Source organism: Apostichopus japonicus, chromosome 23 (genome assembly GCF_037975245.1).
Source record: "Apostichopus japonicus isolate 1M-3 chromosome 23, ASM3797524v1, whole genome shotgun sequence".
In the NCBI taxonomy this organism is placed as follows: Eukaryota; Metazoa; Echinodermata; class Holothuroidea; order Aspidochirotida; family Stichopodidae; genus Apostichopus; species Apostichopus japonicus.
The window spans coordinates 5,531,333-5,598,661 of NC_092583.1; the positions used below are offsets into that span (position 1 = coordinate 5,531,333).

The window sequence follows — 67,329 nt, forward strand, 5'->3', positions numbered from 1 at the left end:
TAGCAGACTGTGATAATGACAAACCTGGTGAGTGACTACTAGACTGAAATCCAGTTCCTGCAACCACAGCAATAAAGTCTTTGTTTTAATCAATGCACTTGTGTGTTTGAAACTTTCAAATGGACACTCAATGGCAGTTGGTTAAGATATAAGGTTTTACCTTCATCATGGAGAGTTGAAGGGAATCTGCCTCATCATCTGAATAATGGACTCAAGGATAGCAACAAATCATGATTGGATAATGAGTTTGAGCAAGTAAATATCTGGCAATTTGAAAGTTTGTATTATTTTTTTACATATTATTTAAGCTGTTTAGCTCACACACAAGCAAATGATCAAGTGACAACAACCGATGCAGTATATTTAAAGGTATTGAAGACTTGCCCTAAACCGCATGCCGCGCTCTGAAAAAGTTTACTTTCCGTTGCTTGCAAGTGAAGTTTTTTTTGTGTCGCTACAAAATGCAGACAGTAATGAAACCTGATACCTTGTTATCTTTTATCTAGACCTGAGATGTCCACGCTGCTATGTGCACTGTGTTGTGGGTATTGACTGTGATGTTTGTATTGACTGTACACTAATGTCTATTTACAGATGGTAGCAAGCTGTATGTGTATTTTCTGGGATCAATGGTGGTGTCTAACACTTCTGTTACACCGCATTCGAAACTAGGTCAGATAACCGGCATGAGACGTTTCTTTGTGCGGGGGTCTCCACACCCTTTAAAGAGAAGTATTTATATCCCATTAATAGAGAAAGAATTATGTTTCAATTGGTAGCATGCAACTTAAAATTTTGCAAACATTAGATACAATCAAACAATAACAAGGTTCATTTACAAGGTAATCTACTGCCCTTTATTTCACATTAGTCTGTCACATCAGAAGGTCACAGCTTTCAATAATTATACAAACAAATTCCCTTGATGGGTGCTTCGTTAGATTCCTGCAATTTTCAAGTTTATCAATGTAATAAGTTCTGAATGTGGCAATGTGGAGAAGCTTTGGGATAATCTGTGGATAAGACTGCCAGACTATCAACAAGATTCCACATCCATGCAACTCCAACTGCTTCCTTCACCTCCTTGAAGATGTACCACATGTCCAAAAAAAAGTCAGCATTGGTTAATGTAATTAAAATCTGGCTTCCTCCTGAGCTGGCAAATACACATGAATTGTCAAGTACAGAGGTCAGTGTGAAACCACTGAAAGATCTTCTCAGCTTTCAAGAAAACAAAGACTTGAAGCCAAATTGACAGAGGCCACACTGATACCATTCCACTCTCTTAAGATGAAGGTATCACACACACTTCATTTTGCTTCTGCGATGCAGTGCCTGGTAGACTGTGAGGGTCACCCAATGGATGTTTTAACAACTGCCTGGTTTATAGAGCTCTGCAACAGATAATTCATCCTAATGTCTAGTCGTCATCCTGTCATGGCCTTGAGCAAGTTGAACCCACTTCAACACAAAGCAGCTATTGAATTCTTGTCTAGGTACTGTCAAATCCACATCACCATCATTGCTGGTTCCAGCTACGCTAACCATGATAAAAGAGTACAATGAGGGTTTTTTAATTCACCCAACAGAGCTTGCATTCCAGTACCTTTGGGCAGCTGAAAAGATATTCAGAAATTGTTATATATGAGTGTGTTTGTATGCATGCATATGTGTGATTTTCTTGCTTTACAGAACAGCTCCATTTTGATAAGCTATGTAACGTGGAAACCTGCCAATCATATGTTTGAAATAGGACAGGCTGAAACGATTCTTAAATGAAAAGCTTAACGACTTCTTGCATTTTTATACATCACTGTTCAGGTAAGGCCAGTAAGGGCAGTATGAAGAATAAGTAACAATTAATAATTATCATTATGGCCATTTGCTGTCTGCATAATAACAAACTGAATGATGTCATCAGCCCTGTGCTCAGTTGACAACACTGACAAGTAGGCATACTATGTCAGTGTGATCCATGAAACCTTATTAAGGACATGACCGTATAGTATATATGTTAATGGAAAATACATAAGCTACAACATACACCAGTATTCAGTTGTTGCAGGGTTTTTTTTTCTCGACAGACCCATTCAATCTGTTGCACCTACTATAGCCTAGTACTACATTCCTGAGAAATTAACACCACAATATCAGTCTTAGGTTTGCCCACAGACTCCCAACTATTGCTAACTCCTACACTCAAGTATATAGTTTAGTTTAGTAGAAAAAAAGACCAGGAGAGACATTCAAGTCCCCATTAAGGACCCTAAGGCTATATGAGAGGAATAAAACCGAGGACATCAAATGTCATACCCAATTACAATGCTTAATGTACTCATCCAAAGTATTCTTAAACCCATTCACACTACTTGCAATTCAACCTTCTCAGGCAAACCATTCCATCCATTCACAACCCTTGTATAAGTTGTATTAGACTTTAGAGAAAAAGTTATGCCGAATATTAATCCTACTATGTAACTTCTGGAGTTTAATACAATGACCTCTGGTACAACTACTTTTTGGCAAACATGAAAAGATCAGTGAAGAATAAATTGTCATTTTATGTGTAGGCCTACTTATTTAATTGAAAGATCTATTAATGTAGGCCTGATGCTATAGTTGTGCGTCTGTAATCTAGCCTAGCCAGGACTGTGATGTATGCTTTTCGTTTGTATGACTAAAGTAGGACTAATAGTATGAGGCATAAAATAAAACAAGTGTAATGACAGGTTTTCAGCTAGTTTTCTATGCATTTCAGGTGTGAAGATAAACGTAAATGTCATTAACTAACGCATACTCTAATTCATTACCTGATATCCATTTTGTTCCTCGTATGCCTGTCAAAATCTGACATTCTGAGTCGCTTCGTTTGTTCGCAACGAGCACAGTGTGCAAAGCTGCTATATATTGTGTGTGGTGTTTTTCGTGTTTCGCGCAACTGGTAACGACAACTGGACCTATTTTGATGCCCATGGTTTGCGTGTGACGTCACAAATCGCCAGTTGGCCAAACTCTCTCTATATACGGCTCTGTATAACATTATAGAATAGCGCCCTCCTAGTAGGTTGCAGTTGAGGGTGTGTATTCAGATTACTGGTAATTTGTACAGTTTTTTGGGGGTTGACAAAGGGTGCTTGCTGGTGACCAGGGGCGTGTCGACGCCGTGGCAGTCAAACTACAAAAATGGTCAGGTGAAGGTTTAGTTTTATTTGATCATCATTTTAGTATCTTTCACATTGCATGAAACTATGGTCATTGTGTATCCCGACTGCATGCACTGCAATCACTGCACTGTCCAATACAGGCTATGCTGGATATTGGGGATTGAACCTACCAGTCTAGCTATACGTCTTTTTATGTAATGTTCTGCACTGGATTAAGCCATCAAAAGCAACATTTCACCCACCATGAAGCCAAATGTGCTCCCACCATTCTTGGTGATGACTTTCCCCATGATACCAAGAAGGGAGGAAGGAGCTCGTCAAAACCACTGCAGACTTCAGTGCCATGTCATATCCAGCATGAACTATATTTCACTTTCCTAATCCCTACATGATCCACCCCATTTTAGAAACAGATTGGATGGGGCACCACTGAACTTTGTCAAGCATTTGGGACAAGGGAACATGGGGTGATTTAAGCACTCAGGTATCCTTCAAATGTATCATTAGACTAAGGTGTATGGGGCTTGAATTTGACATAACTAAATGAGCATATGATGAAACAATACTGGTATATGATTATATATTCCTACAAGGATATAATTGGTATTACCAGAGACTGACAGAAAGTTCCATTAAGAAATTACCTTGCTTTAAAGCTGGCGGGTAAGCGCAATACGATGTCAACCTTCAAAATGATCAAGGATTAAAACATTGTTACATACAAGGGCGTAGGAACCCGGGGGGCTGGGGGGGGCGCCAGCCCCCCCAGTGAAAAATGTGGAGGGGCGGAAGTATCATTCCGCCCCCCCACTTCGCAAGTCAGAAAACCCCTTTTTCATTTCCAAATGAGAAAAAAAATCTCATTTGGAGCACCAAATTGCATCTAAGGCCAGGTGAAAATACAAAATTAAGTTTACAAAATGGAGTGGGTGTTGAAGTGTGCTATATTGCACCAAATTGCATCTGAAGCCACCTGGAAATGCAAAAAAAATCCAAAGGGGAGGGGGACACCCCCTCCCCTTAGACCCCTCCCCCAGGCCGGCCATCAGTCTTCAGCCCCCCCCCCCCACTCAAAAGTACCTTCCTACGCCACTGGTTACATATCAATTATAAGTGGTGCAGTTGAGAAATAAAGACAGCTAGGGTGAGAAAGTACATTATGCATGGGATTATATGGAATGCACCATAATATCTCACTCATTAAACTATTCATTTTTTTATATTTATTAAACGGATTTTATTTTACTTTCTCAAGGCCCAAAAATAATTATTACATTCTGTGGATATTGCCTGTATTTTCTTATTTTGCAAAACTTAATTGAGCTGAATGATATTGTGGTTGTGCTCATATTATTCACATTGACAGTCTAAGTTTGAACGTAATTACTATTTTAAGGTATCCTTTGCTCAATATCTTTACTCTCTGACACAAGACCACGAAGAATGTAAATGTGGTATCCTTACTTCACTTATGGCCAGTCATATCAGAAGTATGAAAGTAACAGGCATTTTAGAATGAGTGATTCTGAAATTGATATGTTTTTACTAATACACATTCAGCTTCCCAAAATTCCCTTCAACTGCAAAAAGAAACACTAAGGTATTTAGTTTGGAATTTCATCCTGGAAGATTTACTTTAAAAATTGAATATTCAATACAAAATATATTCAGCATATATAAATTTACCATATATATAAATTAAATATTTTAAATTCCAGATATGCAATGCACAGTCAGTATGGTAGCATGAATATCGAACCATGTAGATTTGTTCTAATCTAATTCATTTTCTATATCATTTTTTTTATTGTAACTTTGTAAACTACTCTATACTCTGTAAAATATTGAAAGTGATGACATCAAAGCGATTGTCACCCAAAGATGTAAAGTCTAAACGAACCCCTTTCCCGACCCCCCCCCCCCCGCACACACACAAATCATGTGTTGATAACTTTGATGATGTTACTGCTTTAATTATCATACTTTAATTACTAATTTACTAGATATGATTATGACTCTTAAACCCAAACTAGGTGACTATATACCTGAAGTAAAACCACAACGGAAGCTTAAAAGTGCCATTAACATAAGAAAAACTTTGCCCAATAAGTTAACCTTTTCAGTAAATTGTTTAGATCACATCATAATATCTTATCAAACATCAGAAAAATGTTGGATTGCTCAGTTGCTTTAACTGCAAAATTTTCTATTCTTCTGCAAAATGTAAATTATTCACTTCATGCCAACTGAGCAACTGAACAATTTTTTGAAAAATATTTAATTGAAAACTTATCTACGGCAGTCAAAAGGTGATATGGGAGATGTAGAGTTATACCAGGTTAGTATATAATACAACATCTTGACAAAATATTGTTGAGATACCGAGTTACGCTAACTTGACATCTCCGTAAAATCCGTTGAAACGTTGAGTTGACATGTTACACCTAACTCGTCATCTCGACAAAATCTTGATTTTTGGCGAGATACCAAGTTACGCTAGCTTGACATCTCATTAACATTTTAAAATTTGAGACAAAACATGACCAAATGATAAGGTCACCTATGCTAAAATGTTTCCTACATTGTAACATGTAATAATGTAAAATATATGTAAGAAAGACCAAAAAAAGTTTCTGATAAATTTGCCTCTCCCTCCCTCCCAATCCAGATGCCATTGTATTGTGTAATAATAGTTGTTCGATACTAAGCATATACTGTCAGTTTGTTGTAAGCTCTAGATGGAAAAGTTGAGCTCCATACAGTATTAATCAAAGCATTGTAAATACAGTATTAATCAAAGCATTGTAAACCTTTTGTCCACGCATCAAGTCATGTACAACATAAACCCTATACCCTTTCTTCAAGTTTATGGTTGCAACTACATTACAATTAAGTGTTGTTAACTTTAATACCATAAGCCCTTCTAATTATCTGTAACAGAGAATCTTTTAGCATTCAGATTCCAGGCCATGTAACTTTAGTCAATGTTGTGAACACTCTAATGTGTTACATAAGGTGCAAGCTAGTTTCATTCACATATAGTACGCATTACTTTGGAATCGAACAAAGCAAAATTTTGAGTGGAATGAACTACTACAAACTATAGACCTTAGTTTAAAATTGCATTGCTTAATTGTGACCTTAATTTAGATGGTGTTGACAATTTACATTTTACTTTGAAGAGTTGGCTGAATCAGTGGAAGCGTATAGGCCCAATGAATTGGTCTGTAACTTCGGTACAAAGCAGCATTTTCAGGGGTCATTATAGGAGTCATAATAGTTTAATTGCTCACTCACCACAAAGCAAAATAGCTTTTAAAGATATTTTGCTCTCTTTGTTCATGTCTTATGGTAGTAGTTCTTATAAGCAATGAGTTATTTTTAAGAGAAGGCTCTAACTTATTGGGGAAACTCAAGTGGAAAGCCATTTTCTCAGCAACTCATTTGTATGTCATTACTAATTAAAGATAATGCTAGAAAGTTCACTACAATCTATAAATAATTTATTTCCAAGTAGTCCTGGATACATTAGTGACAAAGGGTTTGTTGTTTTAAATTCTGGCTTGTACCTCTTTCTCCCAGCCTCTTTCCAACTGGCTCTTGAACAATTAATATTAAAGTTAGCCCCACATGTGCCTGTACGCAATAACATACTTTTAAATGTAAAAGTTCTCAAACTTTATACCCAATGGAGATGTTCATTGGTACTATACTATACTATCCTTGTTTAATATCAATCAAATATTTACAAACAAGGACTCCAAAGTTAAATCAGTAAACCAGAGTAAAATTAGTACTCCCACACTGTACTGTGTACCAAGAAGTATGTAAGATGTTTGTTTGTTTGTTTATTTATTTGTTTTATCACAAGAAAATTACAATGTGAAAGGAAGTCTTCTATAAAGCCTGGATTGGCTTAACAGAGTAGAAGACTCCCTGGCAAAGAAGTAAAATATAATACAAGTTGAATGAGCAGAATGATAAAGATACTTTAAGGAGTAATAACTATAGGATAACAATGTCCTCGTTCCTAAAGAATTTAGCTATACATGTAATTACTAAATATATATAGATATAGCATAAAGATCGTATTAGTATGTTGTGATGATTCATTTTCTTAAATACTTCTTAAATACTCTAAGACTTTTTGGTCTTTATATTATCTGAAAGGGAATTCCATGTTTTAATTATACGGTTACGAAAGCTATAGGTTCCTATATAGTAGTGGTACGGTGAAAATTACGATGTGCATTATAAGTATGTCTCGTTTGATAGTGATATAATGGTTGTATATTAATAAAACTGTGGAAATTTTCCGGCAGTAACCCATTCCATGATTTGAAAGCAAAAGCTGCAAGCTTCATTTTGATGATATCATCGAGTTTAAGCAAGTTTAGTCTCTTGAATAGCGGACTAGTGTGTTCCCGTGGTGCGGAATGGGTAATGTGACGAATAGCTCCTTTTTGGAGTTTGCAACGGTGATCAAGATTCTTCTGTAAGATTCCCTGTAACTGAGATGTAGCCATAAATGACCGCACCGTGCAATCCCAAATTGTTATCGACTGCGATTCCCTGTAACTTAGATGTATCCTCCGAAGATCTCACCCGTGGATTCCTACTTTGTAACAGACCCAAATTCCCTATAACTGAAATTTAGCCCCCAAAGATCGCCACAGTCCTAGATTGGTGTATTGATCGCCCACCAGTACGGTACCTGTATGAGTACCTATACTAGTATACACCTGGCGTGCCTTTTGACATGTGAGATCGCCCATAGTAATGAGTAAGAAAGGATCGTGTATCATATTATTTTATAAATTGCTTGGACGTGCGATATCAATTTCTCACCCTGGCAATCCCACTTTGAAACATACCCATAAAACCTAGATGTAAGCTACCAAAGATATCACCCCGGGCAATCACACGCCACCCTACATGGTACAAAAACTGCAGATGAGAATGTTAGATGTTTCTAGAAGATACAAAACATTGGAACCAATGTCGTGCAAGATGAAAGAGATTGATCGAATTCAACAGCTCTTTTTAGGGCCACCAAATATGACAGAAAGAGCAGGCTATTCTCCGGTAAACATTCAATCTGTGTCTTTGTGTCTATTTTTTATTGATTTGTTTTTACCCGTTTTCGTAACGTGCATATTCACTAAGGATGATATCTGTCTCCACTTTGACGGTCTGGTTTATTCAACTAGGCTCATATATTTAGGAGAGAGATAATAAACTTGCATGCGTTGACATTTTTGTATTTGGCTTTTATTTATTTATTTGTTTTTGCCGCATTTTAATAACACGCATACACGTTAAGTCACCACTAGATTAGATAGAAGCTCCATTTCGTCAAGACGGACTGGTAATGTCATAAGGAGGGTAAAGTGCATAGATCACGCCCTTAACTGTGTGAAACCGAGCACAACATGAGTGACTCAAAGTGAAAAAGAGCACACCGTGAGCAAAAGAGAGTCGTTTAGATGGGCAATTGAGCACGTGCTCATATTAGAATTAGCAAAAAAAAAACGCATGATGTGGTTGATGTGATGAGCACGCGAGCACAAAATGAGTGATTCAAAGGGCAAAAGAGCAAAGAGCACACCATGAGCAGAAGAAAGTCATTTAGATGAGTAATTGAGCATGTGCTTTATTAGAGTTAGCAAAAAAACAAACACGCATGATGTGGTTCATGGGATGAGCACGCGAGCACAAAATGAGAGACTCAAAGAGCAAAAGAGCACACGATGAGCAGAAGAAAGTCGTTTAGATGAGCAATCGAGCATGTGCTCATATTGATATATTCAAAAGTATATCATTCAAATTTTTGTTAAATAGCTCTCATTGCATCGAATACGCGTCGTGTCGGTGTGAAATACAACCATCGTGAAAGTGATTCGACCGATGACCGCAGTGAATAGGACGATGACCTGGTGGATACTGAGGGAAGTAATGAACATAATAGTTCGGATGAGCCGAGTGAAACATCTGACGGTACTGGCAGTAGTGAGGAGGATGATGGTGACGATCACGATGAGGAGGATGGTGAACGTACGTACGATGCGGTAGAAACTTGGATGACCATGATCCAACTCAATAAGGCCATAACGAAGGTTTTACGCCATGGTCTGAAAAACAAATACGAAAGTGATGACGGGGAGGAGGGCGATGACAACGAGGTGTAAGTTGTCAAACAGACGGGGTGATTATGCAATAGTGTGCGTGTGTAAACACGATATCTCCATGAGGGAAGCTTGGACCAATCTAATATTTAGTGATTATGAGAACCACATTAAGTACAAGAACCCTATTGTTTTGTGGGGAGGTCAAATGTCATTTAGGGTAACCATGCAGGGGCCAAATAGTGAAAACTTTGTAAACACGATATCTCAAGGAGGTAAACTTGGACCAATCTCATATTTCGTGAGTAGGAGGACCACATTTAGGAGTAAAAGCCTATAGTTTTTTGTGGATATAAAAGGCCATTTAGGGTCACTAGAGGTTAAATTGTGAAAACCTTGTAAACACGATAAATAAAGAAGGGAAGGTTGGACGAATCTCATATTTCGTATGTATAGTTGGTACACGTTCAGTACAAGATTTATTGAGGTCAAAGGTCATTTGAAGTCACCAGATGCCAAATTGTGGAAACCTTGTTTTATAAGCTACCGTATCTCCCACCGACCAGCCTATCAGATAACATGTGCGTTACGCCTCATACGAATAGGAGCTTATGGGCATCCGTATAATCTAAAACTCAAAACTGATAATTCGAACATATTTGCATTGGCTTCAACGTGTCGCTCGGAAGCCTTACTTTGCGTGCACAAAGGTGGACTTTGTAATACAGCGGTTCTATTGGGCATTTTCCGTCGTATTTATTTCAGGTTGGATGTAGTTTCGTTGTGACCAGGCAACGTTTATGTAACTTAACAGTTCGTCTAGTTAGATTTTATACTATGACCAATCTCGATGCGAAAGAATCGGCTGTTGATCTCAATTTGTGTAGTCTCTTCCACCAGTTTCAGCATATCTAGGCCTTAAAAGTAACGTTCGACTTTCGTCACGTTTATGATTATGGGACACCTTGAACAAACCTGGTAAGGCCTGTGAGCAATTTTATGTTGTGTAGGCCAGCAACGGTTGGGTAGAATAGGATTCGTCAACACATAGTTCATTTAGGGTCACTAGGGGTCAAAATGTGAAAACCTTGTAAACACGATATCTGAAGAAGGGAAGCTCGGACGAATCTCATATTTATTAGGTAGTTGTGACACGCTTAGTACAAGAAGCATTGTTTCTTCTTGAGGTCAAAGGTCATTTAGATTCACAAGACGACAAATTGTGGAAACCGTGTGTTATAACCCGAGCTACCGTATCAACTACCGAACAGACTATCAGATAACATGTGCGTTACGCGTCATACGAATATACGGAAGCGTAGAAGGGACATGGTGATGAAAGAGAAACAAACTCGTCAAAATGACAAAATTCAGAAAAATGACGTTTTGCCGAGTTTAACAACTCTTCAAAACGACAAAATTATTAAATTTGCCGAGATACAACAAGTCGTCAAAATGGCAAAATTTTGCCGAGATTCAAATCGTCAAAACGACAACTTTCAGATTTTTGTCATTTTGATGAGTTATTGTATCTCGGCAAAACGTCAATTTTCAATATTTTGTCATTTTGACGACTTGTTGTATCTCGGCAAAACGTCAATTTTCAGAATTTTGTCATTTTGACGACTTGTTGTATGTCGGCAAAACGTCAATTTTCAGAATTTTGTCATTTTGACGACTTGTGGTATCTCGGCAAAACGTTAAAATTCAGATTTTTGTCATTTTGACGACTTGTTGTATCTCGGCAAAACATTAAAATTCAGATTTTTGTCATTTTGAAGACTTGTATCTCGGCAAAACGTCAATTTTTGAAATTTTGTCATCATGACGACTTGTTGTATCTCGACAAATTTAACAATTTTGTCGTTTTGACGAGTTGTTAAACTCGGCAAAACGTTATTTTTCTGAATTTTGTCATTTTGACGAGTTTGTTTCTTTTTCATCACCATGTCCCTTCTACGCTTCCGTACGAATAGGAGGCTATTGGCAGTTAGAAATAAGCTTATGGGCATTCGCAGAATCTAAAACTCAATCGGATAACTCGAACATATCTGCATAGGTCTCTGTTTGTCACTCGGAGGCCTTACTTTGCGTGCAAAAAGGGTGTACTTTCTGTACGTACGGCGGTACTATTGGACGTTTTCCGTCGTATTTCAGGTTGGATGTAGTTTCGTTGGGGAAATGACCAGGCGCCGTTTTTGAAACTGAACAGTTCGTCTAGTTAGATTTTTGACTACATGACCAATCTCAATGCGAATTAATTGTGTAAAACGATCTTAGTTTGACAGTGAGTTCACAAGCTTCTTCTGGATTGGCTGTTGATCTCAAGTTGTGTAGTCTCTTCCACCAGTTTCAGCATTGCTGGCCTTAAAAGTAACGTTCGACTTTCGTCACGTTAATGATTATGGGACAACACGAACCAACCTGGCTAGGCCTATGGAAAAAATATATGCTAGCAACGGTGGGATACACTTGGGTTCGTTAACACAACAACGTGAAGAACACCAATACACTTTAGATGGCAAAACATCTACTAAATTATTTTTTATTAAAGGCATTTTCCCACTGGCTATCCGTCATTATTCGCAAAGTATACAACAATGTAAGGAGTTTTGAGACTAGTTTTCTGTTGTTGCTGCTAGGATATTTTAGAAAATAGATGCTCTTACAACCTCAGATTTTCATAGCGTAAAAGATCGCTTTGATTTAGGCAATTTAATGGAGCTATAGCGATATTTTTTTCGCGCACCAGTCTGCAGCTAAAATACAAGATAAATAATTGGGCATATATACGAAGTCGCGCTAAGCGAGTAGCGGTTCAAAGTAGCAGTGAGGTACTGTATAGGCTTAAGATTCGCGCACACCTAACTACTGTCTATACTATATGCCTAGTACTATAGGAGCCCTAATGTAACAGAAGCCAAACTATATCTTCGTAGGTATTTTTACAGATGTTTTATTTCTAATTGCCATATTACAGTATGCGTATCTGCTTATTTATGATTCTGCGACATGTTTTACTTTGTTTTACACTGACTTTTGGTGGAGAAAAGGTTAAATTTCATACTGCACAGAAACATAATTTTCCAATGTGGAATTACATAGTACCATGAATCTGCATAAGTGCCTAACCATTGTTCATAGAAAGTATTGATGTTGCAGATCTGTACTATGGAGACTTGAACAACAATCATAGGCCTAGTGGCAAGTGAAATTTGGCGAGTAGATTTTCAGTCACAGTCGCCAAATAGCGAGTATCTTTGAATATTTGTCGAGGATTGAAATCCTTGAAAATGTTTTATCATGGTAGAAATATTAATACTTTTCATACATGATGGTATATGGATTTGCCATATTGAGTACATTAATCCTGTTGCTTGTGAGGTCAAATCTCATTTGAGGTAACCATGCAGATGTCAAATTCGGAAAACCCTTTTACATGATATCTACCGATAGGCATCGTGGATACTTCTCATACTTGGTGTGTGGATGCATCATATTTTTAAAAGACCCCTGTTGTTTTTGTTGGAGGTGTGTATTGCCACGCACAGTAGACTGACCTGTGTTTATCGTGCCATCGTGTAATTGTATCAAAACCGTGGTTCGGACCATTTCTATTGTAACAGCTAGTTCTGGTTACAAAAAAAGCAGAAGACTAGTTCGATGAAGTCATCGAAACCTAAATGCATTTTGTATTCTGGTTTGATTTAGCGTCTTAGTCAATAGGGCTTGAAATAGGTGTATGCTACCATAACATTGGGCATGCATCCGCATATACATCATATTAAATTCGACGAACGTATACATAAATACGTCGATGATGTCGCGGAAGTACTCCCTGTTGAATTGAAGTCAAAGGAATATTGAAAGGAAAAGTGGCTACAGTAAATAAAGCCACAGTAGTATAATACATTTCGTTTCTTAAATTGCCAACTGTGTACGTCCATATATTGAAAATGACGTCCGCAAGACAAACTCCCCTGACATGCCCTGGACACACCCGCCCTGTGGTGCACTTAGACTTCAGTGAAAAAACAGAGTTTGGATACTTTCTCATCAGTGCGTGCAAAGGTAAGCAGCCTAATGTGTGTATCCTATAGCCTAGTACCTTCAGTACAGGCTAAACTACAGCATAACGCAGCCTACTGTAGTGTTAGTTACCATGTCTGTCATTGCCATTTTATTTGCTGAGCAGCTGGACAAACGTGGAATCCAGTGCTGAAACCATGTTTAGTCGAAATAACTATCTAGGTCTAGGCTAAGTAAAATAACTGTTAAGATGTTAATTACCTGCATGTTTGTATTCAAAGAGTAGAGTTACAATTCACGATGGTTGCAAGAAAGGTAGCACTTGGTTCTAATGACGCGTCAGAGACAGTAAGTTTCTATAGGAATTATTCCCCATGACTAACTCGCTGTTTCTCTGACAACCATAAAATCTCCCCCTTTCTGTTACTGTTAGATTTCAAACTCTGAAAGTCAATTCCCTTGAATTTCGGCAACTGCACTATTGGGTATCATGAATTGTTGTTTCAAAGATATTGAATCTCTCGCACAAAATGAGGTAAATCCAGTATATCCAAATGGTGAACATTCTCAGCCTTTGCTTTGCTGGTCTAGAACTTTTCTAGTTGGATACCATCACACACATTTGCTGGTTTAAGAGAAAGGAAACGTTGTGCCTCTTTGAATAAGAATATACATAGAATGGGGTTAAAATGTTAAGAGGTACCACTTCAGTAGAAAGGTAAATTTGCCCGAAAAATTTAAACAAATTGTTGTATTTAAGAAGATAGGAAGAGTTTTAACTTAGCTTGGAAGGTTCTGTGTTGAACAGTTGATGATAATAGTACAATACATACTAGACCAAGTACTACAGTACTGTCCTGTAGAATACAGTACCAATCACAGACTAATTCTGGATCATATATTGGATAAGGTGGCTCATTCTAATTCTGTAAATGCATTCTTTTTGGTGTAAAGTTGTGAGATATTTTAGGGTATTTGCTTGGAAATGTTATGCAAAACCTAAAAATTAAATGTTTCTATACTTAAATGATTTTTTTTATACATGATATAATGCATTAACGCCTTAGTCTTTGCATTTCATGAAAACAGATGGAAAACCAATGCTCAGACAGGGTGAAACAGGAGATTGGATTGGAACATTTGAGGGACATAAAGGTGCTGTATGGGGAGCTTGTCTCAATAATGAAGCAACTCGAGCGGCCACTGGTGCTGCAGACTTTTCAGCGTAAGAATGTTGATTTTGAAAATTTTTAATATTGTAATCCAATTACATGAATTACAGGCATGCACAGTGTGTTTGGCTTAAATTAAATGCACACATTTGTGCATTATAATGGATTACATGATTTTGTTGCCCCTTAAAGGCATTGAAGACTCGCGCACAAAGAAACGTCTGATGCCGGCCGGTAATCTGACCTAGCTTCGAATGAGGTGTAGCCATGTTTTTTAACAGTTTACAAAATACTGTACCATAATTTTGTGTTTGAAGTCAACATGTAAATCCGGAATTAGTAAGCCATGTCAACTATTATGAAGTTTGCAGTTACATGCTCAATTGAATCTGTTGAATAAAGAAGTCATTTGCTTTCATCCAGTGTCTTCATGTACAAAGAGATTGTAAACTCTACATCTCCAAAAGTGGAGCTTGAATGAACTGTAGGATCACCTTAATGATTACAAGAACACGAACATTGCATTTGGACTACTGTATGCAATATGGCTTGGGATAAATGTGTGTGTATGTATGTGTATGTAGCACCTATGCTCTTAAACATGAAATCTTTAACAGATTGAGTAGACACTTAATATAACGCTTTAATAATTGGGCAGGATTTGAAGTGAAAAATGTATAAAACAATTCCTCCTTACCGTATCTTGTGATGACTTCATCCACTAATGAGAATGATGATGACGACCATGAAGATAATTATTTTTACGATGTTAAACGACCACAAATGTGGGAGAAACCCACAAGGGCTTATGACTTACAACTTTCACATTGGGTGGCCTCCAGTTCAACATTTTAACTCAAATTTGGAATCTTTCAAATTTATACAGTCATATCAGATGGGAAAACCATATATTGCTCTTGGATAATAACCCACCTTACTATGTATGACCCGGCCGGGTATCAAACCCTCGAACCTCCTGGTTGCTAAGCCTCATTGCTTCAAATGCCACTGCCTTTATCCACACAGCCACCGCACCGGTGTTTTGGATTGATGTTGGTAGACATTATCACCATCAGTGCCATTTTGGTTGGCTGGATAAATCATTAGGGGTGGCATCAAATAAGAATTCAGCTAAAATATTTCATAAGAGCTAAATCTCAAAACTGCTAAAGCAGTTTGAGGTAACATTTGGCACAATTGCACCCCATGGTCCTACGATGAAACCTATTGCCATATTGATTTTGGTGAATAAATATCATTAATGTTGGGGTTAAAATTAGCTCTCCTAAACACAAAATCTATTTCCTTTATTATTTCCTTAATTTTCTTAACACGTGGGTGAGGTGTAACACAGGAACACTTGAATTTAGCCCACTGAATCTTGTGAATCATAGTGTTCTCATGTGGAAGATGTCAATGAATGACTAAGCCTTTTGTCTTCGAACAGATCATACTCATTCAAATGATGTCAGAAATGCAATGATAGATCTTGTACAAAACCACAGGTCAGGCATAGCTGAAGGCCAGTGGTCACTTTACAGTGTATTTAGGGCATGCTTCATTCTGGACAGTAATTGGAGCATTTACTTCAGGCAGATACCTGTAGTGTTAAATAAGAGTATAGTGTGCAAGTCATACCTGTATTGAATTGTTTATTACAAAAGATTATTGTTTATGACATATATGTTATATTGTAATGCAGTCCATCCTTTCTTAGCTTACTACAATTACTGTGTTTGTTGAGTATAATGTTAAAACTTAATTTTGTTTTAATACAGGAAACTCTGGGACACAGTGTCTGGGGAACAACTTCATGAATTTACTCACAAACACATTGTCAAAGCAGTAGAATTCTCACCAGTAAGTCGAAGATTTTTGAATCTATGAACTATGCAAACATGTTGTTTCAACAATTTATAAAGTAAATATTAAAATTCTGTAGCATAGTTACAAAGTTGCAAGTTTGTAGATGGTGGGTAGTAAGGCAATTAAAGCAAAACAGATATAAAAAGATGAGATGAGTAAGTAGTTAATCAGTCTCATTGAAACAGTCACTTTCATGTTCCAGACTAATATGATCTTCTTTGCTACACTCAACAAGGTTTTCCTGGTTGAGACATTTAGTTCTCTATCTCACTCTCCAAGAACAATGTAGAGGGCCAGAGCCTCTAGGAAAGTACTTTGGCTATTGCAGGATACAGCAATTGAAAACAACTTGGTAACAAACTTGAAATAAGAATAGTCTTGCATTGTTAATATGAAAGAGTATGAACAAAGATAGTCTATACTACTCATTTTGGTCAATAATAATCGTAACGTTCGCATTCATGATGGCGTGTATTTGTGTGTGTGTGTGTGTGCGTGGTTTTGTGACGCCCAGCTTGTATACAAGATATCTCAAGAAGGTAAGCTTGGGCCGATCTCATATTTAATAAGTATTTGAAACACATTGAGTACAAGAAGTCTATAGTTTTTGGTGAAGGTCAAAGGTCATTTGGAGTCACCAGGCGTAAAATTGTGTAAACCTTCTAAACACGATATCTCAAGAAGGGAAGCTTGGGCAAATGTCATATTTAGTGTACAGAAGTACCACATTCAGTACAAGAAGCCTGTTGTTTTTGGTGGAGTCAAAGGTCATTTGGGGACATCAGAGGTCAAACTGTTGAAACCTTGTAAACAGGATTTTCTCAACATTGGAAGCTTGGGCAGATCCAATACCTGGTATGAAGGTGTATAACATTAAGTTAAAGAAGCCTATTGAGTTTGGTGGAGGTCAAAGGTCATTTGAAGTCAACAAATGCCAATCATTTACTACCGTCCCCTCTTACCTGTTTCTCTACACTAATGTTTCTTTATTCTTCCTAAACATAATATCGGAAGGGAAGCTTGGAAATATCGCATATTTGGTGTGTAATTGTACCACAATGAGGACAAGAAGCCTAATGTTGTGGGCAGAGGTCAATGGTCCTTTGAGTTCACTAGGGGGAAAATTGTGAAAATCATGTTTGACACAATATTTCAACAAGGACAGATGTATCACATTTAGTACAAGAAGCCTGTTGTTGAGGTCAATGGTTATTTCAGGACAGCCTGTGTCATTGTGAATTTCTTGTTTGTCACATCACACTGTTTTTCACTGAGATCAAGTCTGTTGTACATCCTCACTATACATTACATCAGATTCATGAAGAGAAATACTCAAGTTATATCATTGAAACCACAATGCATTTTTGCATTCTGTTTATAGGATAGCAACCATTTGCTCACTGGAAGTAATGAAAAGATTCTTAGGATCTTTGACTTACAGCGGCCGGATGCTGAGCCTACATGTATAACAGGCCATGAAGGAAGCATTCGCTATGTTTCATGGTTGAGAGACAGAAAACAGTTTATCACTGCTGCTGAAGACAAGACAGTTAGGTGAGACATCAATAACTTTCAAGATGACTTCCAAATCAGGGAGTAATTACCTGATTTGTGTCCATGATATCTCTCAGCTGATTTGCTTCTTATATAGAAATCAATTTGACATTTCTACTGCATTGTATAGGATGAAAATTCCTTTGAAGTTGGTTGTATATTACGTTTGGACACACAATGGCTTAAAGCAGCCTCTATTTTTGGTCAATGTTTCAACAATATTTGCTACTATTTGAAACTGAAATTCTGTAACAATAGTTCACCAGTTTGACTAGGCAAGTTTCATTTCAGAAAATGAAATTAAAATACAAATGTTCAGTACTTCCATGTTGCTTTTTTGTTTTTTCTATGAGAAAGTGTCAGTACAAGAATTTAGAACCAAATAGAATTTATTGGTTCTTTGGTATTCATTTGATGACAACTCTAGTAGGGTATTTTGTTTGATTAGTTGCAATATTATTTTGAGAAATCCATGGTAGGTTTGATCACTGGCGGATCCAGGGCCTCTGTTTGGGAGGGGCCAATGTGGCATTAGAGTAATATGGGGGAGGGGTCTAAGGGGAGGGGGTGTCCCCCTCCCCTTTGGAAAATTTTCTATTGCTGAATGCCCTCAGATGCAATTTGGTGCGACAAAAGTGTACAATGGTGATGTTAATTTACTTCTAAAAAAATGTTTCCCAGGTGTAATTTTCTAAAATATTTATAAAACAAAGTTGGGATCATCTTTCTCAAGAAATTTTATTTCTCATAGGTTATAAATTTCCGTTTGATAAATCTTGTCGAATAAACGGAAGCACTGTGTTAAGCAGTACATGTTGAATATTTGCCTTTTTTTGTGAAATAAATCTCAGTATTTACCAAGGCATAAACATTTCTCTGCAATAGATCTTCAAACCCTCTAATAATCCCAGGTGCATATCTCAAAGAAAACTTTATCTGAAGCGTAAATAACGTTTTTTCTGTGTTTATTAAGTTTTGATGGCAGATTTAAACTTGATTATTACACAAATTGTTGTGGCCAAGTGATGATACCTTTATATCCTTCAAGTTCTCTCTGTGCTGGGTAGCTCTGCTCAGCCACAACACACATTCTTGTTGTATTTGACACTCACTACAAAGTTGGAACCAAGCAACCAATACAGTGTAACCAATATAAATGTTCTACGGTAAATAGCGCAACCAGAAATAGGACAAAGTGAAAGGAGTCACAGAAGTAAACAGCCAAAAGAGGTACTGTAACAGTATGTATGTAAATACTGCATTGGCTTGATAGTTGATTACTTATGTCTCGATAATATAATATTACTATACATTGAGTGATTGAAGTATTACCATAGTTGAGTTTAGAGTTGTAATGAATACCTGCAGGTGAGAATAAAGATGTATCTAGCTTCACAACGTTGATTCAAAGGATGTTTTTCCATACTTCATCTTATCTTTCTTGTTACTTATCTTGAACTTTGATTTTTCATATCTAGTAATAAGTAAAATACCACAGTGGCTATTTTATGCTAATCTCACTTTACTTTACACAGGATCTGGGATGCTGCAAATGCTACTGAGATTAAAAGGCTTCAATTTGATTCTATTGCCCTAGGGATGGACATATCACATGATGGTACCACTATGGTTATTGCATCTGGCAACACTGTCAGCTTTTGGGATTCCCAGAGGTACACTAAACTATGTGGGCTTCAATCTTTAGCATGTTCTTAAAACTGTGTCATACTGCAGTGTTTAGACCAGATTTATTTCTTTCGGCTAAGAACAGTAGTATAGCAATTATACATTAGGATGCTGAAATAACCAAGCTACATATTCACCATAAATCAGTTTCAGCATTACTAAATGACAGGTACTTGCTGTCTTTTTATTTAAAAGTTAGTGAAACCTTGGCTAGTGAACTTATGCCTTGACAAACCAGTTTAGTCACTTTGGTTTGGAAATTAAAAAATTCAACTTTGTCTATAAATGTTGTGCATACAAATGAAGAGGTGTTAGTTATATTTAGGAAATGTTTACATTCCATTATTAAGTAGACCATGTATACCTTAGTAAATACCTTAATGCAGCAGCATTGTATGTTCCTATACAGCGTGCATCGCAAACATGCAACTTAGAGGTGGATGGGGCATGTAGGGATGGATAAGATGATCAGGTGTACAAATCTTAAAAACCATAGGGCTAACCAAAATGAGATATGGTTAAATCAGTTTCCAAGCAAAGGAACTTTAGAAGCAAGCTTTAACTGATACTTGGCTCATTTAATGTGTGCACGTGTGTGTGTGTGTGTGCATGTGTGTGGGGGGGGGGGGGGATACTCTGATGGATGTTAATCAATTTATGCATCTAAACATAATTTATTATTATTAGTTAACATTTTTAGTAAAAATTGTTTCTGCTTATGGCATTCTCTTCTTTTTTGCTTTCTAATCCAGTATTTAATTTTTGGTCTTCAAATGTATGTCACTTTGCATGTTTCTTGCAGTTTTGAAAAACAAAAATCCTTTGAAGTTCCAACACCTGTTTACTCAGCTTGTCTTCATAACAGCAAGGACTTCTTTGTTGCGGGTGGAGAAGACTTTAAGCTTTACAAATTCAGTTATGCAGATGGAAGTGAATTAGGTAAGACTGAGGAGAAATAGGTTAAATATATATATAGATATATGTGTAATAACAACACGTGATATGTAGAACATGTACCAACATAATAGGTACATGTTTGTTTCATACACCATCATTTTAATGTCATCTACAAAAATGGTTTACCTTTCTCAGTTTAAAGGCGTAGCAAAGTCTAAGATTAAAATGTAAAATATGAAATCCAGGAAAATGAAATACATAGGTCTAATGTCTCATCCTGATAAGCTTGTTGCGTTGCTGAGGCATAAACTTTTGAAATTTGTCCATCTTATTCGATGAGTTCATTGTTAAATGAAGTTCTGTCGATTACAGTTTAAAATCTCAGACTTGTTTATACTATATTCTTATTGTTCATTAGTTTATTCTGTTTGCGTACTGCATCATTTTCTGCAAGCAAAATGTGGGTATAATTTCCTTTTTGACATTCAGATTAAAATCAACTTCAGATAAAAATGGCTGTTTTTGTATTCATGTGTTCCTTTTGAGTTAGTAATGAAACATGTGGAATAGCTGCTGCCAGTGTAAAACACTGAAATATGACATGTAGTAAGGCATGCTTAATATCCTGTTTCAAAGACTAAGATGGATGTCATTCCTAGCTCATTTGAAGAAGATGATCATTAACATTTGATTGAACATCTGGAGTAAAAGATCTAATTGTTTGAAATTTTACTGACCTAGAACAACAAAAACAAAACATTAAACTGTTGAAATTATACATCACATTTAAGCATTAAAACCTCAATGCATTCTGTATTTTGTGGAGAAGTTGAAACCCTTTTCTCTTTAGTTGCCTTTAGGTAATGATGATGCAATTATTTAAGAAAAACTTTCTTATCAGTCTCTCATTTAGTACTTTTACCTGTTATTTTTTTCTTTCTGAGTAAATTGCCGAAAGAAACCATACTGGAAAATTTCAAACAAATAAGAGTGAAGATGTTATAGACTTGATTTCCATGTTTTGTTTCTTAAGCTTAACATGCAGCATTGCCCTCAGATTGTTAGGACTGGTTTGACCAGAACTGCAAAATTTTCCCTCTTTAAGTTGAAGTGTTTATTAATAATGCCAGTTCATTGAAAACATATCTACTTTTTAGACCATTACGCATCACTATTTTACACTCATCTGCAACTACAGTATTGATTCCTACCAATCTCTTGAGACTCCCTCAATTTGAAACACTATTCTCAGAGTTGATCACTTTTAATCATTTGACAGAATCATACAAAGGCCATTTTGGGCCAGTGCATTGTGTGCGCTTCTCACCAGATGGTGAGATATATGCTAGTGGATCTGAAGATGGTACTTTACGTCTGTGGCAGACAACAGTTGGCAAGACTTATGGTCTGTGGAAATGGGAGGACCCAACAGAAGATGGCACAAAGGAAGATGGAAAGTTAAGCTCCATGGCAGAAAGTAGCTCTCCACAGGTTGTTAATGCTCAGGCATAAATGACATCAGTTGGAAGAGGTCACAATCAAGACATTATTCTTCTGATGCCAGACGGATCAAGATACAATACTTCCTTTTGTATACTTGGAGTGTGGCACCATGGCTATGTCTTTACTGCAAGTTGCCACAGGAGGGACAAACAGGCGGAATGGCACTTACTGTTGTGATGATGTTGTTGGTCAAGAAGGGCTAGTTAAGAATTGGGCAGAATCTTGTGAAGGTTGCACTTGGAGGCATTAAGTGCCAAGATGTAAGATTTTAATCCATGAAACATGACATTTGACCAATACCCTTTCTCTGGCCTAAACATGACTGCTTTTGGTTAAGTATGACCTGCATCTTCTTGTGTAACATCATCATCAGCTAGTAAACAATCAAATGATTGTCACCAAATTTACCAGTAATGCAGTGAAAATGTGTTGACCCTCTGTGCCATTAGAAAGTGAACTTTTATTCTTGATGTCCATGAATATGTAAATGTAAGAAATTAATTTTTCGCTGATTAGTAAAGCATTGAAAGTTTATTGGTACAATGTTATACAGCACTAAAAGAATCTTGGCTGTATGGAACAAAATACAGAAAGTTTGGATTTGATAATAAGCTACTTGTGTATGTAAGAAGTCCAATTGTGGTGTTAGACAGTTTCATTTTATTTGGTCACCATAGTTGAACAATCTTATGAGAAATTAGGAACTTTTGCTATGTCCATGTTTTTTAGCATAAAGAAAATCTATGCATGCCTTGGTTTGTTGCTTTGGGATCCCTTGAAAATATATTATTAATTTAATTTGTCTTTTCTAGAGCATGACACCCCTCATTAAATGTAGAATAGTATTATGGGTGTGATTGTAACATTAATCAGTGAAACCATGCTTCTCCTTAAAATTCCTTCATAAGTTTTTACTATTACCACTTTGGTACTATTACCACATGGTACTTTTACACAATGCTGTCTCACATTGTGTTTAGTGAAGCAAGTTTTCATGCTCAGTTGGAGAGGAAATAATCTTATGTCTTAAACTTTGTTAATTTTGTAATCATTCATGCCATTGTAGTGATACATTATAATTCAAATCCAAGTTGTATTATTCCCTTGAATCGTGCATGAATGTTGCTCACTGTATTACATCATATTAGATCAAATAATGCTCCACCAAAAGGAAGGTAGTCAGCTGCACAAAAGTGTGCAAACTTGCTTGTTGTTATGATGATGTTACAGTGATTATAAAGTATATGTACAGATGTACCTTACAAGTAGCTGTCAATAATGATGGATCACAAACAGAACATTTCTGAGTGGCTGTTTTAAGTGACACCAAATACTTTCAATTGTTAAACTGAGGTATACATACACAACTGGTGACATTTCTGTGTGAACTCAATGCTTTATATGTCAAGGACTTGTGAATACCATGAGGGTGTCCTCAATGCAGTGTGAGGTATAGTACGATTTGGAATGGAGCTCAATATGGAGATATATGTCTACATTCTAGTGACTAATTCAAAATATTAATTACATATTTGTTGATTTTGTAGGTAAAAACAAGAACTTTTTGTATCATTTTCTGTTAAACCATAAACATCTACTCATGTCGTAGCCATTGCCAGGAATGTGACCAGTTGAATGGTATGTCCCTGAGCCTTCTGTTTATTACATTAAGACTTATGTGACCCTAAGAATACTAATGATTCTTGCTGGTGAAACCTAAAAGTTATAGGATAATTATATTAATGGTTTCGATGATAATCATAACCTTTGCATTCATGATGGCGTACGTGTGTGTGTGTGTAGTTTTTGGTGGAGGTCAAAGGTCATTTTAGCTCACCGGGGGGTCAAATTTTGAAAACCTTGTAAACACAATATCTAAAGAAGAGAAGGTCGGACCAACTTCATAGTTGTACAGAAGCCTATCGTACTTGGTGGAGGGCAAAAATTATTTGGGGTCACCAAGGGTCAAATCGTGAAAACGTTGTAATCATGATATCTCAATACTGGAAGCTTGGGCCGACCTCTAATTAAGTGTATAGTAGTACCACATTGAGTTAAAGAATCCTATTGTTTTTGGTGGCGGCCAAAGGTCATTTGGGGTCACCAGAGGTCAAATCGTGACACCCTTGTAAACATGACCACCCTCACTATACTTTACATCAGATTCATGAAGAAAACTGATCATGTGACATCATCGAAATCACAATGCATCTTTGCATTCAGGTTCAACATCCTAACCATGCATCCAACACATTGCTAGGTTAGAAATCACCTTTTAATCTGCCGAGTTGATATGGCGTAAACACTTCCGGTTACCTTTTGTTGTTGAAAGTTGTGCTTGTATGACAGGAAGAAGACAGTGGTATAGAAAACATCGATAACATTAAGTTACAATTTTACCAAAATTCCAATTATTTAGCAGTGCAACTATCCATTGTTGATATGGGTGTGGAATTATTACAATGGATGTGACTACACCTGTAACAGTTGAAGTTTGCTTGAAAGTGGATCAACGCACGTGTCTTTCGCAACTGAAATACACGATAGCTTCATCGTAAAATATTGAAGCCCCACTCCTCCCCCATGGGTGCATAAATTATCGAAAACCAAAGCTTAATTTTGTAGTAATTCTTTTAAGCTAACTAGACAAGGAAATAGAAAGCACACTACTGGATACTCCAAAATCAATGGGGGAAGGAAAACAATCAAATCGAAGACCAGATCTTCGTTAGTTTTGACTAATATCTGTCGGGTGAACTAATTTGGACGTGAACTATTAGCATTTGGTTGACTGCAGAAATATATCACATAGAATGCAATACTGGTTTCTGTTAATCCATACTGTTGCAGTTACGAGTTCACGAACAAAGGCTCTAAGAAAAGTGGTGCTCCCCGAAGTTACTATGAAACCATCAGTAAAGCACAGCATTTCAAAGGTGGTGAAGGGGGGGGGGCAGCTGATTTAGGTAGGCGACGAATCCTATGAATGGGCTTCCAGTGCCCGAAAGAGTGAACTATAGTACTTTCTAGACTGAATGTATACGTCACGCGACATAGTACATTACCTCCGACTGACTAGCAACTCCATATACGCACACCATTGGTACACACGTATTGATAATTTGGTAGGGGTCAAAGGTCATTTATTTAGTTATGTTATATTTAACATTAAAGGGCATACTCGATTTGAAAAAAAACTTCATTTGTTCTCGTATACATATTCATGTATCCATTTCAAAAGAAATGCAATTTTCTTTGAACTGATGCACACAAAAGTTGCATAAATGGTGGAGCATTGATTTTTTACTATTAATATTACTATTATTATTATTATTGTTATTAACCTACTTCTTATAATGATTATAGAATAATTCCACTGTGCTCTATTTTCGGACGTATGTCTCCTTTCTTCTCTCAGAGCTTTTCTTCAGCTGGAGAAAGTAATTTCTATAGATTAAAAAAAAAAAAACTTTTTCCGCCGCGCAGAAGGTGCAAAACAATAAATAAGTCCTATGTCTCATTTCGTCTCTCCGAGCTCTGCTACGGAACATACGGGCAAAGAATTCTTATTCCGGTGGAGTTTCTGGGAGTCTCGATGCATAAGGAAGAGAATATGGACGAGGTTTGACTGGTATGTAAATCAGTATTTCTTTATTCAATACACATGAGACGCAATGAACCTAGCACGAAACAGATACCTAAATACATTAAAGGGTAACAGCTACTTAAGGTGGCTATTACATAAATTACATCACTTGTCTGTGAACATGAATTAAAGGGTAACAGCTACTTAAGGCGGCTATTAAATAAATTACATCACTTATCTGTGAACATGAATTAAATAAAGGGTAACAGCTACTTAAGGCGGCTATTATATAAATTACATCACTTATCTGTGAACATGAATTAAAGGGTAACAGCTACTTAAGGCGGCTTTTATATAAATTACATCAATTATCTGTGAACATGAACGTCGTCGCGTCTTCAAGTTAGGAATGCGTCATTGCGTGGAATTAAATAATATGAATGTTCATCCAGTTACAAATTGATGTATCCATCCAAGTATTCAGGGTTATTCACGATGATAATGGGTGAGAAATTTAATACGGTTAAGGACGGGTAAAAATTAAGCATGGATAAGTTAATGCAGAGTGGTAAGCGATGATCTGTTCCCAACGATGACGTAAAAACCTGTAAGATGTTACGACGATCACGTGGTTTCAGTAGTAACGGCAAACAGTACTGGATGACGTCACTTCATGGTGGGACGATTTCCCAGATAGGTGCGTTAACCTCATCACACTATACTGTTGTTGTGTTTCGATGTTACACCTGATTAAAGAGACATTAAAGGTTAATTAACAATAATCAGAAACACGATTAAGGTCTGATTCGACTCCGAATTATTTGATATTTCTCTACGTCTGCTTACAATTACTCACTAACAACTCCCAGACCGTGACTGGCGCAAGGTCCCAAGCCTTCCAGATGCAGAAACTTCGATTTAGTTATCTTGACCACATCATATGACATGCATAATAATGAATACTTATGAATCAATAACCAATCACAATACTAAAGATGACCTTTGATTTTACCGAGAAAGGCATTATAGTCCTCTACACAAGACTATGCAACACTAAATTGTAGCAAATTCAACCAAAGTGAACCGTCCTTCAGATGATGTGCATTGTAGCGTCTGTAGTTTCTTTCATGGATTAGTCACAACCTTTAACAAAATACTGTGATTATTGTTTTCATCAAATATCTCAAGTTCCAAAGAAAGCCCTAGTGGATATCATTGTAGGCACATGAATAAAAACAAAATTAAATGCTATAGTATTTACTCTTGTCTGCCTTTAACTAACATTAATGTGACCAATGCACCTCTTTAGTGTCTTTAAGCAACATCATATAGTATGTTGTAAGACAGCAAATGGTCAGGAATCGTAAGACTCACTTACGTTGATAACATCGAGCATTACTTTAATCACATTGGGTATTCAACTTCCTTTAATTACGTGAATTTAAGTACCGCCTATTACGCTATTGTGTTTGTATGAACGTAAGAAATTATAGTTATGTTCGCTACAAAACCTTTCCAACTCACAGTGCCGAGAAATAAACTGAGCGAACCCTTGGTTGGTCCTAGCTGAAAGACTGTTTGGTTGTTTTCTGATATACAAAACGGCTACAAAGCAATCCCTTTTGATTTCCTTACAAATCAGATGCATATAGAATCAAACCGCATAGTTAGATGTATCGGAACTGACATAGGTAAAGTTCACCACGTTACTGGCGGAGACCCCTGGCTGAGGAAAGGATCTGTGTAGTTGATGTTATTGACAGAACTTCTCACGAAAGCTGTTGAAGGAATAAGTATGGATATGTTTTATGTGTTAACGGATGATGAGATTTTTATTTAGCAAAAACCAACAAAATATTCAACTTTAGTTTTCAAGATTCCGTAGAAAGGTCATGTTTAGATTTCAGATGTAAGAAGTCAATATTTTGACGTTGCACTCACCTAAGACCTACCTATATGTTAATCCATACTTTTTTGTTTTCATGTTAAAGGCCATGTGTACATCGAGACGTAGTGAAAACCGCCATCATCACTCTCTGATAGTCAGCAGATTATCGTTCCACGATATCTGCTGAACAATGTTAAATCTGGTTTAATTCATTTACCGGTGGTTACAACTATACCGTCTTCGACAAGATTATCACACAGTACACACTTAATATTACTGACAATTCTTAGGATATATTGCTGCCGCTCACCAAGGCAAACGGTTATAAACCGTATCATGAAATAAGGTACAGACTTACCCTGGTTTTGACGCTGAGAACACGACAGGAAGTTGTCAAAACTCCCACTTACCTCTGCGAGTAAATACAATATGAAAGTCATTCACCTTAAAAATGTTTCAAATATCGAATTGTCGTATTTATCTAGTCATGGTGACATGCAACACATCATGATACAGGACAACACATGAGGACATACGATACATCACGGTACAGGAGAACGTACTTTGTATCACAACACATGAGGACATTCGATACATCACGGTTAAGGAGAATGTACTTTGTATCACAACACATGAGGACATACGATACATCACGGTACAGGAGAATGTACTTTATATCATGAACACATGGGGACATACGATACATCACGGTACGGGAGAACGTACTTTGTATCATGAACACATGAGGACATTCGATACATCACGGTTAAGGAGAATGTATTTGTGTCACAACACATGACGAAATACGATACATCACGGTACGGGAGAACGTTCATTGCATCACAGCACATGAGGACATATGATACATCACGATACAGGAGAATGTACATACATGTGTATGACATATCATACATCACGATACAGGAGAATGTACTTTGTATCACAACACATGAGGACATACGATACATCACGGTACAGGAGAATGTACTTTGTATCACAACACATGAGGACATACGATACATCACGGTACAGGAGAATGTACTTTGTATCACAACACATGAGGACATTCGATACATCACGGTTAAGGAGAATGTACTTTGTATCATAACACATGACGAAAAACGATACATCACGGTACGGGAGAACGTTCATTGCATCACAGCACATGAGGACATATCATACATCACGATACAGGAGAATGTACTTTGTATCATAAACACATGCGATATATAACGATGGGACTCGTCACGATACATAAAGTCGTACAAGACATCACCATACATGAATACGAAACTAAAGATGCCGTGGTTGGTGTAAAAGTTAGTATTAGTTCAGCAATCATATTAGGCAGAATACCTGAGCAGTTCATTTGTTTACAGGTAACCATAGATCCACCACCTGAGGGCATCTCAAGAGTAAACACCGGTTCCTCCCCTCTGCCTCGACTGAATTTAACGCACATATAATTGAGATAGCCACATCCGAGCTGGCGAGTGTCTACCTTTTCCGTTATAATGTCAGAGAGTTGAATAGGTCCACCTTTGGGAAGGGTTGTCCCAAGCGACTATAGAATAGACAATACATTGGTGAGTGAATCATATGCTGATTTTGATAACTTTTATCATATAAAATTATGGGACGATGAACAGTGTACTGCACTGGGAACTCCAAGCAAAGTTTGGAAGAGTAACTCGGTTTTTGCTTTGAACGGCATTCGGATCTCAGGATAAAGTAAGAAGATTTGCTGTTTAATTTTATACCTTATTTACCTTTTTCAAGAATGAATCCGTTTTTATTTTGCCCTCAGGATCAGAGCTGGCAAACACCTCCAGTTTCCAAAGATCTTCCCCAGACACTGCGCGACTGTAAGGTTCGGTAGACGCAACCGCGTCGATACTAAGGGGACCGAATGATACGTCATCCGGAACACTGTACTCGAAGTCTAATCCAGTAAACACGACACCTATAAGAAAGGTAAAAACAAAATAATAGCCTAGACATGAACATCTTTGCTTTGTGATTCCATTTAGCATGACTGTTTTGCGAGGCGGTTACAAACTGCTGTCAAACTATAGCTTAATTTAGAGACAGTGACCTTGGACGATCGTCACTCTATCTACATCGATACACAAGAGAGAGAAAGGTACGTGTACGCAATACATTAATAGAGTATGTTACCTGCAAGTTACTGTTATATGACGGAACATTTCGGTTCATTGTTGCTACATTAGTAATACACATACAGTTAAGTTTATTGAATAAATTGGGTTAGAATATGTCTCGTATGTCTGCAATGTACAGATTATGCTTTCAAAGTCATTTAGACTATTCTAAGTTTATGCTCTAAAATATCCCAAAGTAGTTACTTCGGAGACACAACATATATTGAATAACGCAGCTAAACTCGTTGTAAACTCGTAAAATAACCCATTTGACGTTTGCCTTATAAACATCACAAGCTCAAATCTAAACACTAGTTTTGTGTCAAATCGTTTCACAGGCTCATTATTATCTGTCCGAACGTATTTGCCCTTTGTACAAAAAGCTTGGGTTTTCTACCCTGTAATGAATCCCCCAATCCATATATACATCTCTATAGAACGAATTATTGTATCTCGGCGATCGCAGATTTGATTATTTAGGAACTACCCATTGAAATGAATTTCCTTCCTCAATACGTTCCATTGGCAGCCTGGGTTTGTTAAAATCAAAGATCAAAAGACACTTATTTCGTATTGCGTTCATTTCTTTGTACTTTGTTTCATTGATTGTGAAGCGCATTGTAGAATGCTCGGCAGATTTGGCGCTTTATCAGTGTACTATTATTATATAAAGTAGGAATATATCTTTATCATAATGCAGACTTATGTAATTGCTTACATCACCTGTGTGTTGTATGTTTTCTATTGTTACAAGAGGCTCTTGTTTTGCACAGTTTAATATATTGCAAGTTATGAATGTGTACATAGTAGCCTATTGAAACAGATAAAGATGGCGACAAACATATAGAACAGTCATGCAATTTGAATCAAATTTTCTCATTAACAATCAAAGACCACTAAACGCATACAACTTATAGAATGCATCATCACCTCATAGGAACCGGGAGGTACAATAACATACTTTTAAGAATGCTACAACCTTTTTGTAATTGCAGAAGGCCGCTGCAATTCAAATATAACGGTGCCAACACAAGGCTGGACTAACACTTGGACTATGATACTTTTTAAAAAAAGTCACCTGGGCACGAAAACCAAACTACCGAACGACTGATCCGCACTCATCCCCAGTCCCTTTGCATCGGGACTGTGACTGTGTGATCATCGTCGAATGTGCATCACCATTCCCCTCGAAAGGGAACAGATACTATACACATGATCTTAGCCAAAAGGCCGAGAAGCGAATATTGGAATATGAATCTGTGTGTATTTATCATCCACAAGCAAAACGTGGTGTACCAAGCAAGCCCGATTCATAAACTAAATCTCACCTTTACAGCGTGATGAAATATCTATACATTTCAAAACATCTCCTCCAAATTGGTAGTTAATGCTCGATTCCGGATTCTTGGTTAATTCATAGCATACAAAAGGTATTTGATCACAAGTGACATCCAAATCAACGTCAAATATTGTTTCATTGAACATTAAATCGTCGCCATGATTAAGGGTGAGACTTGCTTGAGAATCATCCAATACTTGTCTCGTTTCATAGATTCTTTCTCCCAGACCGTCGTCTTGATCGGAGAAGAAGGTGTTTAATTGCCAGAGTTCATCACCTCCTACCGACGTCGACCTGTCTTTATCAGTCGGGGCAAATATCGTGGTGCTCACCCTTTCTTTCTTCGAGTTTTCAACAAATATGTCAGGTTCGTTTATTGATGGTTCAAGATCAGTGAAGAAAACTCCTAGGACATAAACAAAGAAAGTCAATTAGAGAGTAAAACACTGGAAGCTAAAAGAAGAAATACTGCGTGGACATCCGACTGTAGTAGTTATTGTGGTGATCCATTATAGTATAGCGACAAAAATCTGATTCTTCTGCCGAAAAAGATGAAGTTCCGTCATCGGAAATTGCACCATTACATAATGAAAGATATAATTGCAAACAACCCAGCAGGTCAAAATAGTCACTTTTACAACTTGTTGACCTGGTACTAAATTATTGTTTAATATTCAAGTATTAGCTGCGAGAATGTCTTTACTCCTCACTACGTGAATGGCCTTCCAAATCAATTTGAGCAAAGTAGCATTACTGGATATCGTTTCTTTGAGCTGGCTGCTAAAAGCTAACCCTAAACAGCCATTCCTGCATTGTCGGCTTACGTAAAAACAAACATACTATTGAAACGTACTTGCATTACAATCTTTTGGCTTGCAGTTTACAACTGACTGTTCTGGTAGTGCATCGCTAGTTGATGGCATGATCAGAGTAAAGTTAACAGAGGGCTTTTCCGCCTTCTTCAATGCAATGCAAATATGGGAAAACTCATTGCAACCAATCGAACCGATGTCGAATAAAGCATCTGTATCATTGAATGTAATGGAGTATTCCTTAGTAACTGGAATCGAGGCTTGGTCTTCAGATAGTATTTGAGGTACTTCTCCATACCTGACACCATCCCCTGAAATATAATAAATATTATAGATGCGTGAATCTTGTGAGATATGATAGTGAATTAGGAAACTAGGAATTAGGAAACAGTTGATTAATATACGTGTACGTTTCGTTTTGACTTGTATGATAACTTGAATTTACAACCTCAACTGTGTCAATGACATTTACCTGTGGGAGTCGTGCTACCAAATAAGGACACCTGCCAAAGATTTTCACCATCTAATGTCTTCGACTGATCACCAAAGTCTGCGACTATGTCTAGAACAACAGGAGATAACTGACCGGGAATCACAGGTTCGTGTGTCAGCTCCCAAGATAAATCATCAAAGAAGATTGCTGTAAAGGAGGTAGAGATGGTGCAATTTATGTCATTAATAGGTTAAAGGAAAGTTCATAAATAGAAATAAGCATTCATTTCATAAACTTATGCATATTGAAGTGCTTCTATATTGACATCAAACTCACCATCACAATTATATTCCACACACTGTTTCACGGTGTCGGCGCCATCGGTTGTTTCAAACGAAAAGTCTGGATCTGAGACTTCGGACTTACGCAGTTCTAAGCAAAAGTGTTTGTAATCGCCGCAGCCCAGTAAGTCAATTGGATAAGGAGGGGTCACAACGTTTCGAAATATTAACGGTCCGCCGTCTTCTACGGGAGTTTTAGCTTGAGATGTTGATAAAACTTGCCGGAATCGAGGCCCAACTTGATTGTCTCCATTACTATCACTACTGGCAAACGCTGATAACTTCCACAACCGATTCCCCGCTACATCCCTTGACGCAGGAACCAAGTCAACTGTGACGTCACCAATAATTGGACTCAACTCTCCAGGTACATGTTCCCTATCCTCACCATCCGGGGACCAGGTAAGGAACCTAGCGACAACCCCTAAAAGGAAACACAGCTTTAGATGACTTGATCACTTGAATAAATTACATTAAACTATAAAACATGGGCGGAAACCAAATCTTGGTTATCAAGAGACTCGCAGAAACATTTACCAGTAAAACCATCATGCCGTTAAAAAGTCCAACTACGAGTTTATTCACAGACGATACAGATGTAACAGTTACCATGATCATTTCTTTCGATGCTTCATTCTTAGCAAACAATTTCTTGCTAATGCGCGCCTAAGCTACAAACCTGATGTGACAATGTCGATCAAACAGTAGGTATAATTTCCCTTTAACCTGCGAAATATTCAAGTAACTAACAAATTATGCAAACTGCGCCTCGTAGGAAAGAAGGTTGAATGAGGCATTTTATGCTTACAAGAATAGAGCAAGCGCGAGAACGGGACACTATAGCGCATAAAACATAGACACTTTAATATTACGCTTTCCCTAAAGAACAAGCCGTCATAGGGACATAATAATTGAGTTCATTATCATTATCATATAAAATGTTACTTAGCTGTTAAGGGAGCGATATGTATTGGTCACAAATTTGATCGAATCGTATATGTATGCTCTAGGTAATGGAAACAACGTTGAACTCTCTCAGTTTTCTGCGATGAAGTTTCTATGGGGCATTTAATTTGTATTATCTGAGCCTTTCCTCAGTTTAGAAGGCATATAATACCTTTCGGAAAATACAATATAAAAGTGATTGCTCATAAGTTTGTGTAACATGATTGTCTTAAAACATGTATAAATAATTGAATCTTCCTGAGATTGGTTTTGTTCCTACAGCACATTTGGGTTTGTAATACCTTCATCTGCTGTTCCAGTGTGAATTAAGGAGAGATAATTTGTTTAAAGAAACTTTATAGTTTTACTGCCACATATTGTAAATTACAATTCCAATAAAACTGAAAACACAAACCTTTGCATAAATCATCGGTACTCTTACAATCTACTAGAGGTTCCTTTTGTGGTTCTGGCTTAAATTTAAAATTGACGCTGGACTCTGGGTTCTTGCGTAGCTCAAAACAAACATAAGGTATAGTTGCACATTGAACATGAGATAAATCGATCGGAAATTCAACCTCTGCAAATAATAAATTTTCATTTTTCCGTAATGTCTGGCTGATTTCTTCTTGGTCCAAAATCTGAGTTTGCTCTCTGATTCTTATGCCTTTTCCAGATCGTTTGTCGGAGAAATACGTTGCAACACTCCAAAGATTTTCTCCTGACACAAATGAAGATTTTGCTTTGTCGGTAACACCATCAAGTGAAACTGTTATACGCTGATTTGGTTGGGCTTCAACGATCATCGTAGAGTTAGGAAACGATGCAGAAAGCTCATCAAATACAACCTCTGCAAAGAGACAACAGCAGGATAAAAAATACGTCAGATCTCCATAACACTTCATTAAATAACGAATTTATGTACATGTTTTCTGCAGGATGGTTGGCGTCTTTTTGTATGAAACTCACCGGGTAGCCTAATAAGTTTGGCTTATCATATAATAATCATATTATATCAGAAACAGCTCTTTCCGAAGGTTGTATTTGCCCAAACGTGGTGAAGGATATATGATTGAGGATCTATATTAGCATCTACTAAAAATGTAAACAAGAAGGCAATCCATGAAGTTGTAGATCCCAAAATATGTTTATAAATATAACTACTATAATGACATCATTATGACTCACCAAGTTTAAAGAACAACAGCCTTGAATTTTCCAGGTCCCATGACCTTTCACATTTGATAAAGATTAATATCAGACATTCATTTAAAGAATGCAGTCACCCTTCCTCATTGAAACGACATTTGCAGGTATTTTTTCGTGTGGCATTTACATAATAGCTAAAAAGAACATTCTTTTACTAAATTAAAATTTATAGCATTCCTTGCTCAGCAATTAACTTTGGTCACCGGAATTTCCTTGATTTTAAACTTGAAATGGCCAACCACCCATGTTAGGTCATTTTGGTATGTGCACAAGTGAGCACTAGCGTTTGCCTTAATTGAGGCACTGTGGACATAAATTGTGTAATATTCTACTTGTTTTTGAAGGTTTCGGCCATATTGCTATTTTGGTATAAGTGTGATGGCCATAATGCTCATATTCGGTTATTTGACAATTGACATTTAACCCTACGACGTTCCGACAAGTACCATGGAGTGGGCTTTGTTTTGTAAGTAGGTGGAATAATAATAGGCACAGAGGCAAGAAGTTCTGTTATAGTAAAGTGTCTTCAAGTGTCAATTATATTTAAAAATAATATCTTTTTAAATATATCAATTATATCTAATGGTTGACTCAATAAGAATATAGCTGCCAACGCAACCAGCTGTTTTAATCAATTTATGAACACGCTTAAGCGCACGCACTACACCATGAGTTTAAAAACCTACTTGCGGAACACTCCTGTGGTTTGCAGCTTACGAGAGATTTCGCGTCAAAGCCACCATTCCGCTCTATTAACATTACGTAGTCAGGTTCGGGATCGGCGTTCTTTGTAAGTTCTATACATACATAGTCAAGTCCTTCCACACAACCAATAGTTCCAATCTCGAACTGAGTTGTAAACGTGCCAAATTCTACAGGCATTTGATTAATAACTGGCTTTGACATCCCCTCATCACTCAGTACTTGGTAAACCTCGTCGAATTTTTGGCCTGTTCCGTTCTGTGACATAGACCCAAAGAGACCAAGCCGCCACAATCGAGCACCGCTTATATCTCGAGTATCCTCTCTCAAGTTAACTGTGACATTCAGAGTGACATCTGTCTTACGCTCTGGTTGCGGGTTTTCAGCAGAAATCGCCCAGTTTAAATTATCTGGGGTTACAGCTGAAGAAAGACAAGAACGGATGTGAAATTGTCATGAATATGGGTGAATGAAACATAAATGTGCTCCTAACATAGAAAGTTTTCTCTTATAGCTTGAACACTTGATCATCGAAACTCAAATTAGGAATTTGTACTTGATTATGTGATGTCCTTGCCCATGATATTCTGGTTTTTATTTACATCAGTCTTTTTGGGCACGTGTAAGCAACCGATTCACCCAAAACAACATAACAGATTTACACATTTAAAAATGGATACACCTGGGCTTCTATATGATAAATTGACATTGATGATTAGCACAGCCGTTGGTTATACTACTGAAGACGCTGAACGCACATACCTTGACACGACATTTCTTGACAATTGAGAACGGTTTTCCCTCCAGCTTCTTCGTTAAATGTGAACTCAGTATCTGTATTCTCAGCTTTCTTAAACTCGTAACACAAAAACCTGTATTTGCCACACCCCATTCGATCAACTTGAAATGGAGGAGTTTCCATATTGTAAAACCGTAGAATTCCATCTTCAGGAACTGGAAGACCAGACTGTTCATCGGTGAGAATCTGTTCAAAATAGGGCGGAAGAATGTCCTCTGGAGCAGCTTCTGCGGTACTACTTGCAAAAACAGACATTTGCCAGAGTGAATCACCTGTGACATCCCTGCTAACAGATTCCACATCGACCGAGGCATTACTAACAATACTTTGGACAGGTTCTATTGGACCATCGATAAAACTGGGGAATTCTCCTTCCCATTCAAGATTTTTAGCAATGATACCTTCAGAAAAAGTAGTGAAAAGAAGGAAGATATTTAGTTGGTTCATTTGTTTCCATCAAAAACGCATTTAAAGAGCCTAAACAGGAGCAATGGTTGTTTAACGTATGTATTGAAACAAAACTCTAAAACCACTACAAATTCGTTTTGCCTTTAAACCTTAGCTTCAACTGATCCTCGTGCACATACTGTATACATGCAGTACAGGGTTTTGAGCCAGGAATGGTGGTATAGATGAATTAGATGTTTATAGCTAGGTATATGCTTTTGAAAGCAGTTTTTAGTTTATGCCATACCGATATTTTTTCTAGAACACAACGTTGTTGACGAATATTGAGGCAGACTTGGTGTGGACAACTGAACATGTATAGATCTTGAAAGATATATATATCTATATCTTTCGAGATCCAGCTTTATATATATATATACATATATATATATATATATATATATAAATATAAATATATTTATATATTTATTTATGCATATATATATTTTTTCTTTAAACAACCCCTAATTGCCACCTTTCATATAACAAGTGCCCAGTTTGGGAAGAAATATTCATTTTCGTTTAACTAATCTATAAAAAGTCCTTTTGTTGAAGCTAAATAAAAATGTAATTAAAAAAAAAGTCCAGTTGTTACCAACTAAGAAGAAATTCTTATGATAAAAGTGCCCTTATGTTGAAGAAACTTAACTGCTGGGAATTTTTGATGCGGAATGTCCAATTTGCCGGAAGTTTTTTTTTAGTAATTGTGTGGTGTATCCCCTCAAAAAGGGGGATATTCTATAATAGTGAAGAACTTCCCCTTCAGAGTTTTTCTATCCGTAAGGATGTTTTAAACTAAACAAAAAATATCCCCGGATTAAATACCCCTGGGAGATTTTACACTGTTACACAGGAAACCATGGGAAGATTACTTTCAGGAATTCCTTGTTGTTTGTTTCCCGAAAGGGAACGATGGAGTCACTGTTACTGACCTTGTAAAATTGTGGGGGGGGGGGGGGCGCGGATATCAAAGTCGGCGATGACTATAACGCGGATCGCCAAGTCAGTAATTACTATTACGGTTAGATTTTTCCAACATTGCAGTATACAGAAACGTTGTAATCAAAGCCGAAGCCAAATTTTATTAATCAGGTCACACTTCCCAAGTCTATGTATGCTAAATTCTTAAAAACCACCCATATAACGGGGAAACGTTTGATAATGTACTTTTAATTCTGTAATTGAACTTGTGGAGTTGGTTTAGCATTATGGGTACTTTCTGTCGCAATATTATACGCGACAAACACTTCAAAACGACACTTCTTTGTTACTAAACGTAGCACACTGAATGCACGAGCATACCTCTACATACGGATGACATATCAAGACATCCGACGAAAGGGTCCTGTTTTGGCTTGGTACCAAATTCGTAATCAATACTTGAAGATGGATTTTTATTCAGTTCGGTACACATATATGGAATGTCACTGCAGACCAGTCTGCTCAAGTCAACTTCGAATACTACGTCTTCAAAGAACAAATCCTCGCCTACAGTAAGTGTCTGCATCTGCTTAACCGGATCAAGTACATACAATTGCTCATCAATTCTCTGCCCAAATCCAGATTGTTTCTTGCTGAAGAACACGTTCATTTGCCACAGCCTTGTCCCTTCAACAGTTGTCGAGAGAAGTTTGTCCGTGACAGCATCGATGTTTAGTTTAACAGTTTGTCCTGGAGTATTCTCTATCAAAGCTCTTGGTGACACGATTTCAGGAACTAACTCAGTAAAAACGGCTCCTAGAGAAAAACAATGGAGAGTTTAATCGCAAAACTACTTCCAAACAAGCAATTTTTATACTAACAAAACAACTCTGTGTTTTCCCGGGGGAGGGGATGGGGTTCATGCTCTTCGCTATCCCTCATTTTTCCCTAATGATACTCTAACCCACGTTTATGTAGGAATCATTAAAAATCCTTTCGAGTGATTTGTGTTGAATACTACTTACTCCATCATTAACTACTGATGAACAGTCTTGGATTAAAGGAGGCCTAAACGCTGTATGCAAACGAAATTAACCAACATAGTTAAATAAATTAAGCAGTACATATTTCTAAAGCACTGCCTTTTTAGGGACTGAAAATATACACTTCTGTTAACGCGCCCTCTTGAACCCCCCCCCCTTCCCACCAAGAAATAAGATTGTCACCAGATTCTACCTCCCCCTCCCCCCAGTCTCAACTTTTATCGATTTATTAGGCTACCTCCGACTTTATCGTAATCCTGCGAGACTTACTTGCACCACATTGTCGAGCTACACATTTAACAGATGATTCTTTTTCAACTATCTGACCATATTCTCCCAAGAATTCCAGGGTAAAGTCTGGCTGAGAGTTCAATCCTTTCCGTAATTCCAAGCAAACATATGTCGCGTCTGGAGTACATCCAATCATGCTTAAATCAAATTCCGTACGTATATCACGGAGTTGAAGCTGCTCGGCATTTTGTATCGACTTGCTTGCCTGCTCTCGATTTAAAATTTGAGTAACTTCTCCAAATTTGTCACCAGTTCCCTCTTCATTATCGCTTCCATAGAGCGTTGACTGCCATAAACTTGTTCCTTCTAGATCTCTCGTATCTTCTCTGAAGTCAACATCGAGATCAAGACTAACCTCTCGTCCCTCTCTTGGCTCGATGGACCAATCAAAATCGTCGATCACGACACCTTACAATGAAAATGAAAGAATATAATGTTTACAGTTTTACTGACATTTATTTAATGTGTTGCCAGTTAATTTGTGGCAGACTACATGCATCCTTTGAGTTGAGTTTCAGAGATGTTTGCGATACTAAAATAGCATTGCAATAAATGTCTTTTCACATGACCAGCCAATTTCTTTAACTAGTTGTGAAAGTCGTAGTTTGCAATTTGCTTAATGCTTTTGCTTTAATACTACTATGAAAAGGTTCGAGGGGCCTCTTGCCAGTGAACTCATAGGGAGACTAATCTCTAAACCGGTCGTGTTTTACATTAATGTACCTATTGCCCAATAACCAGACAAACTTACAGCAATTTTTTTGAAGAAAGTTGAAAATATTCGGGTAAGCAGCACGCCATTTGTGCCTATACCTCCGACAATTCTACACTGCGTGACAATACAGTAGTGGGATTTTTCAAGTTTCTGTAAATTATTTGTAGAAGATGTTTGTAAAATTATCTTAGGACTTGCATCTTAACACTGTTCTCGATCCCATACGTACTCAGTTGATTAACAATAATTATTAATAGTAGTTTTACCAGAGGTCATTGTCTTAAACTCCAAAAGTCACAAAGTAGGATTAATATTCGGCATAACTTTTTTCTAATAGGGTTGTGAATGAGTGGAACGGTTTGCCTGAAAAAAATTGTACTTACAAGTAGTGTCAATGGGTTTAAGAATGCTTTGGACAAGCACTTTAAGCATTGTAATCGGGTCTGAGTGTTTGTGTTTTCAGTTTTTTAGGTTCCTTGATGGGGACTTGAGTGTCCCTCCTGATCCTTTTTTTTCTACTAAACTATTGTGAATCTGAGTTGGAGAACTTTTGCTGTAAAATTGTGAACACTTCGCTCGAATTAAAAAAAAAATTCTTACCCCAACTTACTTATGTGATATCTTGCATCAACAAACTAAAACGATACCCTCTAGTTAACAATATGTTAACCAGTGAATGAGAACTGACACCCAGTATACATTAGGTCTCTTGAGTCACTTGATCAGTTTAAGCATCGTCTTAAAACTTATCTTTTTGCATATTGTTATTAGATGTTTCCTCCTTTTGTCTTCAGCTATAAAGCGCATTGATTAACTTTTTTTTGGACTCTGTGCTATATAAAACTAAGTGCTATTATTATAAAAGTGTCCGAGTGACAATGTTGACAATCGTCTCGAATTCGCTGTGGCTTATTAACCTACAGTGTGACAAATTTAGCAATGCGCATCCTTGTAAAGTTGGATAGGGTCAAACTAAAAACGCTGCACTTACATGTAAGCTAAAGCTTTTATTGCACATAAGAAAGCTAAAGTTTAATCGGCTAATGATTAAAAATCGTAAGATAGCAACCTGAAAAATGTAAACTCATGCACGGATGTTTTGTGCGCAATACTATAACGCTAAGCAGTTGGTGTCTAGGATGTTCAACAGTGAGATCCTGCTTCTGAATACCTGCTTCCCTTTGGCAAGTTAAGACTGCGTTTATTATACAGCGTACAACTTTATATATGTTACAGCTTATTTAAGCTCAACTTATCTTGTTTATTTTATTTATAGGGTTATGATATTGAACTATATTTTCTTGTCAAACTATGAAAAGTTTGTACTCTTAAGCAATTCTTATCCTCTGTAAACATTAAACATAGATGTATTACATCTCTCAATTCCACTCCCACTGTCATGCTTCTTACCTATTGTTTTTTATACTGTGTTTCATTATCATTTACAAACAATCACTTTTGAAAACTACGGGAGTGGTGATGAGAGACTTGGGACTGCCATAAAGATCCGTCAAAGATGACCGTTGTACATGTAATTTCGAATCCTTTGTTACCTTATGTAGACGCTATAAGTGTGATCTGATCAAAGCCTCTTTCTATTTCACATCAATTGGACCCGATAAACAGGCAAACACAGAGACTGAGATTCATATGCACGGACACACAAAGAACATTGATGAACAATAACTGGACAGTCGAACAAGCAGTCAGAGATAGAAAGAGTACTTGCATAACGATTGACCTCACCCTTGCATTCTGGAAGAAGTGCACAAGCGACCAGGCGGGTATCATCGCCGTTTTGAGGACCAAAACTGAAATCCAGATTGAACTCTGTTTGGATTTCATCCCCTTTATTAAACTTCACGCACAGATATTTGAAGTCTTCACATAATCCCCTTCTTCTTCCTTGTAAGTCCAGAGTCAAATTGGCAAACTGCCAAGGTGGATAATTCGGTTTCGAAAAGCTGGAATCCTGCTGCTCCTGGCTCAAAACGTTTTCATTGTAAAATAATCGAGACCCAGTACCATCAAAATTTTTACTGATCCAAGCACCCATACTCCATAAATTTTCCCCATTGACGTTGCGAGATGTTGATTGCTTGTTGATTTCTATTCCTACGTCAAAGGTAACTTCCTGGTTTTTACCCTCTATTATCGGATCGTCTTTGAGTAGAACGCCCTCTACTCGAGAGACAACCATTTCTGCATCGAAATAAACATGAACAATAATAGCCATACGATGTTTCATTTTGTGACTTGAAAGAAACTGTAGATGGAAATATAAAATGAACCAACGTGACTACACGTGGATGAGCATTGTTGGAGATGAGGGCGTATTCGAAACAAAAAATATGTAACTGTGCTCTATACACTTTCTACCATCTTGACAAAATGTACAATATCTTATGAAAAGGGGTTTTGATTAGCTGTTCTACAGTGAAAAAGAGTACAGAAAACAATTCTTGAGAGCTAATTTCGTAAAATGGTCATTTCAAGATGTTTTTTTTTATCTTGGAATTGATGAAAATGGTTGCTTTAAGACTATGGACGTCTTGCACAAACGTCAATATTTTCGGTATAAGTTCCGTTAACGACAGTTTATAAAGAATACATCACAGCAAACCTTTCAAATGTAGTTTCAGAGAGTTTGTTTCTCATATGACAGAACATATTACCGATTGCGGAAAATGGCTTTACAACGTAATTACCAGATATCATTTACCCCAGATTAAAAAATGCACACATTCTAGCCTCTATTTAATTGTTTGTGAAGATAAGCGGCCACCCAGAATACCGATGTGGTTCATATCCAAGTAATGATGTACTTACCAGGTGGGCATTTCTTACAGCACTCGCCGTCTATTTTCACTTGTTCAAAGAAGTCGCACGTAAGTGTTGGGCAAGTCTCGTAGACACAATTGGTAGTTCCATTATTGCAATAGCACCTGGAGCATTCGTCAACAACCCAACGCTCGGTATGAAAATATTCCTTTCCTTGATAGACACATGCATTGGCATCGTTTGGATCATCGGGATCTTGCGAATTACAGAACAAAACAACACTGAAGCATATTATCACATACCGTAACGGAATTTGGTGATGTTCGCATATGTTTTCAATCAAGAAACAAATACTTTTTAAGAAAAAGTCGCCCAGGAAAGAACCTGGGCACGAAAACCAAACTACTGAACGACTGATCCGCTTCTAACCCCGCTGTCCCCTTGCATCGGGACTGTGACTGTGTGATCATCGTCAGGTGTGTATCACCATTCCCTGAAAGAACAGATACTACACATGATCGTAACCAAAAGGCCGAGAAACAAATATTCGGCATTTAATACCACTGGTATATATATTCCTTTTTATGTCGCTTGTGTGCTTCACTATACAGTGGAGACATACTTTTGCTCTCGCTATGAAAGAACATGACTGAAACTATCATTTTCTAAGGAAAGTAGAAACAATTTCCAAAGTTTTACAAAGGTATTCACCTTACAAATATGAAATTTATCCAAGCTTGACTTTCTCTGAGTAATGGTGTTTATCCGTTGTTTGACTTTCACCGCTGTTAATCGCACATGACCTTTGACCTTTCAAGTTCTTGTACTCAGTAAGTTGGATGGACACACCAAATCCAAATGTGAAGTTCACCCATATATATATATATATATATATATATATATATATATATATATATATATATATTTCTAGAGTCATCGTGTTTACAACCAAACTCATCACATCCACCCACACGAACACAGACGCCTATGGTAGGCCCTATGGGACAAATAATTTTTTTGGAGTATATTAGTGTGTAAATAAAATATTCACACGTTTATATTAGTAGCCAATCGGAAGACCAAGTCATATGGTTGTATTAAATCGAGTATGTTCACGTACTAATTCGACTATATTCGCGTATTAATTCGAATATATGCGAGTTTTAAATCAGCCAATCACATTAGCTTGAATACGTACACGTATTAAATCGAATATGTACACGCATTACATCAGCTGATTTAATACGTGTATATATTCGTAATAATTCGCTTATATTTGATTACATGCAAACATATTAGTCAGCCTTCTAATTGGCTGCTAATATGTATTATTATATTCGTATATAATATGGTATATTTGTTCCACAGGGTCTACCATACACACCATCACTATAGGTTCCAGGTGCCTTTGATAAGGAATAAAGAATGGGACAAACAAAAACAAAAAAACATGGAAAAAATCAACAGTGAGAGAACTGTCGTGTTCGTTCCGTTCAATGTGAAATAATAGACTCACCTAGATTAACTAACATGTCATTTGCGAGAGTCACCAAGATATGCTGGTTAGTTCATTGTTCCTATACTATCGCGTGTTCTCTATGAAACTACAAAGTACATATGTGGTTCCCACTTTTCATGAAAAAGAGTCACGGCATCGACACTAGGATGACATCGATCATTTGCATATTAGAAAACTCTCTGTTCAAAATTAAGACATCAGCACAAAAGTTGACTACGCCGTGTAACTTTTACTTAAATCAGAAAGCAAAATTGCAGTGGATTTTCGATGATGCTATGTGAAAGATTTTATATGTATGTTACACGCTAGGCTGTAGCGTATAGCCAGGATGAATAACATACTTCAAAGTAGTCCAGTAAAAAGCATTGGGATATGAAAAACAATATTCACATTGGCAGCAGATGACCGAGATGGACACCTTTTCTTGTATGCAGCATACAGATTGACCTCTACCAAAGACAACAGGCTTCTTCTCAGGCTTCGACAAATATTTATAAAAGTACTCGCTATTTGAGGACCGTGACTAAAAATATACTGGCGAAAACGCAAAATTCACTCGGCACTATGAATGCAGTTCAAGTCTCCATAATGCAGATTTACAACATCAATACTTTCTGTGAACAAAGGTTAGGCACGTTGGCAGATACATGGTGCTACGTGATTGCACATTGGAAAATTATATTTCTGTGCAGTATCGAATTTAAACTTTATCCACCAAAAGTAAATGTTGAACAAAGTAAAACATGCCGTAGAATCTTAAATAAGCAGCTCAAACAATTAAAATAAAACATCTGCAAAAATACCTACGGAGATAGCTTAGCTTCTGTTACATTAGGGCTCCTCTATTGCTAGGCATATACTGTACACTCGCTAGTCCTAAGCATATACAGTACCTCACTGCTACTTTGAACCGCTACTCAGTCAATCAGCGCGACTTCGAACAATTGTTAACCTTGTCTTTTAGCTGCAGATTGGTGCGCGAAAAAATATCGCTATTACTCCATTACACTGCCTAACTCAAAGCGATCTTTTACGCAAAAAATCTAAGTTTGAAATTGCATCTATCTTCCACTTGCAAACTGGTGTTGAGGGAAAATCTTTGCCAAAAATCCTTGCAGCAATAACAAAACATTTGTCTCAAAACGCCTTAAATTGTTGTATATTTTGCGAATTATGACTGATGGCTTGTAGGAAATAATTAAGGAGATGTTTGGCTGGAGTGTATTGGTATTCTGACACGAAACATTTTTAACAATGCGTATCGTTAGAAGTCTACCTGCATATACTCTACTGTGCAAGCCGTCGTGATAACGACGGTTAATACTTTTTTAATTGGTTGAGAAATTAATATATGAACACAACATATTTATGAGTGCCTTTAAAACACATTACGTACTTCGTAAGCTCAAACCGTTCCGTCTAATTACTTGTTATTTTAGATTTTAAATGATGCTATCGCTGTATGTGTGTAAATGCTCCATGAAGTTTTGGAATAATTTCCGCACATGAAGACTTCCTGTACACTTGCAGATAGCGAACAAATTTACAAAGTTAATTCGCATTGAGGTCGGTCATTGATAAATTCTAACTAGGCGACAGTTAACTTTCGTAAACGGCGCCAAGCCATTTCAGCTACGTAACACATCCAAACCTGCAGTTTTTATTTGGCACTGAATCTCGACAATTTCGAAATACGACAGAAAACTTACCGATGATTCAGTGATATCGTTCGTTCCGATAGCAACGCTGTATGTACAAAGAGTACACCTTTTGCACACAATGTATGTAACGAAAGAATGCAGCAAAGCGACACACTGAAGCATATAGAGGTTTGTCTGTGACTATTGATTCGATTCTACGGATGCTAATGCTAATTTCCAATTGCCAACAGCCTCCTATTCTTATGAGACGTAACGCACATATTATCTAAAAGGCTGGTCGTGGGAGATACGGTAGATTATAAAACAAGGTTTCCTCAATTTGACCACTTGTGACCCAAATGACCTATGACCTCCACAAAAAACAGCAGGCTTCTTGTACTTAATGCGTCACAAATACATACTAAATATGAGCTTGACCAAGCCTCTCCTCTTGAAATATCGTGTTTACCAGCAAGGCGTCACACACACACTCATCCGCCTTGCATGTTTCTTCCCAATATATTAAAATACGAGCAAGTCCCTTGAATGACGACAAGCCTAAATATTACTAGCTCAGTATATAGCGCCGTTCGTAGGTCAATATCCGCTGACTTTGGTTGGTCTTGTAATATAAATATTTCAAGTTATAAATGATTATTTGCATGACCTGGTTATTGAGTCTAGCGGATTAAGAATGTAATCAAATGGCACGTTTCAACGAGACGCCATCTACAAAGCAAAGCGATGTCTTTGAAAGAGCGAGGTTAAAGCGAGTAAATACGTGTATATTGATTTATCTACAATTGCAGTAAAAGCAATCGTTCAGGTCAAGAGTTGTAAAACACTTTCAAATAAGAATGACCTATAATATTCCCAATAACTAGTTTTACAGACTCATTGCAATTACGCGTACTGGGGCGTGAAATTATTGGAATGATCTATATTTGAAAGATGCCAACTAGACAAGAGCGATTAGAAAATGGAGTGCTTGCTATTGTTCAACGGTCGTGATACAGTCAAGATCCCGACAACCCCCCCCCCCCCCTCGAAGTGATAGGTCATGGTCACTATATATATTACTTGTTATTATGTGGCATACATCTCTTCTACAATAATGGCATCATATCAATACATTGTTCATAAGTGCAAATATAAACTTGTTGGAAAGAATATCACGTCAATTTTTAACTTCATGCATTGGATACTCTACTTTTTACGGACCAGGAAAGCCGACATATAATATGCCCTTGAATGTCTGCACTGGTACGATTACATAAAGTTGTAAGTGCACTTGTGCTCAAGTTCATTTAGGTTGCACTGTAATAATACGCGAGTCAATCTAGATTTGAGATGTATAACTTGGAGACTAACAAACTAACTCACTTAAGTCTATTAAAGCATTAATTGCGTGTTTATTATGTAGCATTGAACAATAACACGTTCAATCTATGGTTTGGCTTTGTTTATAGAGACTATAAAGATGTCTGACAGATAGCTATGTTGCAAAAGTATTGATAAACTAATTCACACATCAATTACGTCGATGCATTAATCTTATAATGTGAACAATTTCAAGAATTATTAAGCATACTGTTTTTCTAGATAGATCTTTATACCTGGGTGATTGCAGTGTTTATTTCATTATAACTGTATGACAAATGTTCTACTCGATCTGCTAAAAACACCACATGTCCAAATATCAAGCTATCAAACTTTCAGTCCCAGCATTTCCGTATAATGTCAATATAACAGATGCGAACATAGCCTATATATCAACATGAGGAAATCATTAAAACGAAATAGAACACGACATAATATCTGAAGCGGTCTAGGTTGATATCCTGCGCATTAAATGATATTGGTTTGTTGAGGAGACTGGGAGAAGGCTTACGTATACTCCAAAGGTAATTTGTTTTTCATATGTAAAATGGAACTGGATCTTCCTGCATATGCTTGCGATTCTCACATGACGAGTTACCTGTTGCTGGTTGAAATCACAAATCGTATACGAGAAACGAAGTTGAAGCAAGAAGATGTGCAATCATTCACATTTATGTTGGGTGTTTGTTTCTTTATTCGCCACGTTATTATTTTGCCATTTTCACTGCATGAGTTGTGAACTTTATGCAATATCACTAAGCATGTTATTTTTGTACATGCGACACTCCAACCCAACTTAAGTAAACATTTATTAGCATATAAAAATATTAATTATTATAATAATTTTAATTATAAAGAAAACACTGAGTTTCCTGTAAGGGCATGCAGCCTTCGCTAGAAGATAATAAGTTGTTTTCGTTAGGTTTTGTTCATATTTCTTCATCTTTATTGGGGTGGAGCAGGCGGGCAGGGACGAGTGAGTCAACTTAAATTGTCAACTTTAATATCAAAAGTTTGCTTAATTTACAAAATGCTAAAAAATGAACAAACTAACTAATATCAACACTTTTCAAAACAAACTCCACAAAAGAGTATAATTCTACCCATTTTTGTGGTTTTGAGCAGCCAACACAATGTCATGTCTAATCCATAATCCGAAATAGTGGACAAGTGGAGTAGAGTAGCTCCGTTTGTACCCCCAGTCCAAAAAAAAAATAGTTTAGGTAAAAAAACAAGAGTATTTTAGGAGTTGTCAATGAATTTTTCAACTGCAGATTCAAGGGTGCCTTAGGCAGAATTTCTTTATATGCGTTATTGAACAGAGAAAAGGAAATAAATGTAAATGTAAAATGTAAGGTTTCTATAGCTTATTCCAGTTTTCAAGATATTCATGCTAAGAATATACTTATATAATGCACCTTAATGTCAAATTTATGATGTCGGCTGCTCAGCATGTGAATGAATATTGTTTTGTGAATTCTAGTGGCTTATCCAGAACATGTTCTTTAAACTTCATATAATCCATTTTGCATCTTAACAAATGGCTAACATGTAAACTTGAGGTCATTAAAGTCTCTTGTTTTCCCATTTAGTTTTGTATATATCTGACGAACAGATCAAATGCTTTGTGGATTATGATAAATAGTCCAGTCATGTATTGAGTATCATCAGATGTTACCTGGGAATTCTCAGGATCATCAGATGTTCAAAGGGTGATTTATCAGGATCATCATATGTTTAAAGGGTGATTATTTATCAGGATCATCAGATGTTTACAGGGTGAATTATCAGGATCATCAGATGTTTAAAGGGTGATTATTTATCAGGATCATCAGATGTTTACATGGTGATTTATCAGGATCATCAGATGTTTAAAGGGTGATTATTTATCAGGGTCATTAGATGTTTACAGGGTGATTTATCAGGATCATCAGATGTTTAAAGGGTGATTATTTATCAGGATCATCAGATGTTTACATGGTGATTTATCAGGATCATCAGATGTTTAAAGGGTGATTATTTATCAGGATCATCAGATGTTTACATGGTGATTTATCAGGATCATCAGATGTTTAAAGGGTGATTATTTATCACGATCATCAGATGTTTACATGGTGATTTATCAGGATCATCAGATGTTTACAGGGTGATTATTTATCACGATCATCAGATGTTTACAGGGTGATTATTTATCAGGATCATCATATGTTTAAAGGGTGATTATTTACCAGGATCATCAGATGTTTAAAGGGTGATTATTTATCAGGATCATCAGATGTTTACAGGGTGATTTATCAGGATCATCAGATGTTTAAAGGGTGATTATTTATCAGGATCATCAGATGTTTACAGGGTGATTCATCAGGATCATCAGATGTTCAAAGGGTGATTTCTCAGGATCAAAACATGTTTAAAGGATGATTATTTATCATTAAAGTCTCCCCTTTCCCATTTTGTTTTTTATTGTATATGGGGAACTGACCATAATGGTTTGATGATTATGCTAAATAGTCCAGTCACTATATTGAGGATCATCAGATGTTTAAAGGTGATTTATCCAAACTTAAAAGTGGTAAAGAAATATAACTGTTACTGATTCCCGTGTTCTTGAACGGTCTACAACCACGGAGTTTAATCCGTAACAGATCCATGCTACAACACATCAAATTTATCCTTTAATTTAACTTCTTGCATACTGTTCTATTAACATTCAGTAATATGCAATATATTCATAGCGCATAAATGCAATATACAGCACCGGTATTATGACTGCATGATTCCTTGCACAAGTTCAATGTGCGATACACAAATAAAACTACTTAGGCATCTCAGAACTCGAATTAGACAAGATTTCTGATGTCCATGGCTTCCAGGAGAACACGTAGGATGCAACGATCCTGTTGGAGTGGTCACAGCCAGCCCTAGGAATGCTAAGACAGGGTAGCCTCCCTATGCCGAGCGCGTAATATGTGTGTGTGTGGGGGGGGGTGACTGTATATTGACGCCAGTTTAATGTGTAGTATATTGTTTTTACCACATCACTAAGGATTACACCTCAACTTCATTACTTATAATATATCTCGATCGTATTAGAAGTGTACGAACTGTTTTGCCAGTGTGGATGTGTTTAGAATTAACATGTCCGCTAGTGATATATGAACAAGAGAATGAATGCGCTTTCAAGGTAGGCTGTATAACATGTATAAGCACGTACTCGGTACAAACATCCATCAGTGTTTTCTTAGACACTACATTAGTACATAAGGTGCTACAGAAACAGGCTCTATCTTGAGTAATTTTCTATAAACAAAACTACAGGAACAGCCAGCGGCCTATACACGGGGTTGGAGTGAAGGTGTGTGTGAGGGGACAATGGGGTCACACCCTAGTGAACATCAAACGTTGGTCACAAATCGATGCCAAACCGATCTAAAAATTTGAGCCTATAAATCAGTGCACTCTGATAAGTGCATGACCTCAAGGTACTCTTACACATATCAACGTGATAAAACAACGTGTAATAATACTGATAATAACAAAGATCGTTCTCTCTGTTGCTCCCTTACGTCTATAATTCCAAGATTTGGATAATATTAAACCGACAAAATGATACAGCTTCCGGGGTTGATCGCAACTGTTACGAGGTGTTTCTTAGTACTGCACGGTTCGTGTAATCCCTTCAATATGATAACGTCGTGTGCTGATTTCCTATTTCAAGTATCAATACAACTTTATTTTGGCATTGTCTGCCACTGGCTATTTCATTAAGTGATTTCCAAGCACTTAAATTGATTTATCCCAACTATAAATGCATGTCTGCTCCAACTTCCTCGGTTAAATAATCCCGGTGATCGCAGATTAGACCGTTGGGATGTAAAAGGTTTACTAGTATTAGTTGCTTCCCTGGTTACTAAAGAATCTAAATACTAACAAGCATTGTTATCATTTCTGTTTGTATTCTTCCATTCTGCTAAGATGAGTTACAAGGATGAGCCGTATCCCTTTTAGTGTCATATTTACAGACAAGTGACAGAGAACACCCCCAAAAGAGCGATAAAATGTAAGTTGTTTCAAATGATATTTGGTTTCCATACTCCATGGTAACATTGCCGCACTATGGTGATTGTCACAATGGTGGATTAACTGCCACGCACAAAACACATAACAAAAAAAAAATAGCTTCTGTGCCGCCGAAACTAACGGTAAATGATTTAATGGGCACATGTATGAGGTGCACATAGGGCTACCTTCGATCATGTGTTACGGTTGGTTGCATACTTTGAAACACAATACAACCAATCATATAAATGGAGGTCCATACATAATATATTTGCTTGCCGACATAAGTTCTTGGTTCTAATTAGTACCATTCACGACGACGTGCTATTCATACTGAAACTTATTTCCTGTAACATTAAGTTTCATTTCATTCAACAGCGACTCGTAGGCCCTATTCCAAAATTCATGCTTCGTTTATCATTGTTGTGATGGCATGGTGTCATTCTACTTTAATATATCACTTGGAATGGTGCTGAAAGTTTGACATAAACATCTTGATTGCTATTATTATAGGTCCATGTATGGGTTCAGAAGTAAACCCCAATACCCCTCCCACACCCCCCAAAAAGTAATATAAGAGATATAGTTGTCTCGCCCTATGATGCAATTTGGCCAAGAGTGACGTGTAACTCAAACTAAGAAGAAGTCATTCAACTTCACTAGAAGCACTGCCGTCAAGTAGATATGACGACATTTCGATGGTAAATGTTCTTACGATTATAATAGTAACTTATTATAATACTTAATATTATATGATATTGGCTGAAGTTGGTTGCTTTGCAAAACTGTTGAAAATTGTCTGAATCTTTAAACGAAAACCACATCCTCACATCAGGTTGTGCCATTGTGACCAAGCAGTGGCGTAGGAAGGTACTTTTGAGTGGGGGGGGGCTGAAGACTGATGGCCGGCCTGGGGGAGGGGTCTAAGGGGAGGGGGTGTCCCCTCCCCTTTGGAATTTTTTGCATTTCCAGGTGGCCTCAGATGCAATTTGGTGCAATATAGCACACTTCAACACCCACTCCATTTTGTAACTTAATTTTGTATTTTCACCTGGCCTTAGATGCAATTTGGTGCTCCAAATGAGATTTTTTTTCTCATTTGGAAATGAAAAAGGGGTTTTCTGACTTGCGAACCGGGGGGGCGGAATGATACTTCCGCCCCTCCACATTTTTCACTGGGGGGCTGGCGCCCCCCAGCCCCCCCGGTTCCTACGCCCTTGTGACCAAGGCACTTAAAGATGAAAATGCCTTTATTTTTCTTTATAATTTGTCAATAATTTATCCAATGAGGAAAATAACATTTGCACAAAAGGGTACATTTTGATGAAATTCTAAGTACAGAGAACCTTGATAGCTAAGCAAATATTCTACATATATTATGGTCCAAAAATAAATCAACAAGAATAATATGATAGTAAGAAAAGTATAGCTTTTGGAGAGCATTTGCCCAGATGACACCACAAGACCGATGAGTGGTAAAAAAATAAAAAAACTTCAATAAATAGCTCGAAACTGAAAAAGAGTTAATTCTTAGCAAGTGATTTGTTTATACTATTAAAGATACACATACATTACTGAAGGCTATGAAGACGGTGCTTAGAGAGTTTTAATTTACGGACTCTAATCCTCTGCGTATTCAAAAACGTACAGTCGTTTGAAGTACTCGACTACCTACAGAATCTGACGGTAACCTTAAAGGATGTTAGTGTAATACACTTATTTACACCAATATTAAGTTATTATGGCAACAATCATAGCTGTATCACAGGAATTGATCTCGACGGTCCTTTGGTAAACACATTAGCCGGGTTAAACATCTATATAGCCTACATGCATTTAATCACTCCAGCAATAAATTATTAACGCATACATTACATATGTAGTTAATTGATCAGTCGGAGAATATTGAAATATATCTTTCTAAAATCGTGGCGACCTTGATCCTTATATCTCATAAATCCAATTAATTAACTATATTCGTGTAAGACATTCATCAATGCGAGTGGTTCCATGCATAATTGACTTTCTAGATAATATACTTACTGGGATCTACGGAATCAGGTAGGGCAAACACCTCGTCCAAATCTTGTGTTTCGGCAAACCATGGGATCGAAGAAACGCACATAAATAAAATAAGCCATCGCACCGGAATGAAACACGTTTTATTCTTCATTTTGGTATTGAACACATTTGCCGGTATATATTGAGCCTCGATTATGACCCCTCTGAGTCAGGAAAGCTGACGTGGGGATGTTCGCTTGTCTGTGCCGCAGTGATGACTGAACTTTATCGTGCAGCTCAAGCGTCGCGTAAAATCTTTGCGGGTGACCTCGTGCCACAATTACTCACTTACACCGAAATTTGTATATTTACCTGTATTAACTCAGGACCAAAGGTTATGTGTTTTGCAGCTCAGTAGCCTACGTCCAAAAGAAATATATACACATACGTGTATATATCAAAAAGGTATTGAACGTGTATCGTATAAATGAACTACTATTTTATGAATATGTATTGTCTGATGTATTGTCTGAAGTAGTGCAGGAACAAGTGTTTGCTCTCATTGCTCACCGATCCAACTCGATACAAGCTGAACACTAGTAAAAGTCAGTGATTCCTAGCAAACTCCTAATCGATGTTGCCACTGAGTTGTTTCCTTTGTTAGTTGAACCTGGCTCTATAGCAAAATGGTTAGAGATACAGATCGATCGATGGATTTCACTTTAAAATGTCAATTACTCAGTAATGTTGTGTTCATTCATGTTCATATTTAATGTTCTGATTTATATGGATAAAATACAAGCTTTGTTCATGCTACGGTGGTCAACGAGGGACAATGGAGATGAATATTAATTGGTCGGAATGTCGACCTTCCTATCTCAAAACTTTCGACTTGCATTTCGAATTAATGATTTATTTAGCATACCTCGATGAGGTGGGAATGTAGGGGTGGGGCCTAAGCTTAATTCCTCTCACATAATAGATCCATTCAGTTTGATGATTGTTCAGCGGGTGTTGTCGGTCAGGAAATTTGAACTTTCTGTCTAGACAATAGGAGATTCTATCAGGTGTTAGCATCCCAAATTGTCAAACCTTATTAACGTTCCTCGTTCCATATGAAAATGACCTTTTTGTGCAAGAAACGGTCACCTTCATAGCTTACTTGACGCATGTCGCGATATAGTGTAAGTTTTTCCTGTTCATGAGCGATGTTTGCTTTCTGGTTAGGCGATATTTATATGATCTGTCAAAGCGTCATTACTTTGTTCGTGGAAGATGTTTTCTGTTATGACAATATATGTGCTTTTCCGTTAGATAATATGATTTGTGTTCAGACGATACGTAACATCCCAGATAATTCTCGTTGCTCATGTGCAGTTAATACATTTCTTGCTAAACGTATCGTTATCAAGAAACCTGAAATATATTTAGCCATTTATACCGTATTCAAACAGCTATTCAGTTGATTTATTGGTTTATCGATGGCATTTCTATTATTCCATAGCGATGTAGGTCAGTAGTTTGATAAGTCTTTCAAATATTAGTCTGTTTCGACCATATTTTAAATATTGCGACCTTTACGTTGTGTTTTTGGTCAAGCTGCTTTATCTCAAATGCCTCTCTCCATACACCCAGGGATTAAATAGGTACCTGCAGTCATCGGGCGCAGTTTTTAACTGTAGCCACCTGGAGGGATTGTCTCATTGAACAGGGTACATTTAACGTCTGTAAAGCGCTTGAAACCTATCGCTGGTATAAAGCGCTTTATTCATTTAATATTATTATAATAGATAATAAGCCAGTTTGGAGTTACAAACACGCGAAGTATTACCAAATTTCAGTATATTGATGTCTTATAGGCTTAGTTTTAGTCATGGTGTTCTACACCATAGACACACATAGACATAAAAAATAAAAAATCAGTTTGCCTACAAAAAGGCGTGTCCTGCACAGATGCTATACTCAAGCTCGTACATTGTGTTGTTTCTGGTTTAAATCAGAGTGACACAACAGTCACTAAAGTTTTATTTTTAGATTTTTCAAGTGCTTTTAATACGGTTTTACCAAATCGGTTAATCGAAGGTTTGTGTAGTTTTATCGATGAGCCATGGCTTATACATTGGTTGGCTAATTTTTTACAAGGATGGTCCCGACAAGTCAAGCTACAGAAAGGTTATTCAGAGGAATCAAATATTACAGTGGGAGTCCCCCAGGGAGGTCCTCTATCTGCGTTACTTTTTACAATATACACAGATGATTTACGTTCTTCTATGGGTTGTTATGTAATTAAGTACGCTGATGATACAGCTATATCCTGTAACATTTCAAAGCGGACACACCTTGAAAATCAAAATGACTATAAATCCTGTATTGGTAATATGGTCAATTTGTGTGAGCAGAAGAACCTCTTACTTAATCCAAAGAAATCTAAAGAAATAATTTTTGAAAACATTAACATTAAACATCAAGGTCTCATTCAGACCAGGGATCAGAAAACTTATGTTCAAGGCTCCATTGTTGAGCGGGTGTCTCATACTATGTACTTAGGAGTTGATATTGACGCCAAGTTAACCTTTACTAAACATATATCTAAATCGATGTCTAAGGTGTATTATATTGTACCAACGTTGGCATACATTACTCCTTATTTTCATTCTAATGTAAGAGATAAGGTTTTCAGCTCATCAATTCTGCCAGTGATTGTGTATGCAGTTCTTGTCTGGTATCACTTTCTACTTGAAAAGGACAAGAAAAGAATTAGAAGTTTCTTGAAATACTGCTCCAAAATATTTAATCTCGACTATGAAAGCCTTGTTGGTAAAGTAAACACTGCTGCTAAAAATGAATTCATAAGACTAGCTAAGAATATACATAGTTCTAAAGATCACCCACTTCACTCCGAGTTGACCTCTCTGTGCAATAGAACCAGCAAGTACAATCTACGTAATCCTACTATCTTGCCATCTTTTAGAATTATGCTTTTTAAGAACTCATTTATCTACAGAGCAGCCATTTATATTCAAAATGGGTTCTTAGAATCTCTGTTATAATCCTTTTAATCTTTAATCTTCAAAACTTCTAATCCTCTATCTTATTTCTTGTTTTTGTTCATGCTTTCATTTTTGTACATGTTTACGTCTTTTATGTATCATCTTTTATGTGTCCTATTTATAAATGTTATCATTTATACTGGAATAAAGATAAAAATTGATATATGTGGCTATTAATGATTAATACACACAAATACAGGCATACAATTTTTAACTGAAACTTCCTGAATTGATGATTTGTTCCAATGAAAATCAGCCTTGTGCACAATATCGTAGGATTGTTCTGACCTTATGACACATTATATTTCTTCACAGAAACATATTCAAATACAAACAATATTTTTGTAAACTTTCCTAAAGATATGAAGATGCAGCTTGTATATCAGTTTACAGTCATAATGCAATGAATAAATGGAAAAAAATAACACCATTAACTGCAATAGGCTTTCTGTATTCAATGTAGTACTTCTACACATTAAATATGAGGTTTGCCCAAGCTTCCTTTCTTGGGATATCGTGTTTAAAAGGCTTTGACAATTTGACCCCTAGTGACCCCAAATGACCTCCAAAAAAACCATAGACTTGCTCCTACTCACGAAATGTGGTCCTCCTACTCGCGAAATATGAGACTGGTCCAAGCTTACCACCTTGAGATATCGTGTTTACAAGGTGTTCACTATTTGGCACCTTGTAACTCCAAATGATCTTTGACCTCCCCACAAAACAATAGGTTTCTTCTATTTAAGGTGGTACTAATATACACCAAATATTACATTGGTCCAAGCTTCCCTTTGTGAGATATCGCTTTTACAAGCGAGGCGTCACACACACGCACAGATACACACTTACACTCCGAATGCATTAATGCATAGGCTACGATTATCATCGAAACCAATAAAGCCTTTTCATGATCCTATGATGTATTATGAATAAAGTGGGCGTTACAGGTTCAATTTGTAGTAAAGACGTTTGAGAAGTAGAATACCTGGACTATTATCATTTTTTATAATTTCATGTTACTTGGAGAGGTAGCACATTTCTTTGTGTTATATTTTGTTTTCAATATTAAGATCTGCGATATTAGGCTTCGTATGCCCTTTAAATGTCTGCATCTGAAACCATACCCGCGTAGCTTTCGTGATAACTCTTCCGTCGGCCCGTGGTAGAATTTATAGTATCATGGTATTAAACAGTGAACCATAGCTACGCAGACAAGTCGAGCTGACCAAGTCTTGCATTGTTGGTTATGTAGTTCACCTAATCCTCAAAGAAAATACAGCAAAACCAGACATGCTACGACTGCAGACTACATTAGGGGACGATCCCGATGTTTGTGTACACCACTTTTTAATGAGCACTCACGATGTTGATCTCGTACTAGTAGCGTAGTCAAAACAGACAAATTGTCCTGCATTGCACTATTTATGTCAGCACATTATTGACTACCAAGGCGGCTGTGCTGTTCTTTGTGTAAATTTGATGCACATTGAGATACGTCATGAAATTGTCGTGGCCATATCGGAATCCGTTACATTTAATGTGTGTGTTAAGTGCAATATACTTGCAACGGAACCATACGATTGGATCGCTATATAAGCTGGTATACACCAGTTACTGACGACGCCTCTGTACCATACGACAGTATCGTAATGTACTTAAATAATCGTTCATTCATACTTAGTAAAGATTCCTAAATCCTATTGGTCCATTCAGGTCAGCTGACCGTGGTTAATCCTGTGAGTAACGCACGGTAAAATTACGGGGCATCACTTTAATAAATCTTTGGTTATATGTAACCAAAAATGTTTTGTTTTATGATTTTCCCCCACACAAATGGTAGTGTATGAATGAACGGGGTTAATCAACGGTCTAGCGTGCGTTACTCACATGATTAATGCACTCCGGGTGTTAATGCTATCGCTTGCATTATCCCCCGATCGTGCATTAATCCTGTGAGTAACGCACGCTAGACCGTTGATTAACCACTTATTGTATGACTTCGACTCTTGTTCGATCCGTTTTCGTTCAAACTTGATGTCACTGACAACCAGCCCCGTCTTGTTGTGGGATGTAACTTGAGAGATTGGCACTTCCATGTAGTATTCACTTATTACATAGATATCCTTTATTCTTGAGATATATGTATGGCAAGCCAAATGCCCAATAACTCGAAAAACCTTTATGACAAGCCAAATGCCCAATAACTCGAAAAACCAGGTTTATCGGTCGATAATCCAGGTTTATAAGTCGAAAATCTAGGTTTTAGGTCGATAATCCAGGTTAATATAATTTATTATGATAAATCTGGATTATAGATTAAAAATCTTGCATTCTATCGGTTGATATTCCAAGTTTTATTCGATAATCCACGTTTATCAGTTGAAAATCCTGTTTTATCGGCGACAATCCAGGATTATAGATCGATAAACTTGGATTATCAACCGATAAACCGGTTTTTTTCTGTTATTGGTCACCTGGCGTGCATATATATTTGGTTACAATAATTTCGATGCTCCCAATTAGAGGCCAGCAGAAGTTTACGTGTGGTCCAGATCAGACAGAAGATGGTAACATTTCATCGTTTTCCCCTCATAGTTTCGATTATCTTTCTTGATTCCAGATTCGAACTTTTCGTAGGTAATTCGAATTTTCTCTAATTTAAAACGAAAATGTTCATCATTATTACCAAAGAATCGAGACGTTTTTTTCGCGCAAAATATGTTAGGTACATGTTTAAAGTAACAAATAATGGTATATGCAGGCGTCACTTTGGGGTGATACTTAAACGCAATATACTCCTTTAAGCTGTCTACTGTATATACTCGTGTGTCTAAATCGAAGAAGTTTCATTCTTTTGAAACTTGTTCAGGTAAACCAGGTTCATGTATTGGTTGGAAGATAGAAACCACTGCTGTATTTACGGAAGACATTGCAAGTACATTACTTTTGCTGTTTACTCTCGACATGTCATCACAATGTGATTGGGACGTTCTTGTGATTGTCCGGAAAGTAATGCTAAAGTAACAGAAACAGGTCAACTTCGATAAAGATCTTAATGCAATAAACCTTAACGATTACATTTTAAAGCACTATGTCGTTCTTTTCAAAAGTCACTTCATAGACAATGTTGTTTCTTTTGTTTCTGCATGGAGATCCTTGCAATTGACTGTTATACAGACACTTGAGATGTCGAGTATACGAGTTACCCAAATTTGAAAACACAAAGGAACAAATAATGGAGATAGCTGGTCAGTGGTCATTATAAGCTTCATATTTGTAAAACAGAACTTAAATTATTCCCAAAGTAAAGTTTTGAGGTTTATTCACTCTTCGGTGTTATAATGTGTACAGCGCTAGATGTATGATAACGTCCTTCTTACTGTATCTTTCTCTTTGCGAAATTACATTGTGTAATTAATGTTTCCAAACTCTGATGTGAATTATTTGGAGGGTCATGTATTGTTTGTCAGCTTCCAATTACTTAATCATGCTAAAATTATAGGCAAGATTAATAACTTCCAAGTCACAACTTTACTGGGTAATGGTCTTCCTATATACTTTTACTAAAACACACGATCCTGCTTTAAGCTCTGTGAAATCCAATTGCCGGAAGTAACAAGTAGACTAATTTCAATTATACGCAATGTATAATGAAGAAAGAACTTAGAAACGACCTATTGCGGTTAATACACTATTAAGCGGGATTTTAATGTCGTCAATATCAGGGAGCTGGAGTAACGATGGGTTATAGGGTAATATGTTACCATATGGTCATTGTCTAATTTTCAATATCGGCACTTATTGCTTTGTAACTCAGTGACCAAATACCAGAATCCTTAGATTTTTTGACATTTAACCATCCTAAGTGAAGTCTACCTTGGGTAGCTTAACAAACTTTCTCGGTTTCTTCAGGTGGGTTTGGTGGCCATAAATATACTTAAAATATGCTAGTTTAGCCGTACACTCTCAATTACACTGTACTTTTTCTGGGCCTTTACTTTTTGGTGGTAGGTATTTCCAGTTCTTATTTGGTTAATAGTATGAACAAGTGTCCAAGCTAAAATGCAGTGACGTAGCTACGGGGGGGGCTTGGGGGAGACAGCCCCATGAAAGCTTGTCGCCCCCCCCCCCAGTCGCCCCCACTGGGATTTTGGGTGTCGAAAAAAAAATTACATGTGCGAAAAATATATGATTGGTCTGAATGGTCTCGAATCTCCATGATGACCACTCCTGAACGACCCTTCCACCGCGGACCGGCAGTAGTCTATAGTTGCTGAAAAACCTGACGTGACATAGCGCATAGGCCGAGAAGTCTACAGTAGTCGCACTGTACTGAAAACTCATGTTAACGACCGTCGATAATATAATTCCTGCTCTACAAGACTACAACACACATAATGTTTACTACTGAATCTGTGTGTTCGACTGTTCGGGCAAACTTTGCCTTTGTCACTCTTTTTAAAATATCCATAATCCCTAACATACAAATAAATACTAATACAAACAGCCAATCAGTATCTTGTAACCAGTTCGCATTAACTGATCAAACAAGCTAGTGAGCAATACTATACCCTTATAGAAAGGTGGTTTCCAGGTACTTGAATGCCAAAGAAGATGTTAAAAGGTAAAAATGCTGACATCATACACATGTTTCTCACATCATTGCTCGAGTCATTGCCTCAATACCCTGTTACATTTTCAATCGGGTTTTCACTTCTGGGACGTACCCTAATGCTCTTAAAACCGCTAAAAAACCAAATTTTCAAGAAAGGAGACAACACTATCGCTGAGAACTACCGGCCAACAGTGGCGGAGTGTCCAAACAGTCAGGGGGGATGCCCCCCCCTAACTCAACTGGAGTGCTGGCGCCCTTTTCAGCTTTTTAGCACTTTTACTTATTTGCGATTATTGACATTTTTATTGCACTCTCATCTACCTATTGACATTTCTCACAATTGGTTGGTGTAGTTTGCTGACAAAATGCTTAACGTACGGCGGTATTTAATTTATCGGCACTTAATTCTGTTGTACGAAACTCTTTCCAAGAACTGTACGGGGTTTTCGATCTTTTTTTTCGAAAACATGAGCACTCACAAAGATACCACAGGAATTGTGATGAAGCGCATGTACTGTCAACACCCATGTAAACTTTCAGCTTGTCACAAATAGCGATGACACATATTTTTTCTTCGTTTATCTTCAAATTAGCAAGGCCCGCGGAAAGAATTATTTCCGGCGATCTAGGAATATCTTTATTCAAAAACAAATTCTGTACGCTCCGCGCCAACCTATAAAGTGTCGAAAGGGCCCCCACAGGCCATTCTCGCCCCCTGACCAATACCCCTAGCTCCGCCACTGCCGGCCAATCATTCTATCACCCTAATAATAATATTTCAGAAGCAATCTTTGATGTCAGTTTGACATATAGTTTGGTCATTTCAGTATGTTTCTTGGCTGAAAGCCCAGTCAATCTTTCTTTATTTTCCACGCGCAATTTGCAGATTTGTCGAAAATGTCAATGCCAGTGTCAAACTCACAAAATATATGTCATGATATTTCAAAGTAACTTACCAGATTGTTTTTTTTTTCTATTTCACTAAACTATTTGATGACCATATCAAAACATGGGATCTCAAAATAAAGGATGTTGAGAAAACTTTAGAGTAGCTAAGAAGGCCTGGGAAGTGTCATTTCCAACGACCTAGGAGGCCTTTTTAGCTAAAAATGTTCGGCGCGCTGCGCGCCAACCCATGGTGGTGGTCCGCTTAGATAGTAACAAGAAAATGGTCAAGCCCCCCCCCCCCCAGGAAATGTTCAAGTCCCCCGCGCCCCCACTGTAAAATCCTGCTGCAGCCACTGCTAAAATGTAAATGTGTTCTCCAGGTTTCCTTTCTTCTCCAAGGACCGGTTGCTAGATTTGTCGTTTCGGAGGTGACATTTCCGTTAACAATTAGTACTTAAGTTTTACTGCAACTAAGTTATATTTAATCCGTGTAAATTTTGTTAAGTAATGTTGCATTATTACAATAACTAATGTGTCTAATATATCTGGGCCCTAAAATATGTTTTATTTGGAATTCTTAAAAAAATGGTTAATTTCAACTTTAATATTTACTTTTCCGTTAAATTTTTCGTCACCTCCGAAACAAAGCATTCTTCAGCCCGAGTCTTATGTAAACAATAGTATAGCTATTTTGAACTGTGAGAACCCATTTAACCAGACACTGGGACCAGACATTGAATCCGATGATGACGTTGACGTGTAGAATACATAGGTGTATGTGACCCTGTTGCACTAGGTTAATTGTCATATCCTCAGAATGCTGGTCCTAATGTTTATGTCATTCCTCCACAACATCCTAATGTCATCTGAAATGTTACGTGTATAGCCCAAGGGCACAACCACTTGGAGGCTCACGCCCAAACCTCATGTGGAACCTCAACTTCTGGCAGAGAAACGAAAACTTATCGGGGGATTGAGCACCTCCAACACAATCTGACTGGGACCCCCGTACCTTTTATACGTGGTTGCGCCCTTGGTATAGCTACTTGAAAATGAGCATCAATTGGTTGCTGACGTAATTCGATGTCGTTTCTACTTCATGAACATGTCAATTCGAGTAGGTTCCCTTCTATGTATTACATCTGCCTGGTTTCGTTTGAAAATTATGTGTTAATTTCAACCTAATCGGCTGATATATGTTAATTTTGGGTCACATACGTCATCCCTACCCTATGGTGACGTCATATAACATTGAAAATGTGCTTATTTGGTATTCTGGCATCATGTTCCTATAGGTTGGTAATACATTTCATATGCCAAAATTGAAGTATAAGGAGGTTTTCGGTACATTGAAGCCTTTGGGGTCCGCCATTTTGGAATTATGCAAATTAACCCCTTTCCCGGGGTCCGATTTTGGGGAGACTTTTTTTCTGGAGATGTCAGTAACCTATAGAGCGACTTAAAGCAAAAAAACCTTTCGTTGCAATTTTTTTGAGGTCAAATCCTATATTGACCCGACTAATATAGAAAAACCTCCTTCAAACCCTAACAGACGGGTCAAAATTGCACGAGTATGATGAAGTATGATGAAGAATGTTGGTTAGGGAATTTTCAAAATTCAGACGGCTACTAAAAAATTTCGTTGAAGGAAATAAAAATATACCAGATATTTCCGAAACCGAACACTACACACATCGACAGTTTTGAGCATGGGCGCAGATCAGTCTTGGATAATGGTGGGGACGCGTGTCTGTTCTATGACACTATCTAAGCGGAGCGCGACCATGGGTTCGCACGTAGCGCACGATTTTTTTGGGCAAATATACCTCCCAGATCGCCGGAAATAACACTTCCCAGACCTAATGATGCTCCTAAACCTCCTTAAGTTTTAGATCTCATGGCTTAGAAATTTAGTTTGGAGAAATACATGGGCGTCTGCAGAAAGAAAATCAGGGGACAAATAATCCAAGTAGACTTTTGTATATACGATGGGTCTGGGGTCCTCTCCCAGAAAACAAATATAGACTGCCGCAAATGCGATTTCCGTCCTATATTTAACAACTGTGGATAAAATACAATAAAATGAGAACTGCTGCATGTCATTTGCACAATGCTGGATCAAACTGCGCCAAAGTTCAATACAGGGGAACTTGAAATGCAGCTATTGGTCAAGACAAATTGGTGGGGACACGGTATATCATGTCCCCACTACTGAAAAAGTTGGTGGTGACGCGTCCCGCTGTCCCCATGGTTTGGAGGCTGTTTATCGTGGAACGCCATTTTCATGCTCACTGATATGATGTGATATCTGCTGTTTGCTTTACAAATTCGAATAATTTTGTCACTGTTCCTCTTTCTCTTCCCGTTTTCTTGCCGTATTTTCTACTCCATCCTTTTCTCCTTTTCTCTTTCTTCTTTTTCTTTTCCTTCCTTCACCTCGTTGAAGTTGGCAAGTGTATACAGTTCCAAAGCTATTCAACAGCAACAAAACGTTTTGTGTATTTCTGTTGTGGGGTGAAGTTAGCGCTATGAGCTACAAGTTCCAATGCGCAAGGTGGGGGAAAGGGGCTAGAAATAATGTGTGGGTCAATTCTAACTCGGTTTTCGGTCGTTAATTGTTGATGTAGCCTACCAGGTAAAAGGTTGAAATGACTTTCACAATTTCAAATTTAATAATTTGATTTATTATGCCATTTGGAGCACATAACATAGGCTATAACAGAACATTACTGGCAAAAACTAGGGGGGGTTGATTGTGTGGGCCAACCCCCCTCTTCAAAAAGTGGGGGGGTTAACCCCCCCCCCCCCCCCCCACCCCCCTGTTTCTCCGCCACTGTACTTATCCAATGAACATCTTCCTTGGCTAAAACTCATACTACAGTAATTCTGTAGAGGTGTAGCAACCAGTATGATAATATATTTTAATAGGTCCTTTATCAATTGTGTTTAATTCGAGTTAAACTGTAAATTATTGTATCGGAGGTGACACGAAATTGTTAACACTACATTTTTTACATTTCTGCTGTTTTTATACCATAATATGCTAAACGATGACTTGATCTACCTTAGAAAACATTGTAACAATCTGAAGAAATTAAACTCTCACATGCACAGTTGATAAATAAATTACAAATGTGTGTGGGGTTTCTTTGCCAATTTTTTCCCTTTCTGGACATTGCTTACATAAGTGCGAGTAACATACTGGAATGAAACGATTGATTAGTAAAGTTCTGTCCATAAAAGATCACAATCACCAAACATGCAGTTTTCAAAACTTGATTAACATGGGACAAATTTATCAGATATTAGCTAAATCTGCCTGTGATCTTTGCTATTGTTTCGGAGGTGACACTGATTGTTTACATGAAATGTACTGAACTGTCCCTTTGTTCGAGCATATTTCTGAATTATTCTGCTATAGTGCATACATTTGTGCTGTAGTTAGTTGTACCTCACCTTCTGTAAGTTCTACAGTGTGCTGTTGAGTACATGTTGACGGTTTTAATTGTGCACCATGTTAACCTGTACCAGTATACACATTAATTTGCACGATTCCCACAATTACCACGGAGGGCTCTACTATTTGGTCCAGGTAAATATCCTACAAAAGTTCAGAATATATGTTTGCAAAAATGTAGACCTGCTTCTGTAACATTTGCAGAAAAAACAAAGCATGTTATCGCTTATTTAATGAGCAGTTGTTTACCACAGCAAATTGTCCGAAAGAGATTTCCCCAAAATACATACAATTTGCAAGGGGAATTCCCCTCGCTTTTCTTAACAACCTATCACAACAACTGACCTGTATAGAGTGAACTCTCATTTAACTCCAGATTGTTGCTCCAGATGGTCTCTTAGGCCTTGTTCATATAACGCAACCTGGGCGATTATTGATATCAAGTCTGCGAGGAGGATCAACCAGTTTAAGAACAAGACGCGTTCACATTTCAGAACAAGTGAGTTTCGTCAGTTTGCAAGATTAAGATACTGCGCAGGCGTTACAAGGTCTATCAGCTGTTTACATTTTCCATGTGCTTTGTCATGCCATATGTGCTGTACTATTACGTACTACTCCGTACACCACTTGCACCGCAACGTTCAATCATCGCAAATAAACAGTATACTGCATGTATTCGAATCACTACGTACCACCATCATAGGCGTACGAGGCGGGGGTGGGGGCAGACTGCCCCCCAAATTTCCAGAGGTCAAGAAATTCGGGCAAAAGTCCTGAAAAATTCGGGCAGCCTAAGAGGAGAATTTTTTTTTTTCTCCTCTTAGGCTGCCCGAATTTTTCAGGACTTTTGCCCGAATTTCTTGTCCTCTGGAAATATATATATATATATATAAATAATCCGCTCAGATAGTCGTGCATACAACTTTGCAAATCCTGGCTAAGCCCGTGACTTTTAATGAATTTCTGTGGGTCAAACTCAAAGCTATTTCGAATGGAAAAAATTTGTTAAGATATTAACGAGAGAAAAAAACTCTTAATTCGGAAGATTCCTACATTAGCAACTAGCATGATTTCACCTCATTTTGTTTCAAAAGAAAACTTCCTTGTTTCTCAATTTGCGCTTTGGATATTGCAGTGCTAGTATGCATATTTTCCTTTGGGGGGGGGGGGGGCGTTGATGGAGTGATGTGTATACACAAATAAGATAATACAATAAGAGTTATAAAGGGTACTAAATATAAGGCTGCATCAGTCCAATCGAATTTCTGCAAAGTGCCCTTTGATGTCGGTGCCCCCCCCCCCAGATTAAAAGTGCTTCCGCCGCCATTGACATGAGTGTATATAAGAAACAATTTCTTGTTCATGGATGGTGGGGGGGGGGTGCCTACAAGCCTAGAAGTACAGGTTTATCATATTCTTTGTTATATTTTATACTTTTTGTGAAACAGATTGCAGTCTCACCCGACACAGCGACATTATTCCGCCTACGTGTCGTTGAACAAAGTATGTTTTTCTGGAGGTAGCTGAGTACTGTTTTAAAATAATAAATAAGGTAACTAAATAGGAGCTTAAAAATTATACTGTCCCATTTTTCCCCTTCAAAGTGATGTTACCATTTTTTCTTCTTCTAATTTACCAAATGTTTGGGGAAGTGTAAATTTCTAAACGTGAGATTATAAAATAAAGAATGTTTAGATGCAACTTGCAAGGCCTCAGAAGTGCCGTTTCCGGCAATCTGAGAGGCATTGTTTGCCAACAATTTTCTTGTACGCTACGCGCCAACCGATAGTGGCGCTCCGCTTAGATAGTGTCACGGGAACTTTCGGGCACAAAAAGTTCTGCCCCCCAAACTGAAATGGCCCCGTACGCCTATGACCACCATTACCATAACATGTTAACCCAGGTTCGAATTTCTTCCAATGGATGAGCGAACGATCTTGCTAGTCAGTGTTTTACTGCCTGGTGTCGCATTTGAGGCTAATCCAACATCAAAAGACCTAGTAAGGTATACATGCATAGGCTAATGTAACTCATTATAGGCCAGGCCGGACGTAATGGTTTTAGCCTTTTACTAACTTCCGAAGCAACCGAATCCAAAATCATCCATTTTGAAATAACCATAAAATAACATATGTTGGCCTCTTAAAAATTCTGTCAGCACGGCGTACAATGAATTTAAGGAACTTTATTAGATTTAAGTGGACTGTCGTTCAGTTTGTTTTCGTCTCACAACCTTTACCGCGGCATTTCTGCAGTGTTGGTCAAATCGGTTCAAATAAAATCAAATGGTTTCACGAACAGCATCGTTTG

The 67,329-nt window shown here is 37.4% G+C and overlaps 2 protein-coding genes and 1 long non-coding RNA gene across 14 annotated transcripts; 1 reads left to right on the forward strand and 2 right to left on the reverse strand.

Annotated features, from left to right (window-relative positions):
- Positions 1-830: 830 nt before the first annotated feature.
- LOC139964978 (uncharacterized) lies at positions 831-3,029 on the reverse strand. The gene is made up of 2 exons (XR_011792135.1): positions 2,811-3,029; positions 831-1,616 (listed from the first exon to the last, which is right to left on the reverse strand). It is a non-coding gene; the product is annotated as an uncharacterized lncRNA (long non-coding RNA).
- A 10,044-nt stretch (positions 3,030-13,073) lies between these two features.
- On the forward strand, positions 13,074-22,917 carry LOC139964651 (serine-threonine kinase receptor-associated protein-like). The gene is made up of 7 exons (XM_071966425.1): positions 13,074-13,360; positions 14,408-14,543; positions 16,269-16,350; positions 17,738-17,910; positions 19,446-19,583; positions 20,399-20,535; positions 21,773-22,917. The coding sequence occupies exons 1-7, from the start codon at positions 13,246-13,248 to the stop codon at positions 22,003-22,005; spliced, it is 1,014 nt and encodes a 337-aa protein (XP_071822526.1). The 5' UTR covers positions 13,074-13,245; the 3' UTR covers positions 22,006-22,917.
- A 2,388-nt stretch (positions 22,918-25,305) lies between these two features.
- On the reverse strand, positions 25,306-53,478 carry LOC139964652 (uncharacterized). 12 transcript variants are annotated; one of them, XM_071966433.1, is made up of 18 exons: positions 53,052-53,477; positions 42,459-42,665; positions 41,376-41,831; positions 38,894-39,322; positions 37,962-38,396; positions 36,176-36,613; positions 35,398-35,835; positions 33,918-34,352; positions 32,553-32,981; positions 32,256-32,423; positions 31,825-32,094; positions 30,961-31,377; positions 29,240-29,433; positions 28,827-29,034; positions 27,829-27,882; positions 27,535-27,650; positions 27,107-27,360; positions 25,306-26,328 (listed from the first exon to the last, which is right to left on the reverse strand). In XM_071966433.1, exons 1-16 carry the CDS (start codon positions 53,179-53,181, stop codon positions 27,634-27,636), a joined length of 4,725 nt encoding a protein of 1,574 aa, XP_071822534.1. In that variant the 5' UTR covers positions 53,182-53,477; the 3' UTR covers positions 25,306-26,328; positions 27,107-27,360; positions 27,535-27,633. The 12 variants fall into 12 exon arrangements, with proteins under 12 accessions (XP_071822534.1, XP_071822535.1, XP_071822531.1 ...); XM_071966434.1 differs by having other exon boundaries at positions 27,524-27,650; XM_071966430.1 differs by lacking the exon at positions 27,535-27,650.
- Between the last annotated feature and the right edge of the window lie 13,851 nt (positions 53,479-67,329).

Excerpts from the sequence above, each read along its gene's own strand:
- LOC139964651 (XM_071966425.1), top strand. The coding sequence starts at position 13,246 with ATGACGTCCGCAAGACAAACTCCCCTGACATGCCCTGGACACACCCGC. Across the intron at positions 13,361-14,407 it reads TCTCATCAGTGCGTGCAAAG|ATGGAAAACCAATGCTCAGA; the intron begins GTAAGCAGCCTA and ends TCATGAAAACAG. Across the intron at positions 19,584-20,398 it reads AGCTTTTGGGATTCCCAGAG|TTTTGAAAAACAAAAATCCT; the intron begins GTACACTAAACT and ends TGTTTCTTGCAG.
- LOC139964652 (XM_071966427.1), bottom strand. The coding sequence starts at position 53,181 with ATGAAGAATAAAACGTGTTTCATTCCGGTGCGATGGCTTATTTTATTT. Across the intron at positions 36,614-37,961 it reads TATGTCATCCGTATGTAGAG|GTATCATTGCTAAAAATCTT; the intron begins GTATGCTCGTGC and ends CTTTTTCTGAAG. Across the intron at positions 29,434-30,960 it reads TATTTCATCACGCTGTAAAG|GTGTCGTGTTTACTGGATTA; the intron begins GTGAGATTTAGT and ends CCTTTCTTATAG.